Below are 72,089 nucleotides of genomic sequence, written 5' to 3' on the forward strand. Positions count from 1 at the left end.
TAATGACAGTTGAAAGAGTCAAAGGGCATGCACCAGCAGTCATCATGCGATTACAGTTCACAGGAAGCACTTTTTGTTGCTTTTTTTTTTTTCTTGGTTATTTCACTGACATTTATGTTTTGTTTTGTTTCTTTTTTGTAGAAAAAAATCATGCCTTAGTCTAGTCGACATTTTTCTTTACAAATCTTATAAAACTACACGTTGAACTCCTCTTTTTTCCTCCTCCTCTTCCTCTTTTCTCTTTTGTGATTCAGTACGGTCACAGGCTGAGGATGATTCTTGTGTTTGTTGTTCTTGTAGTTTGCACGTTTTTTTTTTAGTCTCTGTCGGAGTCTTCCTCTCCTCTCTGTTGCTCATTTTCGTCTGCGGTCTGGTTGTGTTTTTGATGAGGATGTTTTGGCAGTTGCTTTCCTGTCCTGGAAAACAAAACAAACAAAAAGCATTATTAAAGCAGCAGTTTTTCTGAATTGGTGGGCTCTACCAGTTTGCATTTCAGTCCTGTTGCTTCCGTCTGTCTTGATATAAAATGAATCACTCCCTGTGTGCAGGAATCTGAGAAACTCACTATACTGAGAAACCCAGAGAGAGCCGTGTGGAGCTGTTAGATAGGCCTAACAGATTTGTTACACACCACACTTTTTCATCATACATTTTCAGGATTAGTGTTTAGAAACAATGTCTAATTCAAGATCGTTTTCAGACATAAACTGCAGAAAATGTAGGGAAAATTTAGGCCGTAACATTTTGTGGGGTTTGCAGTTCACTCATGATGAATGTAGTGGGGGATTTTCTGGGTCAAAGACATTAGAGAGAGTAGGAGAACATCTGGAACATCCAGGTACAGGTGGAGTCTGGCTTAAGCCTGCACTCACTGTGAATTATCTGGAGCGTTTCCTGTCATGTTCTCACATGAATTTACTCAAGCTTGATTTCTGCCCTATATCATTTGACTTGAGAAAAATGGGCAGAACATTTCCTCTCCTATTAATTTGAAACTCTCTGCACTGGGCTAAGTGACTGATTCACAGTGGGTTCATAGCGTTTCTGTGTGAAACTATGGCATGTAAATGTAACACTGCAACTTTACCTTTCTAGCGAGCATGGTTCCATGTTCATCAGCAAACGGTGTCTCAGGAGCACAGTCCTCCTTCTCCCCTCTCTGTAAAGAAGAAACATCATTTGAATATAAATACAAAACCTATATGTCTATATTTCACATTGGCATCAAAGTTGTTTGTAATCAGGATGTAAAACAAAAGAGGAATGATCCGTCATTGCAGAAATTTCCCATGTGTTGCACCATGCGACATATTCTGATTATGTGTCTCCATCAAAATAATCAATTTTGATGACAGTTCTTAAGTGAGTCTAAAACTATTGATGAGCAAAAACAAATCAAAATGAATGTCTTCTCATCTGATCATTCAAAAAAAAAAGAAGAAGGATAAACAGGATGGACAAAAATGTTCCCCCTCCAGGCACAGGAAGTGGCGGGTGGTTGGCGTAGCAACCTGACCTGGACCCGCCTCTGCCTCTGCTCCAAAGTATGTTGGCCCGCCTCCTGGTGAGAGAAGCCCAGCCCCTTGCCATAGGGCCTTGTGTGCCCACGCAGCACATGAGAGTAACCCGTGTCACACACCGCAGTCAGCAGCGCCTCCTGAGCCACGTGCAGGCCCGGCCCGCCGGCGTCACGTCCTGGTGACACTGAGCCGACCCAGCTCTGCAGGGAGTCCTTGTCCTGTAGATATGGTTGAAATGCTCCACCTGCCACCACCCTGTGAAGAAATATATAATGATAAAGACAAGAAGGGGGAGAGGATGGTGTTATGTTGGTGGCCATTTTGACTATAGTTTGACCAGTTTGGTTTGATATTGATACATAGTCAATGCTGCCTTAACTGTGTACACCCCCTACTGGTCAGTCGCACCTAGAACCAACATAAGACGTGGCCGGTCTAGTGAAAACATGTCTGCCAGTGAAGACACAAGGAAAACTGATTTCTACCACTTTAACTACTAAAATCTGTTTAAGTCAGCAGTATCTTTCACACTTGCCTTCTCTGACTATAAACTTAGTAAATGTGACAGCAGCAAATCACCAGCTTGTGTGTCCCCCAAGAGCAAAAAATACTGTTTTTGTCTATGGACTTTGGTGAGTGTTTAAAACCAGTCACAAACGGCAGTCTAACAGCAAAATGTGGTTAGCTAAAACATTCTTAAAGGTCCAGTTGGTAAAAATGATAAGACTACAGGCTGTAACAAATGGATTAGTGGGCCTCCACTTTAAACTATGAAACACAAACTGGCTGTTTTTTCTGTTTGGGTTGTTGTAGAAGCATGCCATCACAAGAGGTTTTCCTCTACATATAACAGGGTTATTCTATTTCTATGAAAAAAACAGTTATTTAGAAGTGATTATGCACTTAAGCAAACATACTCTGCTGGCAGCCATGTTGTCAGTGAGAGCAACACTGTTTATAATTCAGTACCCCAGACAATCACACTTCAAAAAAACTTCAACTATCCCTTTAAAGTTGACATACCGGTTGTCTCCGTTGTGTTCTGTGGCCCGACTCAGCCCTGACACCTCACACCGCTGGGCGTACACCTGCTGGCCTGCAACAACAGAAATCCCTTCCACTGAACCCAGCCTTTCACCTCCTCCTTTTGCTCCTCCTCCTCCTCCTGCTGCAAAGGCGTCCCCTCTCCTCCCGTCCAACCTCTGACCTCCCAGCTGGCCGTTCAGGTTGACCTTTGGGACAGCGCCACTTGCCCTCACCCTGTCCCTTTCTGCCAGTGCACCCAGCAGCTCCTGTGGTGCCTCCTCATCCTCAACCTCTCCTTCCTCCTCCTCATCCTCCTCCTCCTCCTCAAGCTCCATGATGGAGCCGCTGGCCCCGCTGGCTCCACTGCTAGGGCGACCCAAGCTGTACGGAAGGGAGAGCGTGGCGCCCTCCGAGTCATCGGCCCGACTGCTGCCATCTAGTGACGAGTCCTCCACTGTAACCAGCGAGGGACTGACCCCTGCTGGCCACACCTGAACATCGGACATCTCCATTAACGTGTCTTCCTCTGTGGTGGCAATGGGCGCACACTCGAGGCTGGACACTTCCTGCCAGTAGGGCTCCGCGCCCAGAGGAGAGGGCAAGCTGTACTGCATGGAGGCCGGGGACAGAAGCTCCTCCTGCACCAGCCCGTAACCTGGAGGGAAGACAGGGGCGAGACAAAAGAAAAACTAACACCACGCAGGCACAGCCAGGGAGAGGACGGGGGGGTGGTGGGTCAACCGTTTCTCCTGGTTGTCGGGGAAACAGTGAGTCTCAGCTCTGTCCCAATATACTACATTCTTATTCCAACACCCTCAATAAATGCTCATCAATATATATTTCCACTTTAAAGCAACACTGTGTAATTTGACTAAGCAGCAGCGCCCTCTTCAGGGTCAAATGTTCACTCTGAGGTTTTTACATAGATCAATATAAAAAGCTGGGAGATCAACATAAGAAGCTGGCGCACTGACTACTGGAGAGATATTTTTAGTTTCCTGTTTTTGTTGTGATCTGAGAGTCTGAGGGGCAGATCAGGTAGAGATGTGCTGCGACAGGCACAGATGCTCCGAGATTAGATTAGATTCAACTTTATTAGATCCCACACCGGGGAAATTAATGGGGAAAACACTTTGGAAAAAGCGGGGGGAAGCCCGTGTTGGTGTTCTGCGCGCACAACTGGGCAAACTCATTTTGAAAAATGAAAGGCGATGGATTCGAGCAGATGCCAAATTCTTTGCCTTTGCTTTTGTTTTGGTTTCAGATTGGAAAGCTCGCCTCTTGTTTGTGCGAAGTGTGACATTTATTAATAGTGTGACCACACAATTTGTGCTGAAAGGTTGCAGTCATTGGGGTTGTGTCAATCTAAGCAATACAAAACAACCTACAGTAGTTTGATGGTGTCAGGATTCTGATTGAATGGCTTTAGGAAAACTAGAACCTGGATGAGTGAGGATCTACACAGACGCAGGAGAATAACACTTTTTCCGACAGGTTTCTCCACCCCAAAGACTATTCATTTAATTTATCTTTAGTTCAGCCTCACTCTTGAACTTGCTGGGTCTGATTGAAGAAGTTTAAATATGCTAAATAATGAAGCTTTCCCACTATATTTAGGAAAACCATTACTTAGTGTTGCTTTAAAGGGTAGAATTGAATAACACTCGGTACATTGACAGATTTCCTTCTTGTTTTTGGGTTTTATTATGTTACTGACATTGGGACACAGCAGTTAGAGTGAGGTGTGTGATAAAGGGGCTTGGTTTTTCATCCACTGTGAGGTGAACGATGCAGGCTTTGCCTCCATATAAGTAAGTGAATATACAGAGCATATACTGTATATACTGCATATGTTGTGGCTTGATAAGAGAAGGAAACGGGTGAGTCAGGAGGAATTATATGTGCAGATGGGGTTGGCACGATATAGATTTAGATTTCCAAAACTGTGTTATGATCACAAATTGAGTTTATTTATTATTCAGTCTATGGTGTTGGGTTTTGAAAAAGAAATTTAGATTTTTTTCAGGGATATTCCAGCAGATGTGATACAAAGATTATCTCTATTATCGTTCCAACCCGTGGTAGAACTCCCTGGGTGGGAGTCGGTAGCGTGTCACAGATTCTGTGGAGGAAAATGCTGAAAGTTACTGTTGCTTTCACACACTTCCCTGCTGCTGCACATCATGCTTTCATTTGTCTGCATACCAAGCACCAAACATCCGCTCTCTGAGATCACTGCATGTGCTCGCTCACACTCATACAGAAACGCAGACACGTTAAACAAAGTGTCATGTTTAAATACTTTAAATACTAAAATATAACCACTCAAAAAGTTGAAGTAGGCCTATGTATTTCTTATATTATGTTGATTTATAGAATTTATGTATAAATGTAAATGTAAGATATTCTGATTTAGACATTTAACATTTTTTCTGAATATTGTAAATGAAATTGCCTTCATGAAGTGATATTGAAGAGTGAAGACATATTTCACCTTAAAACATGCTGACATGAGGGTTGCACTTTTCAGTTTTGGAGGAAGAATCCAATGTTCATTGTGAGTTTGGACTTCAAATGTAACTTCAATCATTAAATTTACTGTATTTTCTGGATTCATCTGAATTAAATGATGGTCGATAGTGAATTTGCTTTTGCAATATACTAACACAAATATTACTTTTTTTGTTTGTTTTTATGTCATCTGTTATGACTGTTATTTTCGCTGATTTATCATGCTGCATTTTTGCTGATTTATCACACTACACCAGACAGGCAGCTGTCTGGGACAGGGAGGTGGGAGTGAAGAGGCTGTCCGCACGGTGGGTGAGACTTTTTCACACGGTTCACTGCAGAACATGGTGTTATACTGAAACGACGAGGTGTCCATTCACTAATATGCGAGCACATATTTATTTTGCATTAGCATGCTACTACTTTGCGGCTAACTTGGCGAACCTGTTTCCAAAGGTAAGCTAGCGAGGCTGACAGTCACAACAGCTAGCTACGCTAATGCTAATCATGCATTACCATAAATGAAAAATCTTCTTCAGCTCCCACTATAGGAATACATACGTCCTACGGGCACTGCACTAGTATTATTAACACACAAACTATTGTGTGTATTTTTAATAAATCACCTATAAATATCCAAACAATTATTGTAGTTCAATATAAATATTGTATGAAACATTTAACGAAGTATTCCTCATCTATTCTACTTCTAACTTATAGTAATAAGATTTATTGCAGCTGAAGAAAACACTATCAAGCATTAATGGGCTGCAGTATATGTGTGTATGTGTGCGTTTCTGGGATGGTACAGGGCCAGGATGATGGGAGGTGGCGTCAGAATGAGGTGAACAGGGTTGAAGGAGTAATGAGTCGGGATTAGAATGAGAGTTAGGATGGATCTGGTTTAACCTTTCCCTTCACTCCTGCCATTTAAACACAAACACACACACAAAACACACATTCACACAAGTGTGTGAAAAGCACAGGATGTAGTGAAGCACAAATACACTCCACAGTTTGTCAAAAATACACACCGACCAGTACCACAGACAGACGCACTGCACAGCACGCTACTCACTTCACTGTACACACACACTTACACACACCGACAACACCGCACTCATATTTACATACAAATGATGTCACACACTTTTAGTCTCACAGGTGACACTTAAATGTACATATATAATCACACAAACACACCTCACATTATCAAACAACATTCAGATAATGTCATCTGTGAGTTTATCATCAGACTTGGGCAAAAATGGATTAATAAAATCAATAAAACTGAATTGAATTTATAGCTGTAAATGTGGATATAAATTAAATATTTATGTTAAGTGTAACCCCTTCCCCCCAAATATTTACTGAATGTAATAATTGAAAATGAATTATTTTGCCCATGAATGAAAAGACATGACATCACAGCAACATTGTGCGTTGAACATTATTATAAGCTAGGTAGCTGGTTATTTGTTATAGCGTAGCATTAGACACACACACAAACCAATTTTTTTTACAAGAAAAGAAAATATGTATATGCATGTTTGTTTTTTTGTGTTAATATAGCATTTAAAACAAGACTGAATTACACCCAGTGAACAGAGAAAACATTTTACACTGTGAAGAGAAGTCATACATTAAAAGCATTCCATGCACATAAAGATGTCATAATCAAAAATAGCAAAATTTATTTCAGAAAAGAAAGTGCACACTCACACAAACATTACACAGTACAGACAAAAAACTTTTTAGGTAGTTCTAAGAATAATTATATTCAACTTTTATGTATAAATTCAATAGCTTTCTTTAGCTTTAAAAAAAAAATAGTCTAAAATATCTCTCAAACACACAAACACACCCAAACAGCAAAGCATGCGGCATGCACGTGCGCAAACTTTAGTAGACACACACACACACAGAGCTGGTTTGAGAGAGGAGGAGAGGGTCCACACTCGACTGAACGTGGGAGGAGTGTGGGGTAAATAAGATGACAAGAGAAGAGGAGGCCCAGAGGTCAACATGAGGTCATATGAGGTCAGAGGTCGGACAGGTAGAGCTGTGAGGAGGAAGAAGAGCAGGAGAAGGGAGGAGGGAGGAAGGAGCAGGACGGCTGGGCAGCAGATATGACATGTCATAGGTTCAGAGAGAGAGAGACTGACAGACGGAGGGAGAGATGGAGACAGAGAGAGAAAGAGAGGGAGAGCGCGTCCTGAGAAAAAAAGGCAGGTTGCAAAGACGTTGCACTCACGTAACGATAGGATAAAAATGTTCTAGGCAAAGATGCTGTGACATATTTTCTGTACATATCAGAGTACAGAAAACACTTTTATTTTAACTGTTCATCCTTCCACAGTGATAGAAATATGTTGGAAATAGGAGCAAAAACACTGGCCATCTTTATTTTATTCCTAGTTTGCTTTAAAAAACAACAACTCTGGATTGTAGTAAAAGGCAGTAAATTAAATTTGATTGATTTTAATGTCCTGCTCTCTCGCCAATTATTGAACGCAGGAACTGTATGAACTCAGTCTGCAGCTTAATTACTGTACAAAGACCAAAATGCAGGTCAATTTTACATTTATACTGTATACTAATAAAGAGAAATGGAAGTCACAGACCAAGTGGCATACAGTCCTCACTCTTCAACCATAATAATCCCTTTTGAAGGTTTGAAGCTTTGAGATTCATGATTTGACGGGCGCCATGTTGATGGACGACAACAAACCAGCTGTCAATCACACTGGTGTCCACTCATGTGTTGTGCATAATTTTTTACTTCTTCATTGAGACATAAATTTCAAAATTGACATTGAGACCCTTAATTCCTCAGAAAAATGTTTGCTGATGTTATAAATCAAGTGAGATTTAAGGCTAGTTTTCTCATATACTTGCAATCAAAGTGACTTCCTGTTAAAGTGGTTAACAGGAAGCAGAGAAATATCTGCGAGAGCAGTGACAACAGCAGTTTTTTACAATCCCATCTTATTGCCAGACAGTTCTGTGTATGTCAAAATGACATACACGTATTTGGATTACTGTTTTTTTAAGTCATTTCTTATCAGTGGTTTAAAATCAGACTGAAGATAATATAGTATGTAAATGTTAACAACTATGGTCTGCCATTAGTCAAGCATGAGATTCTGTTTAGTTCTCAGGCAAAGAAAGAGGAAGAAAGACAGAAAGAAAGAAAGAACGAGGAATAGAAACAAGGTATGAAGGCCCAGAGCACATCTGTGTACTTATGTTACCTTTGTGTATCCATCCCAGGCACACACACACGCACACACGTATACACACATACACGTATGTGCATGAGTACACGTCTGTGCATGTGTGCACACCCTCACACAGCAACACATACACCCAACATGTAACATTTAAAAAGTATGTTTTATTTCTAAAATCCCTGTTAGTAAGAGTGAATGGGGGTTATATCCTCATTTCTCATATTTGTTGAAGAAGAATAAGAACCATCATGTTCAGGGCTCAAATATGAAGTGAAAAGAATGCAACTGAAAAAAAAGAAGAAAAAACATGAATTATGCCACAGTGCCCTTGGTGCATGCTGCAAAAGGCTGGGTTAATGGTGAGAGAATGACACCATTCCTCAGAGCTTATTAAAACATGATTTGAGCTCCACCACCATCATCACTGCTTTCATTGACATGAGTAGCAAACCACCATGCAGCCCCTTCAACTTACCCCTTCTGAAAAACGGGGGTCTAATAACTCGTGGCTTGTGCACTAGGCGCGGTGGCCTTGTGTCCGTGATCTCTTGTGGAGCAACAGAAACAAGGTAAAAATGCTGTTACCCACACTCAAGGCAACATATAGTGTTGTCTTTTCGTGCATGTGATGACCACTAGTTCTGTTTGAGTAATTATGGCTTTATTCGCTCAAATACTTACTCAAATTGAATTATTTTGACTAACCAAAATAATCTGGGTCTAATCTGTAAGGATCTTATTTTGTGATCGTTACAGATCAACTAAAATAATCAAATAATATGAAATAATGAGCTTTATATTTGCCCCTATAAGCTGATGACTCATAAAGTATTCTCACACAAAACATCATTAATGACACTTTTCTCTTATATGAGAGCTGAGAAAATTCCTAAAATGTCACATATTTATATGGTTGAATACATTAAATCACTTTCTTTTAAAGTTTTAAAATCCACTGACCACTGATCAACATACTGTGTTGAACACGGCATGATCTGTGTGCGGTTTGTGACGTGTTCAAGTGCGTCTTACCATTGATGACACTCGGCGACAGCAGGGCGGAGTCACGGTTGCTGAGTCGACATGCTCCCTCCTCCAAAGAACCGGGTGCTGGCTGTGGAGCCTGACCCTCAAGAGACGTCACGATGTCCGCACGGTCGATGTTCCTCAGAGCGGCGTAAAGACTCTCCACTGAGGGAGCACAGCAACGGTTGGAGAGAGAGAGAGACAGAGAAAAAAGGACAAGAGTGCACAAGGAGATAAAGAAGCAAAGTCAGGAAAGATGGAAAGAAAAATACTGAGCCTCTAAATAAGCCTTTTATATGGACTTAAGGTAAGGGCCTTGCTCTATGGAGGCTGCTATGCTGACAAGCAGTCTCAATGGACTTATTCAAAATGCAAGCTCTATGTAAAACATAGCAGTGGGTGCACAGAAGCTCTGTGGCAGCAGACTGCTGCACACTGCACACACATCCAGTGTGAAACCGGCCTCTGGGATAATGTTACACTTACTCTTGGCCCTCTTGCCTTCTCTGCTCACCCACAGGTTGAGCAGGGCAGAGCTCTGGTCCAGCAGAGAGTTGGGATTTTCCACACGGATCCTGTTGATGTCGTCCACACCCAAGTGAAGCTCCCGTGCTAACTCTGCGAAGAGAGAGAGCGAAGCAGGTGAATAAATACACACGAAGAAGAAGAAGAACAGATAAGAGTAGAAAGTCACGTACAATAATATTATTTTAAGTGACTAACCTGCCCAACTCAAACCCAGCTGTTCAGATATGATGTTAATTTTGATCTCTGTCCTCTCCATGGCATTTACTGTGGCTGAAGAGACAAAATCACTAAGTTAAGGAACACCCAAAACTGAAAAAGACTGCATTCCAAGAAAAAGTACGAGTTGTTCTACTGAGCTGAGGAAACTGTGACTGACTCTTTATTAGGACATAACACATATAAATGTGTAAAAGTAGATGTCAGTGTTTTGAACTTAGCAGGTAATAAGTATTGGGTAAATGTATAATCTTTTTTATGCCTAGAATACTAGAGTACTTACCTTGACAAAAGCACTGCTCTGTTGAAGGAAATGAGCAGTGCCAGTACAACAATGTTTTTGTCCAGTTAATCCTTGTGGTCAGCACATCATATGTGCAAGGGACGGTTACAAAATCATTCCAGTGCTAGTCCCAACAATCAAAGTAGCATTCAGTAACTGTTACAGAGGGACTGAGGTGCAATGTAGCAGCGCTGTGTATTTGATAGACAGAAAAGGCCTTTCCCCTTCAATCCCACCCACTATCGGTGTCACGTGACCAGAATGGCCATTGAATCTGGTCATTAACCACAGGCCATTATAAGGGCTCGTCTGTCTAGCTCCACTGCGAGTTCCTGCTCATTTCCAGTGCTAAGCTACGCCGCTAACGCAAACAGCATCTGCTGCCATGCCATTGGAGGTCGCAGTGGAGACACCAGCGCCATGCAAAACCAATCACACTCGTCATTCATTGGTTGTCATAGCTACCAGGACACTGATGAAAGAAGAAAAGGCTATTTAGCCAAGTGCCATGGAGCCATTTTGTGAAATTGTTGTGAAATCTTTGTTCGTGTTTTGGTCACACATTCAGCCAGATTCGCTTCAACTGCACTGCAAGTCTGGGTCATACTGAGGAGCAGTGCATTGCATCCAATGCTCGGTCTGTGTGCCATGCGTACACCCAAGACAGATAGGGGGGAAATGGAGAGAGAAGCAGAGGGTTTTGGGTAAAAAGGGCAGTGCAACATTCCGTGTCCATCTCTGCCGCGTTTATATCAGGAGAGGGCTGAGGATCAGGCGGTGGATGACTCACCCGCTCCAGGCTCGTTCAGAGCGCTGTAGCGCTCTCTCAGGGCGAGAGGGGTTAAAGTTCTTCTGCGCTCCTCACTTCCAGCAACCTAGGATTAGATCAGAACAACAAAAGTCACATTATATTTAGATTTCTATCTGGGATGTCAGATAAGAGGTTGTAGTTTTTTACCCTGTAAATGAAAAAATTACAAATAATAAAACAAATCCTATATACCAATCAGTCAAATCAATAGCTTAATCATGAGGAAATAAAAGTAAAAAATCTATTTTTTGTTTGCAAACAGAATCTAAACTGTGTCACCTGATTCTGTTTTTGGGTGTGCATGATCATTTCACAGATTTCTGTAAAGGTCAACATACACTATACTTTTGGTATATAGGCAACCACATGACATGTTTATAATAGATAGACAGTGCACACATTTTAAACTTGCCTGAACATATTAACTTATTAAAACACTGGCCATGCCAAATTATGAGAGACTTACCATTAATAATAATACAATACAGTATATACAATATATATACTGTAGTGTCTTACTGTCCTCCAGCCAATCGATTGTTCTAGTGATGACATCAACTAGTGTGTTAACTTTAGTAAATGTGACTCCTCATCTGGAAAACGTCACACACTACAACAAATAGACATGGAGCTAAAATTAAAATTTTGTAAGTCCTTACCTTGACACAAGGTGGCATTGCTATGTTAAGGTTACACAGGACGTGCTGCGTGTCCTCATACTTGGTGCACTTCCTCAGAAAGGATAAAAAGCCGGTGGTATCCTTGTTGCTATCTCTGACCTGGTATCAAGAAAAGACAGATGAAGAAAGGAGAGAGGAAGAGACAAAGGACAGAGAATATGGACAGAGAAAACAGCAGGGAAATAGAGAAAAAAGATAGAGGACAGGATAGGTTGGCAAAAGGAGCAAGCAAAGAGAATAGGAAACAAGTGAAAGGAAGAGTCAGGTTAAGAGAGGAAATTAATGAGAAAGGAAGAGGAGGGGAAAAAAAAGACAGATCAAAAAAGTTATTAGATCCCTCCACAATGTTTTGATCATGTGGCACAGTAACATGGGACGAGAAGCAGGGGGAAACAGGGATGGAAGCAGTCCACAGGCAGGCGAGAAGGAGAGATTTACCTGCACATTTTACCTGGACGTCTGTCAGACCAGACAGTTACAGAGTGACCGTGAGAGAAAGAAAGAGAGACAGTGAGACAGACACATAGAGACAGGCAAGGACGCAAGATAGGAAGGCAAGCCAAGAAAGTGAGGGAGTCACAGGACATGCACACAGTTACCTGAGTGGGTTTGACAGGTAGATATGCAACCACAATTAAAGTATATTCATCAGAGTATTCATGTTGAAAAGTATTGAGGGATGGACATGGACAGAAACACAGTGACTGGGAGCTAGTAGTACCCAAAATTGAATGAATGAAAAAAGAAAAGGAAAAATGACACAAATGAAGAGGCACATACATAAGGAAACACAGAAAAAGTGCAAGAGAAATGACCAAACAGAAAAGTAAAATAATAATAATAATAATAATAAAAAAAATGATTTCACAATTAAAAAGATGAAGAGACATTCACATCATCCAATGTAATGTGTGGGAAATATATCAAAAGCTATCAAAACTACAACATTGCTTCATATACTGTACCTACAAACTAAAACTTAGTGCTTGGACTTTAATGAATGTAATTATGTGAACAATTGCATGGCTTCTCAGATGTAGTTTGGTGTTTCTGTGATGGTAAGTGCCAAGGAAACACACCGCTGTTATCTGAGTTTTTACATGCTAATGTTGAGACACACCGAGTTTAGCTTCACAGATATCACAGTACGCACAAAAACCAGCATGTGAACAGGTTGTCTGGGTGATCAGCAGGTGGGAGCTCAGGAGGGAAACTGACTAACAACAACAGGACACACTGAACCCAAGAACAATACGATCACGAACACAGTACTGTGTATGAATAGTGAGTGACAGAAAAGCAGGCATGTGAGCAGTGAGACAGAGACAGACCTTGACAGAGACAGGCAGTCTGTTATCTCTGAAGGCCTGGAAGCTGAAGCTGCGCGGTTGTTGCGTGGCTTTCCTGATGGGCACAAGGTTCCCAGAACACTCGAGGTGCAGCGGCATGCCCTCCAACAGCTGAGAAACAAATGGTACAGGTGACAAGATAACTCGGAAATGCATGTGATAATGATTCGACCCTCAGGATCAATGTCATTAGCATCTTTGACAAAGACAAAGTGACTCCCCTGTAAGGCAGAAAAGACTTCAGTTGGAGATTCAAACGCATCATGAGGAGGCTTTGGAAACAATATCAGCAAAACCAGCAGTGACTGATACTAGCTGCAATGTTGGCAACCAGTACACTTTAGGATTGTTTTTTTATTATTTATGGTTTTTTAATCATTAAATGTTCTGGCACCTGGCTGAACTGCTGCACATACACGCTCCAGTCAGAGGTCGGCTAACCAGCTGTTACTGGAAGTCCCAAAAACTTAGCTAGAGACCAGAGGTGACCGGGCCTTCACAGTGACAGCTCCTCTGCTTTGGAATTCACTGTCCTGGTAACTCAGATGTGCCCAGTCTTTTGAGCTCTTTCAATCTTCTCTAAAAACCTACCTTGAAGTTTAACTCATGTTGAGCTGGACTATTACTGTATATGCTTTCATTATGCACTGTATCGGTTTGTTTTTTTCTTTTCTGTTTTTCACTGCATGTTTTTGACATCATTCTGTACAGCACTTTGGTCAACCTCGGTTGTTTTTAAATGTGCTCTATAAATAAAAGTTGAGTTGATTGTCCGATATTGAAATCTGCTCCCTAAATCACTCCCTGCATGTGCAAAACACAGCTGCTGCTGTTCCAGCACCACGCAGCTCCAAATTTCCTGGACACAGTCTGTACAAGTAACAGTGTAAAAACAAAAATCTCCTGTTTTTATGTGATAATTAAATTAACTAGAAGTGTAATCTATCCATACATAAACTGTGTAGATGATAGATAATTTACATAATTAGGAGCCAACTGTCTAAAATTATTAACTAAATACACTGGCTCTGGGTTTCAAACCTCAATATCTCGACTGCGCGCCACTTCAGTGAAGTTTTCGTGCAGCTCCAGCGTCTTGTCCATCTTGTCGTCGGTCATGCAATAACAACGCAAGCGTCCTTCGCGGGCTTCATTCATTTTGGCGAAAATAACAAACTTGGCCATATATGGCACAGCCATTAACTCCCGGTACAGCAAGTTGGCAAAGGTCACAGCCTCTGCTGTGCGAGGACAATCCGCCAGCCAGAATCTAGATGGAATAAAAGAGACAAAATGTGGCAGGTTATATTAATGACGTGGGGAAGAGAAGGGGGGGAACAAAGCATATCCTGATTTCTAGTGAGGTGCTCACCTTGCAGACACATTAGTGGTAAAGCTGGCACAGTTATTGGCATACATCAGCTTTGTGGTTCCAGTGATGTCCTCCCACTGAGCTGGTGCTGTTCCACCTGAGGCACAACAACCATTAGTGTCATTAGTGCTCTGATAAACAAGGTAAACATTCATAAAATTCAACTAAAAGTAATTTTGTTACAGATCTTCTTCAAAGTCATCTGTACCAATGACACTGCACAGGAGGCGTAAGCTGGTGGTATCACCCTCCCCAGCATCCCTGGGACTCTCCTTCCAGGATGGTGGCAATGGGATGCGCAGTCCGATTGGACGGTGGAATTTGCGTCGGCGTGGTTCGATGGTGACCACTGGGCTGAAGGTCGCCTGGTTTCCAAGCTGTCGAGTCAGCAGTTCATCAGGGATTGGCTGTGCCTGTAGTGGAGTTGGTGAGGGGGGAAAAAAAGAGTTAAGCAGGAAAAAGGAAAAAGAGACAGAAGAAAATAGAAGGAGTTGAACAGAAGGCCGAGGTATAAATATGCAATATAAAAATTCAAACACAAGCACAGTATAAAAGCTAAAATAGACAAAAGTGATCCAAGAGGAAAGGAAACACGAGCACGGAGAGGATACAGAACAGGACAGAAACATCAAACTCACAGCCATACTCACACATGCAACCCATTAAAATTTCACACCTGACCCAACTCAGATCAGTGCATCAGCTTGGTCAGTGTGGCTCGCAAATTAAATCAGGGAACTGAGGAGTGATGAATGGCTGGATAAAAAAAAGGGAAAACATAAACATAGCAGCAGAAGGCAAAGCAAGACTTGCACACATGCAATTTCCTCAAACAACATAAGTGCCATGACAGCTTGCTGCTTTGAAAAACAACATAAACAGTGTACAATGCAGTGTACAAAAAAACAAATGGGGAACCTATAATTTGTCAATATATTTCTGCCATGGAACAAAAAGCCAAGTGAGTATGAGTGTGTGTCAAGTCTTTGTGTGTGTGTGGACATCTCGAAGAGTGAGTCAACCATACATTTGACTAAACGCTCCAGTTTGGCAGGACAGACATCACGTTACAAGTAAAGCACATTGAGAAACACTGCAGTACAGCAAACTAATTAATAGTTATTAATAGTAATAGAAAAATCTCATATGAACACTATCCATAACTATATCAGTGTTTGAATTTATTAAAATGAATTTCGGGTCATTATAAATTCACAAATGTCCGTCAAAGCACATGAATCATAATAACGATGTGTTCGAAATCAATCAGCTGTAAAGTGTACGTATCATTTGTCGAACAGAACATCGATGTCAGGACTTGAAATATGTCATATTACCTCAGCTCATAAAGATTACAAGACAAACAGAAAATGTGGCAGGTAAATGTGTTGGCACAGTCCACTGAATCACAGATTGAAAATCAGTTGCTGCATAATTCCAACATCTGTGCTCAGTGATTCATTAAAAAAAACAAAAAAACAAAAAAACACCAGATTGCCTTCAAAAGCAAAATAATAAAGAGATAAGCAATTATGAAACGTGGGGATGTGAATGTGAATGGTTTATTCCTGCCTTCTCCGATCTTTTCTTCTTTGCCTATCCACTGATATACTGTCATTCCTCTGCTTACCTGCAGTCCCAGTCTCACTCTTTTGGTGACGGCCGTCTCGGGGAAGATGGCCTCGACATGTGGCACCAGTTTGCAGCTTAGTCTGCCACCCTCGGGACCAATCAGGTCACTCTCCTGCTGAATGCGGGAAACCACGGCAAAGTAGAGTGGGAAGTCAGTGGAGATGATGCGACGGATTCTCTTCTTCTCCAGCTCATCATGACTCTCCAGGTCTACAGAGGGGACAGAGGAAACAAGAACAGTATTATGGACCATTAGAACCATAATATGTGCATGAGTGAGCCGACATCACTGCTTGTATATGTCAATCTTTGTACAACCCTCCTATAAAAAGCACCTGTCCTTGTTCTGCAGCTGCAGCGTCATATATCAAGACTAAGACTATGCAAGGTCTCACAGAGAGAGTGATTATTGTCACACTGACCTTCATCCATGCCATTCAGAATAGTTTCCAACACTTCGTCGCCATAGCGATTGCGATGTTCCTTCCAAACTGAGCCATTTTCGCTGCGGAGGACCACAAGCTCTCGGTCCCCTCGGCCCAGTGAGGCAAAGTGTGGGATTTCCACGATTACTGGCCTGTGGTAGAAATGACAGCTTGCATAAAAATCTGGATTCAATTATTTTTTCAGGCTTGTTCTTTATTGATATTTGAATACAAAAAGAAATACATTTTGTAAAACTATACACAGCCTTGTTTTAACTAAATGATTGAATTTCTCAATGTATTCTGTATGTAGATCTAACATCATCCACTAGATGGCAGAATAACCATGACAAACTTCATGTAATATATAATCTGATTTTATGAAGTTTTTTTTGTTGCACCCGAAGAATGTTTGTGAATGTATTACAGTATTTTTAAATTCCTTAAATTCCAAATACAGAAACTTTAACTCACCCAAGAAACTGCATACTGGAAGGCCCCAGAGAGATGATACGGGAAGCAAGCCCCTCCCCTTCCACCAGTGGAGGAGGTGTGGTCAGTTTCTGTGGTTTGACCAGGCGGCAGGTGATGCGTGTGGGTGCAGCACAGGTTCGAGGAGGAATGATGACCCGGAGACCGTGGTGTCTGCTGCCGCGCATGGAGCCTCCTCGAGCGTCCACCATGAAGCTTACCAGGAAGCTGGGGGTCACACGGTGACACTGGCTTTTATTTTTTATTGATGAGATCAGCACACTTAATCTGTGTGTGTACTTTCTTTTTTTATTTTACCTGTTAAGGACCTATTCTGGCATAAACACTGACCTTAACAGGACCATTAATCCTCATGTAGACCAAAAGCTAATGAGGCAAAACCTAATTTCTGAGGAACTGGTTAAAGTTTAGGTTAGGGTTAAGGTTATGGATAATGCTTTCTTTAGGCTGTACCAATGAATGCAATTCAATGCAGTGTCCTAAGAAGAATAGCCACACAAACCTGTGTGGGTGTGTGTGTGCATGCACCAGGGCAACTACTCTCCTTTCATGAGTTCTAATTTTCCATACACCGTCCTTCATATTCCACTTTACAACTGCTGACTCACTGTGGTTTGCATAAATGGTGACTGGGCAGACTTAATGAATTCACATCATGCTGCATTAACCTTAACAGCATGCGGTTTATGTGTGGCACAACATAGTCCATGATCGTAAACATGTATCATTAATCATAATAGTGGGTTAAATTGAATAAAAATCATCCCCATACCTGTAATGAATATAAGGGTTTTTGACAATACTGTGTGGGGTGAGTACATAGTTTGAGTATCTGTGGTTCAGTCTTGGGTCACTCGTCTTCATCAACACTAATGATTTGTCACTGGTGATGATTTGATGCCAGGGATGATCCATGATGATGACGAGTGACCATAAAGAATGAGAGATGATTCTGTTAAGTGCCGCATCCACTGTGCAGCCACACTTTTCATAACATTTTTCCTTTGACTTCATCTCCAGTGTCCTTGAGTTCATGCTGTCCTTTTAAATTACATTTTTAACACCAGGCCTTGTGTAATCTTTAAAATAGTCTTCATAATGAGATTAAAATAAATAAAAAAATAAAAAAATACATTTTAGCACAAATAAAATAAAATATGAATATCAACAGGGTGGTAAATGTTTTATTAGCTCACCCGGTGTGAATAGGGCTGGCCACAGGGCTGACATTATCTGAAGTCTCTGTAGCAGGACTGCTCGGGATAAGAGAGTCTTCATCATACTCCTTTGGCAGAGGGATGGGGGTGTGCTGAGGTCAGAGAGGGAGAACAAAAGTGAACATTTGAGAGGCAGTAAAATAACCATTACTGAGAAGATTAAGACAGAGAATATTGAAAAGGGATGACAGTAAAGAGAGATGCATAGAGAGGGAAGGAGAGGAGATTAAAAACAAAGCACGGTGAAAATGATGAGAGAAAGAAGAGGACTTCAAAAATACACTTTTACAAGTTAATATCTGTCTTTGATAACATAGCACAGGCTTCAAAATAAGTTATGGATGCACTAAAGATCATGGTTAAGCCTACCTCTAAGAGAACTGTTTCTGGGGACACACAAGGAATCCTGGGAATAGCAGGAGAATACGGCCTGTGGCAGAAGAAGTCAGAATATGTGACTATAATTCTATAAAAGAAACCCTAAGAAAAATGATCTCATCCTGCTGTACTTTGTTATCATTCAAACATTTTCTATGCCAAACATTCAATGGCTAGAACAAAGTTATTCTACGTTCTTACTTTGTTTATTTGTGAGTAATGTACACAATACATCATGTGACTTACGTGGTACCCAGGCCACCCTCAAAGTCTCTTAGAGTCTTCTTGGGGGACAGGAAGTCATCATCCTGATCTTTGAAGTCGTCAAGCTTCAAGTAGCGTGCTCCATCCATCCCGAGCAACTCGTCACCTGTGGGCAAAACAACAAGTTGAGGAATTTGGGACAAGGAGGGAAAAAGGAAAAACAGAGATGGGTAAAGAAGAGATTGCAAAAAAAAAAAATAAAGCACATAAACAATTGGGACTAGGAGAGAAAAGGACAAGACCACAGGGCAAAATGACGATGAGTTCAACTCTCTAGTTCTTCTAATTTCAACTATTTATTTCCAAGTGACAGTATGTTGAAGTGTGGCCGACTTCGCCACTTCAATCAAAATAATGTCACTTCATGAAATTCATCAAATGCAGAAGCAGTAGTTGTTACACCAACAAATTTCCCATCCCTTCACCTTCACGAAACCACAGAAAAAAGATGATCACAATGCAATTTCAGACACACAGGTCACACTGAGAACATCTAGAGCAAAATGGAAACCAAAGGAATAAAAAAAGAAGAAGATTGGTAAGACAGTGAATATCAACACAGTTTAGGACAGAGCATGAAACGGCAAACTGCGAAGCACCTGAGACAGCTTTTTTTTTTTTTAGTGAGCATGACCATTAAAGATGAAATCACATGTGGTGATGGTTGTTTCTGTGGGAGAAAATACCTCAATTATTAAGAAAGAATGATATTGAAAACATAATCATATGAAATGATATTTAAAACACATAATTATGAGCATAGGCATAGCCGCCTTATTCTTATTCCTGGAGGCACTACTGGAGAAATGATTAAGGGTGGAACCTATGAAGCAGAAGAATAAAAAAATGTCTCTACAGTGGCAAAACACGCTGGAGCATGAGCATCCTGCAGTTCTCCAATTCACCTGATGTTGAAACTAAAACCCAAGGCTCTCACATGGCTCTATGTCTACCTATGAATAAATAAGATTTTTAAGGACTGACCTTAACACTGATAAGCCTCAATGCTTTTGAGGCCTCTGTAGCAACAGATTTAATGATGTTGCTAAATATGCTAGTGTACACTAGCTATAGGTTATCCTTCCATCCCAAAATACCCAGTAAATCTAAACTTTTTCAAGACATTGTTGCATCGAATTGTTCTGATGTGAAATTCTTACACAGTGAAGCAGGCCAGGAGTTTTAAAGTAAAAGTCTATTTAAGTCTCTTTATATTTAAATACAACACACATCCCGATTGTAACTCGTCCTCGAGGTAACAGGTGATTTAGCCACATGTTAAATTTCACGATCGATCTCAGTGATTAGGGTCCAGTTGCAACGGAAAACACCAGCTCTGCTTCAGTGGCAGGGCACATCAAAAGTATCATCGGGGATAGGATGTGAACGCAATTAAAAGAAATGCAGCACGAAGTAACTTTTTAAAATTTGTTTTAAAAGTTGCCCTGATTTGATCCGATTTCTTTAAAGCAGAGAGAGAGAGACGAAGGTACAGACAATAATTCTGTGTTGATTGTGGAAGTGTCACAGCTGGGTCTCAGTGTATGTAACAACCCAGTGATCAATTAGGCTGTTAAAAGTAGGAGCAACTGCTATGCTGCTGAATCGGAAGGAGGCCATATATCATCTAAATGCTGAGATACTGGACTTCTGTTAATAATGAGACCATGAACAGATGTGCACTGCACACTGGCAAAAAAAGGAAAATGTTGTGACTACATGCTGATGGAAAAACAGAGACACTTTTTTCATTTAAATAAATCTCTGAGCAGGAGAGAACAACAGTAGAAGACAAAAACAAACAGGGCTGGAGTTGAGAGCAGACTCAGAGGAACTGATAAGTAAGACAATTAGTGATGCACAGAGAAAATGAGAAGTACAACTGCAATGAAGGCACAAGGTCACTAGCCATGATACAGACACAATCCTACCTAACGTTAGCTGGGCAACCCCTAGAAAACAAATGGGGAAAAGTGTTATAAACAGTTACATATACATTTAAATACAATTGGCACTTTGGTATGTCAGAATATCTCCAAAACAGTCTTTTCTGACCAGAGTCAGAGCTGAAAATGAAATATCAATGCTGGATCTGTGATTTGTTTAATGTAATGAAATCTAAAAGCATACCTTCATCCTCTGAAACATCCAAAATCTCATCCACTGTCTCAGGAAAACTCATGCGATGCTTCTCTGCAGTGATCTGTAAAGAGCAAGGGGAGGTTGGAAGTGAGACGTGTTGCAGAGTGAGATGGAGCAGAAAAACAGACGGAAAAACAAAGACTCAGTTTGCAAACAGTGAAGGGAGCCGAACCTGATCACGACAAGGAAATTATTTTATTGAACACCTGAGTCACGGTGTGTCAAGGCTACTTCTGTGCGCATTAGTGTCGCCATGCAAACCAAGCATGATGTGTTGCTCACCGTGGAAACAGACTCCTCGGTAACCAGCTTCAGCACGTCAATGACCGAGATGTAACCCAGGCGCTTTGCAATGCCAAGAGGAGACGTCCCATTCTGTACAGAGGAGGACGAGTTAAGTCGAGAAAGATCACACAAAATATGTATTACTACTTAGGTATTAACAGGAAATAATATAATACCATCTCGTCAGATACAGTAAACTCTCACTCATTTGTTAGTTTTACAGGAAATGTCACAATGTAATACACTTTTTAAACATTTGCCACTGTACAGGCTCAAAAAGCAGTCAATAAACAGTATATTAAATGAATGCAAAAGAACAGTTTGTAGTTTTTAATCAAATTTAAAAGGAAAAAATTAGACTGGTGTTAAGACAAAATGAAAATGCAAAACTATAGACTTCAACACAAACACAAGGAACATAAAGCAATATATTTATTATATTATAATCCACACTTTTGAGCAATTATAGTTGTGGTAATTTGCAACACATTCATTAATTCAGAATATCTACTGAATATGAGCAGGAGAAAATTGCATATAAAACATTGCATATATAGTGACTGGAAATGATTTAAGTATATTCATTTGTAACAAAAGAAGACATAAGGCATTTGTGTCTCACCGATGTGATCTCATTGGGCTGGGCTCCATGTTTCAAGAGCAGGGTGACAATATCAGTATGGCCCTGCTGAGCCGCCTGGTGGAGAGGGGTGTAGCCCATCTGGGAAAATAAGAGGGGAGAACATTCAGCAAAAGCTAGCAGCGTTTCCATCTATGATTTTGGCACCAAAAAAACCCCAATGTGGCTCCCATCAGTCTGCCCATATGCATTAACTAATTACTGGGGGGCTACACAAACAAGGACACAAAACCACTAATAGCTAGTGGCTTTAACGTGCTAATCAAAAGGACTGAGTAGAATAATGACGATTACCCTTGTCTTGCTGTCCACATGAGCCTGCTGCTGCAGAAGGAACTTCACCATCTTGATGTTGCCATAGTGACAGGCCACATGAAGGGGTGTGTAACCCATCTGAGATGCATCATGGGGTTTGAAAGACATAATAAACATAATGATGATTCCTAATAATTAAATAATCTGTTTTTAAAGAAATTAGTTTAGATCAGCTAGCAATCAACATCTTAGTGGCACTTATTTTTGTATACGCACCCTTGAAGCTGCGTATACAGAAGCTCCCTGTTTGACCAGTGTGTCAGCGATGCCCACATGACCCTCCTGAGCTACAAGATGCAGAGGGGTCAGTCCACTCTAAAAGAAAAACAATCAGAGTGATGAGTATGATGACGGTATTTTAAGGTTTGTCTGTTTTGTTGGATATAATAAAGTGGAGTCACACAACCATACTTTTCATTCTCAAACATTCTTGCAATCATAACAGCACACATTACATTTCACCTCCCCCTGAGACTGGGGAATTTTTGATCCAGTCTTCTGTTGTACCTTGTTTCCTAGATTTACGTTGGCCTGTTTGGAGATGAGCAGAGCCACCATGTCAGGCCGTCCCTCCTGTGAAGCCAGGTGCAGGGGTGAGATGCCTTGGAGGGACTCTGAATTGGGTGAAGCCCCGTTCTGCAGTAGACAACTGGCAACTTCCATCTGGTTCTGCTTGGCTGCTATGTGCAGAGGAGTGTAACCGTTCTGTAGAGAGAAACAAGGACAAACAGATGCAGACCGCCACCTTTTTTCAGCATCCTTCTTTTCTAATTTTACATTTAACTAGACTGGTGTTGTAAGGGAGCAAAGACGTACCCTGTTATTTACTGTAAGTTTTAGGAAGAGACTAATTTCAGTCTGTTTTGGTAATTGTGTCAGTGACAGATTCTGTGCACACATACGTGCATGCACGCGTATGTGAGCGTCTTACTCGAGCTGTGCTGTGTGCAGATCCTCCCTTGCTGACCAGAAGTCTAACAACATCCAGGTTGTTGTGATGGACGGCCACATGAAGAGGTGCCAGACCATTCTGTTAAACACACATAGACATACAAATGTGCACATATATAAAACAGTAGACACACATACAGAAAAACCCACACACAATTTGCACAGCTATTCTTGGGGTACTAAAATGACATCCATTCATTTGGACAGCCACACAAAGCATTATCATTAACCTTAACCATAACCAGATAATGCTTTAACCAAACCACAACTCCACAGTGCCTAAGAATTAGGTTCTGCCTTATAAGGATCAGGTTCTGGTCTCCATGAGGACTACTGACAAGGTCAGTGTTCATGCCATAAAGAGGTAACAAATACAAGTACACACACATAAATACATATATAAAACATAAAACACATGCCATGATAATCTATCAATCAGTCTGACATCCATCTCAGTGAGGTCAGGCTTTCTCACTAAACGACAAAGATCTGAACTACAAGCAGCACAGATTGTCTCACCTTCCCAGCTGCATTTGGATTAGCTCCTCTTTCCAAAAGTAGCTCTGCTACGTCTACCTTTCCATATTTAGAGGCCACATGGAGGGGAGTGAAGCCTTTCTGCTCAAAAGAAAGAAGGACAAACGGAGCTATTTTTTACATAGTTACTGTATCTCATGCTATTTTTGAAAGTGGTCTTTTTTCATCATTTTTATATTGTTTGGAAGCTGAACTTAAAGTAGCATCAAACAGCAATAAAACTGTACATTAACTTTTTTGTGTGCCAGTTATGGTTGAAATAACCTTCCATGCAGGCATCTACCCTACCTTCGTCATCTTGATTTGCTGTGCCCCGGCGTCCAGCAACATTCGAATGGTGTGTACATGTCCCTCACGTGCAGCAATGTGTAAGGGCGTGTGGCCTGCAGTTGTTGAAGAATCAGGGTTGGCCTTGTGCTCTATGAGCAGCTTGACAAGCTCCTTGTGGCCCATACGAGCAGCACAGTGTAGAGGTGTCTGGTCATCCTGGACGAGGGAAAGGAGGTTCAACAAGCCAGACGCCTCTTATTGATCTGTCTGTGATGTTTGCTAAAGTTATTGTGTACTTGAGTTTTAAAGCAACACAAAATGGCCCTCAAGATATACAGAACTGAGTGACAACAACAGATACGATGACTTAAGCAAGACTTCACAGCTCATAAATACCTTAGCCTTGGCATCTACTTGGGCTGAATTCTGCAGCAGGAACTGAGCAACTTCACAGTGTCCAGCTCTGGAGGCCATGTGGAGAGGAGTCTCTACTTTCTGGTGGAATGAAAAACATACACAACACTCAATGTAGACATTTTAAGTTGCAAACAACAACAAATGTATGTTTTATAACTTTAAAATCCACATTTAACTGGGGTTTTTCACTGAAACAAATGCAACAATAAATCCACCTTGTTCAACTAAGAATATATGGTGGATTTTTACGTACAAAATGAATCACCTTCTGTCGTAAATTAATGTATGTTTTTGTATGTTCACTCTCTCTAAAGTACCTTTTTACAAAGCATCAAAGCATGGATACTAATAAGCTGGTAATATTACAATAAATATAATGCAGTGATGTCGAAAAAAAGACAGGGTTCTCACCACATTGGAAGCATTAGGTGAAGCCCCTCTTTGAAGCAGGTGCTTCACAATATTCAAATGGCCCATGAACGCTGCTACATGAAGAGGAGTGAGACCAGACTGCACACACAAATACAGACATAGTATGCATTACAGAGGCATTAAGTGAAGTTCTTGGCTAAATTGGCTAAATCTGACCAACAGGAATTTAAAAACTCTATCTGACGAGATGTAGCAATGTAGAAAATACCATTGCTTGAGTATAAATTAAGATTCGAGAAGCTGCAAATTAAGTCAAAAGAGTCATGTCAGACGAACTCTTCTTCTTTACACCAGCAGGTTTCTAACTTTTTGTCCTTTGTGGTCACATCGTCTCACCTCTGTGACAGCTTCTAGGGAGGCAGAGTGCTTCAGCAGCAGGTCCATGGACCGCATGTGGTTCTTCTTGCAAGCAATATGGAGAGGTGTGAAGCCGTTCTGGAAATAGAGAGGAAATGTTTCACAACAAGATGCGACAGCACACACACACCGGTCAAAAGAGGAGAAGTCTTGTGTTATACTTAAAATTAGTAAGGTATATCTGAACTATTACCAAAATTCTGAAAACTCATAAATCACTGTTCCAAAGTGTTCCTACAATCAATATGACAGTTTCAAACTTTTTCTCCCAGTTTAAAATGTGTCTAACGAAGAAAGTTCATCACCAGAGCGCGTGCATTGGCTTTGGCCCCCTTGTCCAGTAGGACTTTGGCCATGCGATGGTGACCACAGTGGGCTGCTACATGAAGAGGGGTTAAATGGTCCAACGTGATATCATCAATCTCAGCGCTGCATTGCAGCAGCTGCTTGACACAGTCCATGTGGTCCCCCTGAGCTGCCATGTGGATGGGGGACAGACCATTCTGTACGAGACAAAGAATATAGGACATGAAGTGAGAAAGAAACGAGTAAAGAAAATGAAAAAATAGAAGACAAGAAGAGAGACAGATTTGTCATTGTGAATGCATCATCCTGTATGTAGAGCGGTGCCAAAAGAGATTACATTTCCTATGTTCAGAACATCATAGTCCGCAGAGAGAACAGGATCAATCCATGATTCATGGAGATCAAATTTAAAGTCCAGAGTTAATAGACCGGTCAGATATCTCGATTTAAGCTAAAAGGCTAAAGGGCTGTCGTGGTGATTGTAATGTTTCATTTAAGTCACCGACCTTGGTTTTAGCCTGGATGGGAGCACCGTGTTCCATCAGGATCTCAATAATACGAACATGCCCATTCCTGGCTGCACAGTGGAGAGGAGTCAGCTCATCCTACACAGAGATGAAGATTAAACGACATGAGAGACAGATTGAAGATCATTAGCAGGGAGGATAATAAATGAGGGGGACAGAGTCTGTGAATATGGACAAGTGACAAACTATCAAAATGAATGGATTTATGATAAATGAGGATGGGGAGATTATTTAAATCTAAATCTTTGCTTTTGGTGCTCATTTTCTGATTTCTCTCAGTAATATCTTTCGGACATAGAACAGTGGAATTCTTTGAATTTCCCTTCTGTTTTACTTTATTTTAGATAGAAATATCCTTCTACCTTACTGTTAGTGACACTTTTTTCTGAAGCTTTTCTTTTAGATTATCCAAATAAATATATTCATTCATTCCTACCTTTGTTTTGGCATCAATCTGTGCTCCTCTGTCCAGCAGTAGTCTGACCATCATCATGTTGCCCCTCCTGGAAGCTATATGAAGGGGCGTGATGCCGTTCTAAGGAAGCACAGGAATCATAAAGAAGCTGATTGAATCTTGCATCACCATTTGTCATTGTTTTCTACAGCATACATGAAGATGTGCCAATACTACAGAAAAGGAACGAACAACACGGGCCGGGAAACATTCATTATTCTCCTCAGGTGCATCAGTTTTGACTTTGGGAGCTGAGATAAACCGACCTTGGGTGTGAAGTTTACATTGGCTCCTCTGTTCAGCAGCAGTTGGGCTACACTCATGTTCTCATAGTGGGCTGCAATATGGAGAGGTGTGAAACCAGTCTATAGAGAAAGAGACGCAATGGGAGAGAGTGAGAGAAGAAGAGTGTAAACAAGGATAATTACAATCTATTTATATTCACTATTTAAAGACAAGGTTGGGAAGTGCATGGCATATATAATACAGCCATTGGGAAGATAAGGGAAGAACAATAAAACAAAAAAGTCATTTTATAGCGAGCTGTTGCACCAGTACACACAGATAATGGGTTTATACCTTGCTGAGTACATCTGGATTGGGGTCGTTCTGTAGCAGTACTGCAGCGGTGCGCGTGTCGTCGTTTCGTGCGGCGATGTGCAGCGCGGGGAGGCGGACCTTGCCCTTGGTGCCATAATTGATGAGCAGCGCCACAACGTTTTCGTGGCCCTGCTGGAGGGCTACAGCCAGGGGAGTGAAGCCATCCTGAGAGGCAAAAAGATATTGAAAGAGCAAGATTATTTATTTTTATTGTATAGTATACATTTATTGCTGGATGGACACAAATAAAACAAGAGAAAAATATCCTGCCTCTCAGAATTAGATTAGATTAGACTGCATATCTTCTTTCTTTGCACTGGAAAACACATTTTATACCTGTGTAAAAGTAAACCCACATTCTCAGATATTGTGTGCTTTTCTGACAATGACGCTGAAGACTCCGATTACTTATCATTAGCGGGGCAACTCATGGCAACCACAGACACACTCACAATCAAACAGGGCACGGTTGAAGAGACACGTACCTCAGTTGGGAGACTCTGATTAGCACCGTTCTCGAGCAGGAACTTGACCACATCTAAGTGATTCTCCTGCGCTGCCATGTACAGAGGACTGAACCCTTTCTGCGCGGACACAAATGCATTGTTGTGTGTAGTTACTAATCCACAGTCAATTATTACAAGACTTGTTGTCATGGATACACATGTGCATGTGGAACATGGGCTTCAAACATCTTCTTATCTTGACAAGGACACATGACTGCATTCACTCATCTTTACATACATTTACATTTCATGCAAATATATGGACAAACAGTTTATACCAGATAAAAAACAAACAAACACATACATAGATACATACATACACACTAAGAAATCAAAGTATGAGACTGTACCTAAAAAGGTACAAATGCTTTGTCGCTCCAGTTGTACCCATCAGGGTACAAGCACCTGCTTGTTTGTACCAGAAAGAAACATTTCTGCACCTAGCGACAAAAATGTACCTGTACACACTGAGAAAGATCTTTACGTCTTGTACTTTGATTTCTTAGTGTGTACAACAGTCACACACAGACGCACACACACACTTCAGGGTGACTCACATGTGACTGGGCATTAACGTTGGCACCATAGTTGACAAGCTCAGCCACCACTTTATCCTGGCCTGCAAGCGCTGCAATATGGAGAGCAGTGTTCCCTTTCTGGAGGTCAAACACACATACACAGGTTGGCACGCAGGCACACAGGCGCACACACACACACACACAGAGAAGATGAGAGAAGAATATAGAGTGAATATGAGGTAAGTATTGCAGCCTAATGGCCTATATCTGACACTGACAATCTAACCTTGAACTATATCTATTGTTTATTGCATCCAGGCAGTATATAAAATGTGAGAAAGCGACACTGTTCACGTTAAAACTACCGTTTATTACTTGAATTTGTAAAGAAACACTGTATTAAGTGATTCTTTGTAAGAAAACTGGTTGATTTCTTTATGCTGTTCTTTAAAGGTTCTCTTTTTTTTCTTTCTTTAGAAGCTGAACTTGCCTGTGAGTTAAGAATGATTTCACAGTGCTTTATTGATTTCAGTTCACTATGAAACACTTCACAGAACAAGCACGCAGAGGGGAAACCAATACCTTGGTGATGGCTTCCAGCTCAATGCCACAGTGCAGCAGCTCCAGAACCATTTTGACGTGACCTTCTTTAGAAGCCAAGTGTAACCCGTTGAGACCATTCTGAAGGAGGAGACAGAGTGATTTAGTCATAATACAAGATGCAATAGCCCATCCAGTTAATTATACATCCTAAAGCTCCAGTAAAGGTCTAGTAATCCTGTTAATAACCAGGATTTTTGAAAATAAAGTCTGCATTAACAGGGCACCAAAAATGATTGATGAGTTCATGTAATAATAGATAGTCAACCCTGAGAAACACATTCAATATCAGTAAATGAAAACACATCCATGCTAATTATGCCAAGCATAACATAAAAGTATCCTGTGTGCTTTTAGAATTACCAATATAAGCTATGGTGCTGGATTTACATGTATGTGCTGCATCAACTCTCTTGTCCGAGACCTTAGTTTGGTAGTAGTGTTATGCCTGCCTATATGTTAAATGCGATTTGATTGGCCGACACTCGAGCTGCCACTGAGGCAGTTCACCTTCCGCCACATGCAACATGGAGCAACAATCACATAATTCAGCTCTGCAATGCTTCATCCTGCTCCATTCAAAGTGAATGACAAGTGCTTCACCATGTACCTGTGAATCCAGCTTGAGGTTGTCTCTGTGTTATGATTTGTTTTGATATCTGCTGCTGAACAACCTCTATTTTCATGTTTGTCTTAAACGCAAAAACAACAAGAGTGATGAAAGGTGAAGATGAGGAAAAAGGAAACACTCTGTGAGAAGAACAGCAGATGCTCATTTGCTATGCAGAACATCACTCGTCGATTAACTCTATCGCCATTAAAGGAAAAACAAAAGGAGAGCGGTTGGCAGACAACTGTTCTGCCTCAGTGGTCCATTCATCTGTCTGATTGTCTGTCTGTCTTTCTGGATGGCTTCACGTCCTTCACATGAGGCCAGAGCTGAACACTGCCTGCTGTAACCAATATGTCCACTAGGAGGCTCCGTGATCCAGCAGGTGTTTGGGCTTCATGTATTATGAGACTGCAGTGTCCATTCAAATGGGCAACACAGCCTCTGTTTCTGTGAGGTGCACTGAGTAATGGGAAACACACACACAGTGAGGACATAATGCTTTCCATAGCCCCTTACCCTAACCTTAACCATCACAACTAAAAATCTAACATGAACCCTAACCCGAACCCTAAAACCAGGTCTTAACCCTGGAAAGACTGTTAAAGTTGTGGGGTCCAAACAAAATGTCCCCACAAGGTCAAAATGTCTTATAGATAGACTTGTAGCTATAAATGTAAGATATAAATACAAGTACACAAACAGACACACACACAGTTCATCTGCATTTGCACAGCCGAAACGAAGCAGTTGTATATTCGGAACAAAAATAGCCCTCGTAAAAACACAGCACTATCATTTGTGAAATAAAGAAAGTGTTAAAAGAACGACAGAAGGTTATAAGCTTCAAGTAATTATTATTTCCATAATGGCGTAACCTGTCGATTAATTTAGGGCTAAGATATGAATTGTGATTAAGATTGGTGTTATGGTTAAGGTTAGGGATAACACACACACACACACGTACACACACCTCTTCACATTTGCGCCTCATGATAATTACTTCTTTTACTACGTCAGAAATGTTCATGATGCAATAGGATGTAAAGGAAATTACTGATTAAATCCAGTCGGAGGCAGCAATACAACATAATGGATGCCAGCCGCCATAAAACACCAAATAAGAAGAAGGAGAGGAAGAAGAGGGAAAAAGACATGAAGAAAAAGAAGAGGCAGAAGAAGAAGAGGAGAGCATGACAGCAGGGCCAAAGATTTAAAGAACTACCCTTTAATCTAATATATTAAATAATGTATGTTCACCACTTTATACAAAGACAGTGAATCAGGAGTTGTGAATATTTAATTTACATTTTCTTTTACCTCACAGTGAGGTACTGTTGCAGTGATTTTGTGTCCTGGTGCTTTCAAAAGTTCCTCTAAAGCATTCACATAATGTTTGTTCTTTCCCAGTGGAAACACAATGAAGTCCTTAAGTACCATTCTCGTTTTCAACCAGATTCATAATAATTGAACCGCAGGGGGCTTTCTGTTTACCACAGTGTGGTGATATAGAGGTCCATCCTGGCCCAGACATCTTTGAAACTTGCTGTAATTTACAATCAAATTCCTTCCATGCTTGTGAGGGGGACACTCACTCATCCACTGCATTAATAATTCATCCAGTCTGGCAGTAAAGATTTTGTTTGCTTCTCATGGCCTCAACAGAGGGTGTTACATACAAGAGTCACTCTCCATATTTATTATTCTATGCAGTGACAGTGGAGAAGCTAACAGTGTAATAAATGGCTGCCAAAAGGCAACACAATAATGAACCATTAAAACCCAGACGATGTTCAAAATGCTGCCCTTAGACACGATTAAAGAACCGGAAGGTGACGTCAAGGGAACTAGCTAACAAAGGGAAATTGATTTTGAGAACAGAACCAGTGGTAACCTCTCCTGAGTATCATGACTAACTCGAGCCGTAACATAATCTCGCCTTGCTCTGCTATTCTGAGTTCAGCTCTTCAAAAAAGCAATCGAATATTACTGATTTTCTAATTTCCAAGACTTGACTTCTGTTGAGAAAGTGCAGAGACTTGCTGCCAGGCAGGCACTGAACTATGAATGAATTGTGATAATTTAAATCACAAAAATGACTTAAAATAAGTGAGGTTATAGTTTGACGACTTCATGCTGAAAAAAAAGTTATCTTTGACTTGGTGTGACACTTCAAACAGGTACTGTTGTGTTATTTTGACACTAATCAACTGTAATTGCTTAACTGATCTGAATTAAATCATTTACCCCAGAATGAGACTTTTTTTATATATCAGAACCTGGGTCAGCTCTACCCTAAGTATGCTCTCACCTTTAGCGCTTCTTGGTGACACTTATTTCTTGAGGGGAATTAACTCAATCAAACATGAAGGAAAGAGAATGACACATACCTCAACTTCCCAAACAAGAAAAAAACTCAAACGTTTGTCTCATGGACATATTATGGGTATGTAAATACTCACTGAGACATGAAATCCATAGTTTGTTGACTTTGTCATCCACAACAAACAACTATCATTTAACCTTAGGAAGAGAGACAATGGATGAAAGCCAAAAGTACATTTCAGACTCCAGACTCCTGCCCAAGATGCACCAGATGGCACTTAATCATGAAAATGGAACAGAAAGTATGCTTTATTATGATAGGTATTCCTTTGTGTATATGAAATAACATGATTCCCGCTGTTCACTCGGCACATCTGTCAGCTTTAGCCACAATTTAATTTGTTGTGCTGTTAACTGAAACGTTCGACACATACACAAAAACAGACACACGCATGGATGGATGTTTCAGCGAATGTTGGCGAATCCCTCTTACTTGATTAGCTGTGTTAATGTCGAGGCCATTCTTGAGGTGATCCAGAGCCTTGTCCAGGTTTCCCGAACGAGCTGCACGCAGAAAGCTGGTGGATGCATCAGCCTGCAAACAAACAAAGAAGAGAACTGTAAGAAGAGTGCATGGAGATACACATAAACTCATACGTTCAGCATAGGGCTGCAAATAGCGATTATTTGCAATATCAATATCCCACCTAACCTAGAAATGATGATGTTTTCAAAATTCTTCTCTTCTCAAAACAGAATTATTATGTAATGATTTTTTATATGAAGCAAATAAACCAGAAAATATACACAGTTTTAATCATAAAAAAAAAAAACACTCCAACTGATTTTCAATTATGAAAACAGTTGGAAATGAATTGATGTGTATATAAGACTCAACATGAAATACTGTTGCATAGCAGATTTAAAATGCTCAATTAACAGTAAATAAACACAGTTCCTCCATAAAGGGAAAAAAAGCCCTAGACAGGTTACAAACTGCATGTGAACGTGTTAAAAAATATATTAAAGCATCACTTTAATGCAACACAGAAGGCAGGGAATATCACTGGCTCACCTGCCCTCTGTTAAAGGCTTAAAATGTCAGACTCTTTGCAGGCGAGCTTCGCCCACACTATTGAGTTTGGCAGACATTCATAGCCCAGCACACTTCGCCACGAGCTCTGCTGTCTGGCTGCCTGATCTCAGAGGAAATACGCCTGTGGCTTGCGAGCGTGTCAGTGTTTGTACGCCCACCTCTGAATTCATTCATCGGGCCGGCAGCGTAATGCAGCTGACCTGCACAATGAGATGTCTCCAGTGCCCTGAGAGGGAAATACCGTGCGACGTATTGTACTCTTGACCACTCGCTCCTCCTTTGTCAGCGGAAGAATTATGTGTCTGTTTGAGCCGTTATTCTCAAGTGGCTTAATTATACTACACTGTCGAAAGGTATCACCTGCCCTTTTCGGATGATGAAGGCATCCTTTTTTCCTTTTCCTCCTCTCTCATCTCCCGTCTGTGCTGATGCAATAGAAGCCGATGCACTTCATTTGATTTGATCAAACAAAGGAGATTCAATTTTCGGTCACCTCCTCCTCCTCAATTCTATTTCACCGACTTCAGTGTGTATTATTTAAAACAAAATGTCTCCTAGATTCAAACCAAGCTGCAATAAATTGTGTCGTTACCCATAAGAATTGCCTTTCGGCTGGCACCATGGTGACGTCTTTCAACCAGAAGTTCAGAAGCGAAACCTGCAACCAGGCCTCCTATTGGATGATACTATCTGTTGATTACCCTGGTGTCCACTCACATTATCATCCGTTTTCCTCTAAAGTGGAAGATAATTTACAACATTAAAAGTGTGTGCTACTGAAGAAGACCTGAAATTTAGCGATTCAGGCAATTAGCTCCTCAGGAAAATGTTCACTCATGTTCTAAAGTGGGAAGTTGGCTCATTTTCAGATATGGTTTATGATTTAAACCACTGTCAAATGAGCTCACGCTTAGCCTATCAGCTCCCTACAACAGTTGCTGTTGCTGAGGTAAATATAGCAATATTTACAGTAGTTACAGTCTCCCGGTTACATTAGTGAGATTTGTCTAACATCAAGACGGCTGGAAGCAACAGCAACATTGCATTTTGTAAAGCGAGACGGCTGCAACCAGGTTGGAGTATGACTGAAAACACAAAGAGGTGTCCAGAAAAGTGTTAGAAATCAATTCTACTGCTCACAAAAAACACACAAAGGTGTTCCCTTGTTCCCACCCACACTTGTGCTGCTGATGTATACAAACAAACGCACTCTCAGTCAGGTTTCATAGATGTGCTTGACTGTTTTAGATGAAGGATAATAATGTTACATTGTTTCCCTCTCTCAGAATAACTCAGGATTCCTGCTTCAACTGAGCTCTCTTGCTATTTTGAACATTAAATATCTTGATTGTATAAATATGAAAGAGCTATTACCGCCACATTCACACCAAATAGCGTAACAGTCTTATTTGATGTGTTGGTGTTTTTTTCTATTTTCTTCTGTCCTTGTGTCTCTGAACACTAAAATGGCTCTGCAGTAATTTTTATCTCTTCACTATCTCATATCTTTGAAGACATTACTCAGCATCAGAGAACTGAGGGACAAGATTTCAAACTGTCACTATAGGAGCCGCTCTACCTTTACATCCTAAATCATTGTTTTAACCACTGTTTTAACCACTGACACAGAGTAAACATGTTAAAGTTGTGGACGGAAACATGCATGAATACATTGTTAATATCACAGTTTTTCCCACATTCATGGTTGAAGCTGCTTGCTCATGAGCTGTGGTCACTTTATTGTGTGCGCACATGTTGAGGTAACACTGACATTTAGCCATGAGCTGACCACATCCTGCAGACCATAAACTCTTTCTGCAGCAGTTGGACTGGAATCCATTTTGTGCCACTACAGCTCCCTCCATCTTTCCAAGTTCCATCCATCACAGAAGTCTGAATCTGGCCCTGACAGTTACTCACTGTGCATCACTCTGTACAGTATAAACACTCATGCCTCTAATCTGCCTGTGCCTAAATCTGATTTTCATACATTTACTTTGCTGTAGGTTAAATAAAGACTTTTTTTAAATTTCCATTCTCATAAACTGCATAGAGCTCACAAAATCAGAGGTAGTGACGGATGAACATTTTGTCTCAGCTCAACTTGCAGCTTTGTCAGTTAATTGCAGTAATTTGTAGATGATGCCTGATGAAAAAAATCATTATGTGACAAAAGACAAACCCACCTTTGTCTCCAAGAATAAGATATTATCCTATACTGACACTAATGATTGATATAAATTAATTAAAAATAAATGCTCCAACTTATACAAAATCACAGCACCTTTTAATGGAGAAAACAGACACAGAATCACCAATAAGTCAAGAACTAAGTTCATGATTTATTTACTAAATTTACTAAGTAAAATATAATACAAAATAGCAATAACCTGGGTTTATTTACTTTCATAATTCAATCTCTAATGAAATACTTAAAAGGTTTTGATTGTAATGGGAAATCCAGTCCACATTTGCCAACATTAGTGGGAAAAAAAATAATTGGTCATGTTCCCTCAAGAATTATAAAAGTAGATAAAAGCCCACTGTAGCTGCTGGGAACACACAAACAAAGTGTGGAAGAAAGTAGAAAAAATGCACGGATTACAAGCATAATATATCGTATTTGTACCGTTATTAAAGCGCAACATCCCTCAGGCTTCGGTCAACCTCTTACAGTTGACCCATGAGAGCCTCGCAGACACACACCCAATCCAACACCCACACCAGCCAAGACAACACTGAAACAAGGGTGGAATACAGAGGAAATTAAAGAAACATAGTAAACAAAATATGATCTTGTACACTGGGGTAGATGAGGCATGACCTCACAAGTGTCCTGGATTTGTCTGGATATGTGTCACATTGGAAAATGATGTTAAGCATATTCGCCATACTGATTTCAGTCAAAAAACAAACATGATCTGCCTGTTTTAATGATGCAAACACGATGACTGTAATCAATAATTGTAATTGAACTAACTAAATAATGATAGCTGTAAGGCCACACACTCATATGCTGAGAATATGATGACAGTATGTGTGTATGTATGCATGTTGAGATGAACACAAGAAACGTTTTTGTGTGCATGTTTCTTTTAGCATTTACTTGTCCTTGTGCCTTGGCTGTCAGTATGTGTTGTGTTACATCTCTGTGTGTCTGTGTGGCTGACCCACACAAATTCAAATATGATTTAATATTTTCACACATACACACACACACACACACCGATTTGCATACTTTGTGCCATGCCGAAAATAGATTCACTTTCTCCAACAAAAAAGGCATGAAAGAAGCCAGAAGAGGCAACGACTTCGGTTATTGATAGTGAGACAAAGGCTGTGCTCACACAAAAACGCACATTTGATAAAAAACACAAAACAAATAGAGTTAAAAGTGAGTAAAATAAACCAAGTTATATATATATATATATATATACACACATGTATAAAATCTGGTCTCTCAGGATGAGTAACACCTCATTCCTTAAAAGGGAGAACTAAAAAAAGACAAGGAATTGAGTCACACACTTAATATAATCTGTTACATATGCTGCTGTTACCATGTTAACTTTACACTTAGGGACAATGTAAATCCATGACCCCAAAAATGTGATATAATGACCTGAGTAAAATCGCAATTAATCGCACAATATTCAAATGGGAAGAAATTATAGTGCAATTATGTGGTAAAGACAAAATGTGTTACAAGCATTACATAGCATTACAGTATGATGAAATCCTGCAGTGCTGCAAAAAATGAACTGGATAAAAAAATCTGTTTCTGTGCAGTTTTCTGTTCAGAAAAATGTCAAATCATCACAATATTAATATATATTTTTGCGTGAAACTGTCAATTAGGAATAATTATGAACAATCACAATTGCAATAGCTGTCAAAATATCAGCAATAGGATTTTAAGAGTAATGTGTGATTTAACTGTCCTCACTGCAAGATGCAAGATTTTGGGAGCGTTCGAGATCCATGAATATCACAAACCGTCTGTGGTGGAGGGGGGGTTTGGATGTTTTTTTTTTCCATAAACTGTGCCTCTCCTCTGACACAAGTCATAGGCATTTTGTTGTGATTTTATTGTTGCAAAACGTCACTGCTGACTTTGAAACGCTTCGCTTCAACTTCCAAAAGCATCTCGTCTCCATTGCGCTACATCACAGCGAGAGCTTGTACAAATACAGCACGTACTACTATGACACTATTTCTTCTGCTGGTGTAAAAATCAATGATCATTTAGTGAGACCCTTTGATATTTTAACCTTATTGATTATGAAATGCTCTCGTGCTGCCTATTTTTTTTTGTAAAACAGCCTGTTTAACTGGATAATTTACAGCTCATCACGTGAATATCTTTTAATTCTTTCTTCACAACTGAAAAATGAAGTCTGACACTTTATCGTAAACACCACAATTTATACTCTTATACAGTAACTTAACAAACCTGTGTTTATGTCAGTTCTGAAGCGTTTTCATCAGCAAAAAACAATCCAGGAGATGAATATGAACATGAACAGAATACTTTTCACTGTCTTACACTCTTTAATAGGGAAGGGGAATCTGGACCATTACTGAAGTAGCATATTTTTGAGCGTATTGAGATAAAATACCGGTTGGAGAGTCACAGATCACAAGTGTGGATGGAGAAACTGTGGCTGTTTGTCTTTGTAAGTATAAAATAACAAAAAAAACTTTACTCACATGATGCTAAAATCACCAATAAACGGAGTAAATGGATGCAACCTAAAATTATAAATAGCTGCATAGATGAGATGTCAGTGCTGGCACTAATACAGAGGAAGATGGATCACAGTGATGAAACCTCATGGGTTTAAAACAAAGACCAACTTCTGTAAGAAAAGACAGGAGCCACAGTGACACTCACACGTACATGAGAGAAATGTATTTACACAAACTATCACAATTTGGAGTGTCACATTAGAAGGTACATTTGTGTATAAAGCTGAGATACGTGATGATCTGCAGGTTTGACAGAAGAAGCTTTGCAGGCCTTTACACTGAAAAAATAATGCAATTCCTGTTTTGCTAAAAATGAATAAGGTGGATACTTGGATGGAAGTTACCGAAGTAGCATAATTTCCAACTTGAAATTTAATCACAGTCTGACATTTAATCAAAAAAATAACGTTAAGCATAACACTGCAGTTGTCAGATTCACCACTTTGTTATTTTTTACTCCGAAAGAATACATGATATGTGAATGAATAAAAAAAAACAGCGATAGTAGACTCAAGGCAAAAAAAAGAAAGAAAGAAAGAAAGAAAAATCTAATAATGTTCAAGTGTTTTATTAAAAATTCATTGGTATTTTAGAGAATACATGTGACGGACGGGCTGATGAATTAAGACAGGGGGAGAAGATTTAACAGCATTTGAATAATGAATTTAGTTAATAACTTATCTTGTCAAGTGGTAATATTATGGTCTACTGTCACACTGCTGACTCATCTTATGTGCCTGGAAAATATGACTTTGCGGTAATGTGACTGTGACATTGGGGTATTGGTGATATTTATAATTATTGGATTTGCAGTTTTTTTTTTTTAACCTCTGGTTGGCTGATGTATCTGCACCGTTTGTGTAAAAAAATACAAATACAAGATGTGATGGACTAAAAAAAAATAAAAATTGAGGCAGAAATCACATTGAGATCTGTCTAGGAGTTTGATTGATAGGAATTCTGTTCCTATATGCATGTAGATTTAAAGACACAGATGCAGGGTGTTTAAATATTACGCTTAAAAATAATGCTGCATTTGACAGTTTGCACTCAGTCATTAATAAATAACTTCCATGTAAATTATATGTACATTAACATGGAATTCAGTGACAGAGAGCTTTCTAGTGACAGCAGATGTATGTGATATACATGTTAATCTGGTGTGGCTTACTCCAAATCCTCACACTAATACTACATAATGTATACATAGACTGTGTGATCATGCATCAAAAATAGTCCAAATCAAAACAACAGCTTGTCGGCAAAAGCCCCAAAAAAGCATCTAGCAAGCACTTAACTGTCCAAATTAACCACAAGTAAAGTATCCGCATGCATCTCCTTTTCTCTCAGACAGAAGTTGGGTTTGGAATTTTAACTCTTGGTAAATCAGTCTTAGATGTGCAACCTGCTCGCACAAGCAGCTCCGTGTCTGCAAAGGGCCACTCGTATCAGAGTAGGGGCGGGAATTACAGGGTACCTCACGATTTGATGTCCGATACATGGTCCACGATACAAATAATATCATGATATAACTATTCTATGATAATCGATATGTTGTGCAAGACAATCATAGTGATACATCATACGTCTCACTGAAGAAATAAAAAAACGATGCAAAAAGTCACAAGTTCAGGGTTTACCTGCATATTCACAACATAGAGAACAAAGTGCATAAAGTCTATGTATTGAACGTGGATGGAGTAACTCTTAACGTAGCTCTTTCCCCACCATTATCCTGCCGTAAACTCCCTCTTTTCAGCCAGATAACGTCCACCCAAGTTTCCCTCATTCGTTTGAGCAGCGCTGCCACGAGGAGCTATGAAGTAGCGACACCCAGAAAGTGAAACTGGCAGGGACTGTTTACTTTAGAGCGCCTTCATTTGTTAATTAAAATATCACTATTTGACCCCTGGTGTATCGATTATCATATTGAATGAGTAAAGATGACAATGTTTTGACCCACCCCTTTATTAAAGCTTAATAGATTCCATGATATGCTAATACACACTCACACACACAGAAGTTCTCCTAAGACTGTGAAGGAATAACAAGACACATTAAAACAAGGGCCTTCCTCTCGTCTTCTCAATCCCTGAGTGAAAACAGAGCATCTGAAATATTTATAGCCTGTGTCGGGCCAATTATCCTGCAACTCAAAAGCATGCCGTTCTTTATTTCTATACATGTGCCTTGATCTCTGACTTCAGACACAAACTGTGTGCTAATATTGGGGCTGTTAAAATAGAGGTTTTTAATTATTACCGAGACACACACTTCAAGCAAAATATATCAATAAAGGATGATAAAACTGACATTACAGCTTATACAACTGCTGCACATACTGAGCACATGAAAAGGTCCCAATTTTTTATTTGATATAAATTTATTTAGTCATGAAAGAGCGTTTCACAGAATACTGTGAAGGTGACAAAATTTGGATCCCTCTAACCTGGTGCATCATTACATAAAAAAAAACAGTACAGCCAAACTTTTAAAACCCGTTTAAGGTTCACATACAACCTAGAAGGTTACCAGACGGTTTTAAGTAATTACTTAAGTTGTTCAGCATCTTGGCCTGCACCCATGTCCTCTTCATTCATCAAAAGAACACAACAGTGACATCGGAGGACAAAAACAAAATAAACTGTTCTCTTGACTGGAAAGTCATGACAACAAAGCATTTGAAAAGTGGCACGTGAGAGTATTTCTGATTTCTTTCCCTGACTATGTTACTTAGAGATACATGCCAAAAACCTACTGAAAGCACAATAATCACACTAATCTTTTATATCAATACAGTAGTTTCCCATGCTATTAAGTGGACAAGTTAAAGTGACCTTGATCAAGTCTGGTTTTGGTGTGAAACACTGTAGTCTCCTCCAAACTGTATAATTTATCATTTTATATATAGATTACTACAGATTATTACATCTTTCTGTTGAACACTTTTGGAAGATTTCCATCTTTTCTTTTTAATCAATATCTATAAGTATTTTTTGACAAAACAGAGAGACAGACAGAGAGAAGGACAATAGAGTGACCGGATGAATCAGCCTTGAACTCCTGATTTCATAAGCTCTTCTTCATTTGCTCAGCTACACATCTAACAAATCATTCCATGTCATTACTCCCTCAACATCTATCTCTCTCCTCCTCACATCTCTCGCAGCTTTTGGGAACCCTTTCTCGCTCTCTCTCTACCCCTGCTCTCCCCTTTTTTCATAACCTTTTAATATTTATGAGCACTGCAGAAATGCTACAGGCAAAGCATGCTGGGCATCGAGCTGTCCCTCAGAGTCTGCTCCTGACGTCATCACTCTGTGCTGACATTCTGAGTCTCAGCGTTAAAAGTCAACCCCCAGTGCCAGCACATCCGATATCTGACGACGCACTTTCACAACTCGCAGAGGGCTAATGTTATATCTGGCAATGTAGACATCAACTAAAGCTGCATCTAAATTATTAAGGCTTTGCTGTATGAGTGTCAGGTGTTGGTAACAGCATCTGGCCATCCAGTAATAAAAAATGCTTTAAATGTTCATCTGAGCAATCAGAGGTCATAAACAAACAATTAAATTAAAGCCATAAAATACTGTGGGTCTGCTATTGAAGAAATTACATGAGGGTAGCATTATGTAGAAACATACGAGGAGGTGAAGAGATCTAGTTACTCTAACTTAGATGATGTTTATACAAATGGTGATTAGCGAATAGAGTAATTTGTATAGTAATGATATATCATTATCAATAAGAACAACTATCCTATGGGGTTGCAGCATGAACATAAATCTGCAATCAGTAAATACAAATACAGACCTGTATCTGTATCGAAATGCATGATGAAGCGGTTGTCTTAATATTTAATCTTTGTGTTACTTTGTGTCGTTGTACTGTAAATGAGAAAAAGCATGCCTCAGAGATGCTGTTTTATTTTGACCTCTAAAGTTTTGCCAACACATCTTTTCTGGTTTATATTGTACCCTACGTTTTTAAAATATTCATCCTCTTATAACATGAAAGCACATTTCCTTGAAGGACTGCAGCCTGTAATCTGGAACATTTTCAGAGGAGGATTATATTTTTAACAGGTGCTTGTGCGGTCCACTTCATTTTTATCTTTCTCTCTGACGACAGAACACGGTAAGGGGATTTAAGCTGATTGACCAGTGTGTTGCCGAAAGCTTTTCTGTGATTGTCCAATTAGCTCTCAGAGGTAAGATGTCCACGGTAAAGCACAACATGATTCCGAAGTTGATTTCAGCTGAATCTATCTTAGGACTCGATGTGATCAAAGTAGTGCAAACCACTTAAAATGACCATACTTTCTTTCAGAGAGTGAGATAATAAGATTGATACCCTTCACATAAATGTCAGTTAAATAATAGATAAAGATTAAACAAATATAATGTGTTAATTAGTAAACAGCTACAGTAGTATGCTAAAGTAGTCTATGCTAAATGGCCGCAGGCTCTATTTGAGATAGGGGCATGAGTTTGGCATCAAACTGATCATTTTAGGCTCCATTCAGATTACCAGCCACATTGCTTCATGTTAAAAACAAATTTTAAGAATGAAAAGAAAAAAGCAGATAAAAATATAAAGTGGGAAGAGGAAACACATGAGTGGAAGAGGAGCCACTATGTCTGAAAGTCATGTGTGCATAAGTAATGCAGAGCACTTAGCAGCACATGGTCTGTGACTGAACTGCACTTTCCCCCCATAAGGACAATATACTCCAAGTGTTGGAGAAGGGAACGTGAAGCAGGGGGAGGAGCAAGGGTGATGGTTGGGAAGACAGAGGAAGAAAGGAAGGACGTATAGAATAGAGAGAGAGGATGGGGGGGGGGGGGGCGTTTGATAGTGTAACACCAAATAAAGGATGGCGTAAAGGACATGAAGGGATAATGAGCTATAGGAAAAGGGGTGGAGGTGCTTAGAATATTGAGGTCAAACATGTCCATCTCAACACTAAAGCTGATGATTGTGAGCATGATGTTCATATGCCAAATCTAAGCCGCACTTTCAGGTAGTTTTTGTATGTTTCCATTCCAAAACATCAATGCATGGGACCAAGTGCACCCCAATATTCCTCTGGTAGCTCCTGTACCTCCAGCAACAAGCAACAGACTCGATCCTCCGTCAAGGGTTAAAGCGACACATATATGAGAGTCCACCTCTTTAAGGAGACTTTTCGAATGATCCGTTTTTGGTGGTTGACGCGTGGTCGAAAGTCCAGAGGACAAATGAATCCATTAGGGTGGACTTTTATGCTCTGTGATATAGAGAAGCAGAGGTCAGGTGAAAGTGAGAAAGACAGATAGAGGAGGGGTGAAAGTGAGCTGAGAGATAACGATCTCACGTGTCAGCGCAGCCTAGCCTAGCGTGTGATTGGAGAGATTTATGTTTTAGAGGAATTCATTCCTATGCTGGTGCATTTTCTTTTTACTTTCACCCCCCCTCCCCAAGGAGAGGTTAGAGGTCACGGTCAGGACAGGAGAACAGGAGCAGAAGAGGTTGGAGGGTCTTGCTCGAAGACAATGGAGTGAGGTCAATTATTTGTGTTAAGCTTCGCACGAATCAATTAAATATCACTCTTTCTGTGCGTCTGTCAAATATGTCCATCTCACTGACCAGAGGTGAGGAACCTTTGAACTCTTGGACCTAGTTATTACAAAAAGCAACTCAAAGATAAATAAGTTATCATGACAACAATGTCTTTTCTGCTATAACAGAAGATAGGAAAAACTGGGTGGTTCCTTTAAAACGTGGAAGTTACATTTCATCACTAATGTTAACAAGAACAGAGCACATTACTGACATTACAAATACTAGCTAGTTTCTGTGTATAGGAATAATGCTGCTTGATAACAGGCAGAAATGATTGTCTTTGCAAGCCCTGCAAAGAACTATTAAAGGGGAGGATTTGTTAGCAGGTTTTGGCTAAAACCATCCATTGTATATAATTACCACCTAACATTAGAAATGTACCAACCCAGATCCCAAGTAGTGGATCGAAGCCAACCTGGGCAGGTAAAAGGATTACAGTTCCTGCTATAGACTGTCTGTAAATCTTTGTGTACAACTCGGTTCCACTTCGTCCACTCACCCAACTGTCAGTTGACGTGAATCAGTAGCGGCTCTGAATTCAGGCACTGCACTCCATCTCCTTTAAACATTCCTCATTAGACAGACTGTGCTCGTTCACACACATACACACAGTGGAGTTCACGCACACAAAACAGGAAATAAACACTCCTCTGCCGCGCTGTCCCAGCAGATGACACGGCGTTGTAACACTTCTCATTTCACCACTGTCAGTTTGGTTATTTACTCCGTCTTCCCCCAACCATCTGTCACCTGCTCGTTTGAGGTGAGCTCAGGTCAAGATTGTGGACGCTGTCAATGCCTTTAGGCGGTGGTACTCTCAGTGTGTGTGGATGTTTAACTTTGACAATGTGTTCAGGGACACATTTTCAAAGGCAGACTATACTATTACTGCAGATAAAAAGCGGTTACTCTTTAGGTTGTTCTATTTTGTGACTCATAAAAACCATTAAGATAATGCATATTAGTTACAGTGTTTGTTTTCCTCAATTAAAACAGGTTCGTGGAGATATGCATGTTGCATTTAATTTTTGATTAAGTGTTAATTATTTACGTGCATCACTGCATAAATTACTAAACAGGGTGATGTTACTCCACTGAAAAAAAATATAATAAAACCCATCTTTGAATATGCTGTTATATCACGCTCAGCCTGACTGTGAGAACTTCATTATTTTGAGATTTGGGAAACACTAATTAGCATTTTCTAACATGTTATGGACCAAACGGTCGATTAACTTGAGAAAATAATCGACTGATTATTCAAATATGATAAAAAGTAAATGTTCGCCATGCAAATAACATAGGTGTGCAATGTGAAATAGAGAAATACTCAAATGATGAATTCAACCACAATTAAATTAGTTCAGATATGAAGCAAGAAATTAACCACAGCTCTCAACCACAGAAGTCACTGTAAGGTCATTGCAGGATGAAACGTTGCATGGTTGGATGTTAGATGTCAGGGTATTTTGTGCTTGGACCGGGAAGGAGAGATAGATGGTTTGGAGGCAGAGGAGAGGGTCGGGAGGGAAGGAAGGAAGAAGCTGCTGCCCAATCATGACGTTGACTGACTGACTACCAAATCACCCGTGTCGTGAATCAGAACTGTGGCGAGCTCTGGAGCTGACACATAACTCACACAAGCACGCTGACCGGCACAACAACACAAAAACACACACACACACACAAATGCACACAGGTTTAACATGTACTGTATGTGGATGCAAGTGCACCTAGAAATGTACACACACGTGCAGACATGTCAGCATGGACTCACTCTGCAACATGCTACATCATCTTCAATCCCGCTGTCAACAGGCAGTCACACGAGGTGACATATGCTCCTCACTGCAGGATGTAAAGACTCCCAACACACACGACAGTGTACATGTCAGCTCACTGCCCACTGTGTAGCTGCATACACAACATAAGCAAATCACCCAAAGCCACTCAACAAGTTACTTGCATTCACCAGTCTGCTTCCAGGGAAGCTAATACTCCTTAAAATGGATGCACTCCTATCCACCTTCTCATAATAGATGGATTCAGGAAACACTGCGGCCTAAGCTTGAGAGGATCAGGTTCTCCGTCAAAGGTTCCAATTATAAAACCTGGCAACCCCTTACTTTTGGACACACTGACAAACCTGGATATCAAGAAATTATAGCAGAGGTGAACTCATCCTAATTTATATTAGGATATGAATGGAATAAACCAACAATAACATCAATGTGCTAAACACAGTCAGCTGTAAAAGCCAATCTCCCAGCAGCCTTCACACATCAGGTGGGGTTAAAAAATCTGTGTAATATCACTCAGTGCTTTTTCTTCAACAAAATGGAGGACACACTAGGCCTGAACAATTGCAATTAGCAAATCACAAAGGGCAGCAATTTAATCATTCATCATTGTGGATTTGGTGTGCCCTCTGCACCCTGGTAACTCACCCTGTGTGTGCTGGGATTGGCTCCAGCAACCCCTGACCCTCATACAGTGCATAAAGTGGTAGACAATGAATTCATTTTTGAGTGTTCTATTTTCTCTGCCAATTAAAAAAGTAACACCTGCATGTTGGAATCAATTCATGTCTGGTACTGTAGATCTTGGGTAATGCTCCACCTCATTAAAAAACTATAACACAGTTAATATTGCACTGAGGCTCTATTGCAAATCAAATCTCAATGGCAGTTATCTGTCAAAGTAATCGTAAAAACATTCAGCCCCGACAGAGACACGGAGTAAACAGGCCGCTAAAAATGCAAAATGTTCACAGGCACAAGATAAATTAACATTTATCAGTGTTGTCTCAAATATCCACAAACAAACATAAACTAGTAAAAGCTCTCATTCCAAAGATGTATACGCAACTGGGACTTAAATCAGAAGACAAAACAAATGGAGAAAACACACACAACAGGGGAGCATACCATTTAAAATACAGGAAACAGTGACTACTGCTTGATTTGGTATCTTCCAAAACATACCAGTTGTCTGATTTTTAATGTAGTGACATCAGTTCTCAATAGGAAATCGGGAACTCTTTGTTCACAGTGCGTAAACTTGCATTACAGTGCATGCCTGTACATGTGGCAGCTCTGTGTTCTTATATGAGATGGGTGGGCTGCTCCTACTGTGTATGTCTGAGTAAGTGACAGCAGGTCATCACTAATCACCCTGTGGGTGTAGAGTCATACCAGTAAGCGGCATGCTGAGAGAGCCATGGAAACAAGGAGAGGCTGATCGAGGATGAAAGAGGGAAAGTCATGTCAGGGAGGACGACACAAAAAATGCTGCAGAAGATGAGATCGAAGGGCACGGCTAGAGTTCACAACTATAGCTCTATGTCTGATAGGACCAATACTGCTTCTAAAGATAGAAATGATATAGCAATAGCAGTAATGATATCAGCACCAGGCTCTATCTCTTTGCCACACTAGTATTTGAAATGATATCCACAATGAAATGCACTGTAAACCCTAAATAAAACTCACAAAACCAGAACCACAAAAAATTGATATCATTTTAACATGCCGCAATCAGAGAAAAATGGTATTAGCCTCAACCACAAAATTGATGCTGCTGCTGCTGGTCTGACACAGGATGGTGACCACTCCCGAAGCCGATCGATAGAGGCAACTTCTTATGATTCAGCACTCTACTCAGGTTCACAAGGGCCATTTTAGCCCACGAGGAGCCATTCGTCAACGGGACAATCACTTGATGCCAGGGTCAGATGGAAAGCACAAGGTCCAGCAGGGGTTAACACACACAGAGCATGTCAATTTGAGGCTGCAGCAAGTGGCTTGTCCCCAGAGGGCGGCCCTAATATCATTTTCCATAAAGCGCAGATTAGCAAGCGAGAGAGAGATAGAGAGTGAGGAAATTAGAGGGAGAATGAAATACTGAGGGAATCCTGATCTAAACTCATTAGCATAGAGGAGGGGGGGTCGTGGGGTTAAAGCAGATGCCAAGACGATCACAGGGACATAAACACACACAAGATGTGAGACTATTGAATCCAACCAGGATTAGTCAATAAAGAGCAGTTGATGAGACAGTTAAAGTGCTACAAGAAGAGTAAATTTATGAGAGAGAGAGAGTAAGATGAGTCGATACATTACTAAGTATCTGACTGAATGTAAAATAGAAATAACATAACTGACATGTCACAGGCGGTTTATTTATTCTTTATGTGGCACATTATGTTTTACATTGTTGGAGAATGTGTTGTGGCTCGGTGGTAAATAGATGTATTAGATGTTGGTATTCATATTCAAGGTTGTGATATTGGACACAAGGTCTCACGGCAAAATAAAGTGATATACTGTATATTGAAAAACACAGGAAGGTGAACAAGGGGCACTTTCGATATTTGCAAATGTCAATAAATTGCGATATATGTAAAATATGTACAGCAGTAACGGCTATTACTGCAATCCCAAACCAAAACATTGCAGAATGTGGTTGCCAAAGTAAAAAGGAAGTGGTTATACTTGTCCTTATATACAAACAACAGATTAAAAGTGAAAGTGTGTCTGCTCCGAGCAACAGCAGCAGACAATTACCACAACACACAAAGCAACAATTACTGTAATATATCACATGCGTTAGTTAAATAGCCAAATACAAAAGCTTAGTGAACCTCCCTATTTTGCTTCACTGTCCAAAAGAAAATGACCCACCAGCCTATCTGACTTGTTGTCCACTATATTTTAAAATACATCTCCACTACAGATTGCACACCCTCACTTTGTTTTTCTCCTCTGGTCGAAATATTTGAGAAGTAGTGAGGCTTTTTAGGTTTGGTAACTTTTGGCATTTCTGACCTATGGCTGCAGCTCGCCGTCTTTGACTAACTCTGCTGGCAACAGCTGTGTTTACGTGCAATGAGCTGTGTTATTGGATGGGTGACAGTGGAGTTTGTGGCCCACAGATGAAAATTAAAATTGAGAATAAACTAGGCTGTGCCAGTGTACTCAGTGAAGCCAGTATTTTCAAATTAACTTTATCTCTGATGACATATCATGCTCATTTTCTTATACATATCCTTATTAATGTCCCAGTGAGAAGTGACTGAGCTCTTTCCAAAGTTCGCACTATAATAAACCATATGCATCAGGGAGACCTATAAATATGAGCTAGACAAGCTGACACACTGCAGCAGCAGAAAGCTGCAATTCATTCAGAGTCACAGTCACAAATTACCAGGTGGCGATGCATCACAAATGTCCATCGTGTAGTTGCTTTTTTCGTACATGAACAGACTGACTATCCTGAAACTGTAAACTAAATAAACTTGTTCTGTTCCTCTTTAAAGTAAAGTCCATACCTGGCTTTGAGGACAATCATATTAAACACGTTCTGTCTAATGAATATTTCTGAAACCATGTAATAACCGTGAGATGTGAAACACAAGGGGAAAAATCTACAACAGAATACCTGATCTTTCAGCAGTGTACGCTGGGGAATAAAATTTCAACGAATGGATTCAGACAGATAAAAATTATTCAGCATTTTCAGGGTCTGAGCACCCTATTGAAACTGGAGGAGTGATACAGATTGGTTTCCTTATTCTAAATTCTGATTTTGCAAATTAGAGTGTAATTATCATGCATAATCAATCACATATTTTCATATTTCAGGTCAGCTTGGTGTCTTGAATTCTGATGATGATGCCTCAGCTTGTTAAGCTATAGGATTAAGCCGGTGTTTGTGATATGTATGCTGTGTGCATATTTGACGGAGTGCGTGGTTTTCCTCTCACCTTGGCCTCTCCTGTGGGACCAAAGGTGCAGAGGCAGCAACACACACCCCGTCACCCTGCTGGTCAATCAAAACCTATAATGGCTGAGTCAGACTTGGTGCTTCATTACAATCAGGCCACGATCAACAGTTATTTTAAGCTTTAATATATCATTGCCCTCAGTTTTATACAAACTGCCATACTTATTTTAAACTCTTTATCACTTTTATGTTCTCAAATTATCTTTTTCATAAAAGCAGTGTCAATATTTGCACATCATTTTAGATATAAAATTGGTAGATATAAATAAAGAGAACAGAAACTCAGTCTGCGTGCACTCAATCAGTCAATCAAGTCAGGCGTTGCGGTGATTCATGCGAGTCGTTTTGGTGAAAGAGAAAGTGTGATATCGCCATGACAGTCGTCCGACTCCCAGCATCACTACTGTATCATAGCTGGAGTGCTGCTGTGAATGAATCACACAGGGGATGATACAGTAACACCAGTGAATGACAGTGCTGAAAACAGAATTTCTCACTGTCTGCAGTGGCTCTGCTCCTTGTGCTCTTGTGATTTTGGTAACGGAAACAGTAACAAAAAAATTAGACTAAGGGGCCGAGCCAAATTCCAGGGGAGTATATTCCTTTTCACTGTTTTTATGATAAATGATGATTATCCAATTATTTCAGAAACACAACCCATGGAGAGCAGTATTAATACCTACCCGTCTGCTCCTGTGTACCCACTAACTTGATATGCTAGAGAATCACATGTTATGACTCACAGGCTGCTCTGGCAAAACATTATGTCAACATTTATTTATTGGACTCTGCTAATGGTTGGGCAACAATATGAATCATTAGTGGAACTTGGTTTACTGGAGTTGCCATAATAGACGAGACACATTGTAATGGCTCACTGATGGTGACATGTCACGTTGCTGAAAACGAGAAAACGAAATTGAAATAGATGGATTTAATATATAGTCGTTTTTTCTGGGTGGGAGTGTTTAATGTTTGAATTTAACTCCTGCCATCCCTACTGTACTATCCCATGCTGTTTGTCAAAATAGATGGTATAAACATTGAATGGTGGATCAGGATGGTATAGATGACGACAAGATTGGAAGAGAAAATGGAAAGAGTCTTCTTTTAGGAGTTCATTTACATTTGTTGTGGTGCACAAGTAACAAATTCTTGCCAATTAGTAAAATCACAGCACAGCACACATTCACCTGGAGCAGTGCCTAACTTTTAAATATAGATAAATGTCGGCGACATGTAAACTATTGTCAAGTGAGTTCATACAATGCTGAGAAAGTCTATCAGCTCCACACAACTCTCTCTACGTTTGGGAGTGTTTTGTTTTCATGTGTGCGGTGCCATTGACGTGCTACACACAGAGCGATGCGTTTAAAGACTAATGAAAAGAAGGCAGAGGCATAGTCAGCCTTTCAGACTTTTGAATGTCTGATGTCACTGGCCTCCTCGGCTGAAAATGCCATGACGCAACCACAAAGTGTTTCCCTTTCTGTGTGTCTGTGTGTCACAAAGCTGCAGCAGGAGAAGACATCTCCTCCTCATAGCAGTGTCTCACTCATTGCAGAAGCTCGGATCATGTCTGTTTTTACTTCCAGCGGCTTGTTTTTATGCTACAGGTCAGATTCATAAAGAAACTAAAATACATTTAGCAACAGAAGCAAAAAAACTTTTGATTTTATAGTAGTTCAAGGGCGCACTGTGTAGACGGACACAAACAGCAGCTGGCCCCCAGTACTGCAACTTTACAGAGTCTGAATTAGTCAGTGGAACCGATATCAGAAACAAGCAAGTTTGACTGACAGCAGCATCTATTATATATAAGACAGGAAAACTAATGATTTTTGAAAGGGGGTTTGAAATGCAAAATGAAGGAGAATAATAGAGGGATGCAGAGAAATAGATAAAGAGAGGCTAGCAAAGCCACAATAAGCCGACTGACAGAGGAAAACACAGAACACACAGAGGGAACAAACAGTTGCAACACTTTTTCGTCCTCCATTGAGATTTTAAAATTGAATTAGCAATGAAGTATTTATAAAAGCGGATTTTCCAACTCAATGGACCGGTGCAGTCGACAACAGCATGGAGGAGGGTGTAAGGAAATGTGCAGAACTGACAATTACTATCATTTATCTTTCTGTTATTTTTCCACATGCAGAGGTACATTAACAGCCAGCAACGTGAGATTATACCCAAAGGGAGAGGAAAATGTAGAAGGGGGGAAAGCGAAGCAGAAAGATGACAAGGATTGGTTGAGGTTGAGGGAAAAACATTCAGTCTGGATTTCTAGCTGTCACCAGGGGCTCTTGTGTTCCCAGCCATCAATGAGTGCTGCTGATACAGGCTTTGTCGGAGCAGAGAGTGAAGAATGACAGCTGGTTGTTGGCAGGGATGTTTGGAAACCTGTGAGTTTACATTTTGTAGTTTTCAATAAAATCAATACTGTGCTGCTCTATAATCCCCCTACTTAGATTATAGATCAGGTTAGGTATAGGTTAGTTATTGAGTGATGAGCCAGCTCTTGCGTCTGCCATCAGGCAGGAATCCCAGTGACCCCCATCACTTGCCTCATCAGGCAGACATGGACACCTGCAACACATCGAACCACCTGCGTCTGTCTGTTCATGCCCCAACCAGTGGGATAAAGGTGACAACGCTTTCTAAAAAAAGCAGCTTTGAAACCTAAAAAAAAAAGAGAGATACATTTTACACTTACATCTCACAATCTGGCAGATTTAGCACCACTGCAAAGTAATCACTCCTGAAAGAAAGCTAATAATCCCAGAACAAGAAAAGAATGTGATTTCATAAGGCAGCTGCCAGGGACTACATCTTGGTAGAAGTAAGATATAAGAAAGAGATTAAAACTGAGCATGCACAACGTCAGTGTAAACACGGTGAAATAAGAGAACTGGATCAGCACCTCTCACCTCGTAAAACAATACAGCCTCAGAAGAGAAAGTATCGACTGCAGGCCATTATATTAAATTGCATTTTATTGTAGGTATGAGGCTTTGTGTGCATACATTACATTACCATGAAACTCAAATCCATCTCAGTCCAAGGCCAAAGATTGATCTTGAAACTCAATTTTGAAAAGTATTTGTGTTTAAAAAAAAATGCAGCAGGTGAATAATAATAATTTAAAAAAAGTGTCACAGCATCACAACAATGTGAGTTTCTGGATTTTTGGATCGAGCACTGGGTCCATTAGCCAACACACACATATACCGTAACATGCATTTAGACCAGCAGAGGAAAGTGATGGAGTCAGGGTGTGCCTGAGAGCAGCTGCTTCAGTGCATCAGTGCATTAGTGGTTCCTGCAGGCCACATGATCCATGTAGACCTTGAGGAGCACTAATTCCATTACATAATACCCAGCTCCTGCTCTGACAGAGAGAGAGAGTGTGTGTGTGCGCGCTCGCACGCATGCCGTCATTGTATAAGTATCAGTGTGTGCGTGTCAACGTGCCAGTCTTCATCACTTTCACTCATCCGCTAATAATTCTGAAGAATTAAAACTGCTCACATACTACACTTAATGAGCCAACTGCATCACCAGTGCTGGGTACTATATACTGTATGTACTTCAATTACAAGTACATAAAATAAATGTGTTTTGTAACTGTTTAATTTAAGATGTCCCTTTTGATAAGAAAATGGAGCTCCATGGGTTACCAGACAAATCCCAGCATAATCTGGAAAACTTGCATCAGACTTGTGAGTTAAAAATCATAAACATAAACTGGGGGTCATACAGAGCGGTTTAAGAGTATAACCTTTTTTTATCCTTCCAGCATTTCCTGTCAAGTTATTGATCTTTGCGGGGAATTTCATCTCCAACCAAGACATGCCCTCGTCCATCTCCCCGTCCCTCCATCACCCTGCCACGTGTAGTGTCACTCCGTAATCGCCATGGGAACATCAGTCACCTCAGACCGCCTCTTAACTGACCCAAGGGTAACAATAAACATTGCCCAAAGATTTACAGCTTGAACCCCTCCCTCTGCATACCAGGCTAACCACAGTGGTTGGCCTTGCTAACAATAGTGATGGATGCTGTGATGAGCACACTGGCACATGAGCCGTTACTCTTGAGCAACTCGTCGACTGCACATGGATCTAATGGCCCATTGGCACATTGACTCTCTGACCATACCAATTCAACAACTGTTGCATGTTGGGAAACAGTGCCAAATAATAAAAAATGACCCAGGTGTGGAAAATCCATCACAAAACACACAATACCATTAACCTCATTCCTGATGTGGTTTGAGTTCAACAGGAACCAACCACTCTAATAAATGAACAATACAAACTAAAAGCATAGCTTTAAGTTAAATATATGGTTTCATCCACACTGACAAAATAAAGAGGTTGAGGGGGTTACCAACTTATGTTTAACTAAATTAATTTTATTTAGTTTTCTCGGCGCAATTATTCAATTTGTACTATTTTTTAAATATAGTAAAGAAAAATCATAATTTTTTTCCCAAATTGACTCTGTTTTAGAAATAATACACACTCAATCTTGCATTAATAGCACAAAATCATTGTCCTGATATTTCTCAAAGGCACAGTTAGGTTCACTCTGATCTGCAGATCTAAACCTGAGAGTACAGTCCAGGATAAGCCCTTGTGAGGTGTGATAAATACTGGCCATCATGCCTCTATTCTGGTATCTCCCTATGTTGTTTGAGCAGGAACAGATCTGGGGCAACATCAGCTACATGATCTGAGCAGGTGCTAAGCTAGCTCACAGTTATGGTGTGTAGATACTGCAGATGGTTCGCTCTGGTCTCAGATGAAGTGTAATCCTAGGCTGGCAGGCAAATATAGCCTGTGGCTGCTCTGGGCTGGGCTTGAGTGCTGCTTCGCTAGGCTTGACCTTGGTTCATCATGCTCCCCGTTTCCTCAGTGGGAATCAGAAGCACCAGGCCATACTCTGACACTTCTCATTATCATTACCTTACGAAAACAAGTAATCCAATGTAAAGTCTGTACACTGCCCAAGACTACTGACAAGAAAAAAACATGCAAGCGTTAAACAACTGTTTATAAGTCTTCACACATGAATAACTGCTTTGATTTGATTGTCTTATGTCTCACACAAATATGGACCTAAATTCATCAAGTATAATGTATGCAGTCTATACAATAAATAAATCTTTTTAATGTTGGCAGCACACACACTGTGAGATGTGGTCATCCTTCATTTCTAACACTGTCAGAAAATTTCCACAGGCTATCTTTGGTCACCAGACTATGACAACAGCCATCTTTGAACCTCTTTTTAGTATCTACAGTCCAAATAAATCACTTGTTTCAATTATTCAAGGTATACTGCAGCCCTTACAGCCATGTATGCTACTGTACCTATCCACTAAATGGCACAGTTAATAGCTAAATACTATGACATTACTACATTAATACTTAAACTAAGAGCTCACACAAGAGTGATAATTATATTCTCATTAAAATGAGTCTATATGAAAGCTAATGTTCACAGCTGCATGTATACATAGGCAGCTATTTGCTCAAAGCATGTCATTATGTTTCAGTGGCAAGAATGTGTGAAGACAACTTTTTATAAGGGGGGTATTATTAAGTTACATACTGCAACTAAATACCAAAGATGGCGAGTGCAGATCTATTCACACAATGTTCAGGTTTACAGAAAAAGACTGCACAAATAATCACAAACATATGTCGCTGGGATTCTAGGGCACTTCCTAAAGAGTGCCTTTCCCATGGGCTCACATAAACATCCTCAATTTCTTCCATCTCCCTGCACAAACATACAGTGAATTCACATATTCTTCATACCACCTCCTCAGCTGAATCTGGGACAACACACAACACTTTATTAAACCTCGGCAGAGCTGCGTCGCTGTGTGCAAAGGTTTGACACAAGAACAGCAGCTGAAAATATCAAAGGCAGCAGCTGAGCAGAAAGCGATGAAAGTCTTAAATCAATGCTGACCCATGTGCACTGAAAAGCGATCATATATGAGCATGAAGATGTGTGAGCACAGCATTCATACTTTCATGTGTCATCCTCCTGAGCTTATTGTAGTTTTAAATCGCCTGACCTGAAGGGAATGAATTCCAATCATGCCGGGTTGAATGGGAAGATTGGATGAGATGAGAGGCTTTCTGCTGTGACATGAATTACAGCCTAAATGAGGTACTAATTTGCACCCAAAGATTTGGGATATTTATAATAGCCAAATTGGGATTCATTTTTCCCTCAGTCTAACACTGAAATGATTTTGTATATGCAGATGACACAATCTTCAATTACCAAAATTGCATAGTATTTAAACTAATTCAATTTTGTTTTGTTTGAAGACGGAAATGGGCAGAGGGTCAATGTAAAAGGAAGTGACAAAGAACGAGTTTTGGTTAGTTAGGCCCGAGTATCCATACATATAGATAAAACACTGAAGTCCTGCTATTTCGCACAGTAACTGCGTGTACACACATAACTCAAGCAAGCACACACACATTTTACACAACGTTCACACACTGTCCATTAGCAGATCGTTGGCTCCATTGTATTAAGTGCAGGCCTGAAGGAAACAGTTAAATGTGCACGGCCAAGGAGGCTCATGCTGAGCTCCTACAGTAAAAGCTTTCGTGTCCCAGATAAGTCGCCCCCCATTGGTTGCAAAGACCTGAAAATGAACCCAAACAATGTCCATCGCACATTGAAGATGACCAAGCATTTCTACTCCATTCATATTATTCCTTTCTTTGTGTTTATTATTGTGCTGATTCTATCATACACTCGTATTTATGAATTGCATGGGTTCGCATTATGCTCAGTGGTATGAATCACGTGCCAGCGAAAGAGGCCGAAGTGAGCGTTTGTTTCCAACACTTAAGTTTTAATTCATACATTTCTGAGCCAAGCTTATAAAATCAGCAGTGAGGCGGATCCAGATGTTCAGGATTTTATAGCTGTAACATATTAAGGTTGTTTTTTTCTTTACCGTACACCATTTGCCTCTGTCTATTTATAGTGTTGTTACCCCTTGTTATCACACACCTTCAGGACTGGAATCACATGAAACATAAGGTGGGCCAGATTTAGCAGATCAGTATTTCAATGTGTCAGTCACAAATATGAGCAAGACACTGGACACATTGAAAGGACCGAGATCGAGACTGACCAAAGAAAAACTTGATCGGGACATCCATTATTCAAAGCTGCAGAAATCAACCACAGATCATAGGACTGTTGTGACATGTGACTGGTAAACATACAGCGGGGATCGATGACATAAAATATGTCCTGACCCAATAGTGGTTGAATGATCCATAGTGGTAAGAACATATCTATATATATAACGTCAATACATGTGGTAAAAATATACTCCACTCTCAGATACTAACTGATTATCAAGTAGCTATTCTGTATTCTGGACTGGAGACTTTCTGCAGGGTCCCCAGCAAGAATAGGCAGAGATAAGAGATGAGTTGACAATGATATTAACATGATATCTACCAGCAATAAGTTATAAAACGGACACCTGTCACAGTAATTTTAGTGTCTATGCTGAATTTGAATACATAAACTTAAATTATTATTATACTTTTTCATCAGGAGAAGGGCAGATTTTATCTCTCTATGTCTAAATCAGGAATCCGTTAGAAACTGAAGTCATAAACATATTGGTGGTATGGGAAGACACACGAGTGAGACGCAGCAGACACGCAGCCAGTGGGAACATACAGTATATATGAGTGAGACGCACCAGTCACTGCATACAACAGAGATGCTCACGCAACACATGTGTGAGTATGGAATAGACTGAAGTCTATTCCAAACACTCTCAGCAGTCATATGACATCTACCTTAGTAAACAGAGCTAGCAGAGCACAACTGTGCTTTCTACTCTCTAACTAGATTACTGTCCAGCCATTCCTTACTTATCACAGATCTCTGTTGGCACTGTAGTGAATGACCTTTGGGAGTAGAAGAGAATAGAGATACCACGTTGCCAAGTTTGATTTACATCAAATGGAGCCAATTAACATACCCTGGACATTAAGACCTGCTACTTGTGCCTCTTTCCCCTCTCTTTCTGTGTGACTTGCTTCTCAGTCTCTACAAAAAATGAGCACTAGCTTCGTCAATTAATCGATGGCAAAATTAACATGAGATGTGAATTTCAAGTTGCCTATTACATCTCATATCAGGGTATCTTGGTTTTATTTAAAATTCTTTACATTTGAACAATTCTACACAGTTATTCAAACGAATCAAGGTCAAGGTCAAGTAATTCTTGAGTATTAAAATAATGATCTAACATCAAGCGTATTGGCGAGACACAACTAACCGGTACTAAAATCCCTTAAGTAGATTTTATTACCTTGCATGATCGGTAAAAATTCAAAAGTATCAGTCCTCACACAGCCTAATCATAAGTTATTTTAGTTCTTTGATTATTTATGAGGGCGTTATCTAATAAGCTGATATTTAAGCCATTTAAAGTGTTCCTGCCTATGTATATGTTATAGTCATTCAATGTATCAGCAGGTAGGATTTTGTCAATCTTGCACTGACCATCAAAACACACCAAACCGTATCTTGGTGACCACACCACCATCATCCTAGTCAATGTGCTCACTCATTGCATAAAAGTTAGCTTTATTTGAATTAGCTTTCAGCTCAGTGTGTTCAGTGTTCAATTTTCAAAACATGAACAAAGCCATAATTATCATCTACACGTCAAATTCCCACTGACCTTATTTTAGCCTTGTTACATAACAAACATGATGAAAGGATGAGGCCAATTTGTGGTGTGTCCAATGTAATTGAGTTTGTAAAGGAGTTATGTAATCTTCAAATGACTGATGCTGCGTCAATTTGTGCCATTTTATTCTTATTAATCGAACTGTGCCGCTTAGGTAACATTCTGCATGTTGTTCTATATTGAAAATTAATTAAAATCACACGATTAGAACACAGAGATCAAGGAAGCAGAGAGTGATTCCATGAATGCAAAGTAAATGAGGGAAAAGCCTGAGTATACAGTACAACGAAGGATCTCTGACAACTCCCAGCAAAAGCTACATGATACATATACAATCTGTTTGATGCTGACTGAACAATAATAACAGGAAAGGGAGATTACAACTCATGAGCAACCGAAGCCCTCTAGAGCAGAATATGATTATTTTTGTACCCGGCTGCCTCTTTTCCCATGTACATGTCTTTCTCACAAACCATAATTTCTTTGAGTTACACACTGAATTACACATTATAAGTTGGTTAATTGCATACAAAAATAAATAGAAGATTATTTAACCTGTTCAACAAGTGCCTTATATAAAGCATATCAGAGCTGACAAGTGTGAGAGCACGGCAGCACAACCCCAATAAAATCTGCACCCAAAGGCATAGTATGAGAGTGAGAGTGCGGGGGAAGAGTGAATGAGAGCTCTTGAGCCTATAGGGTGTGATACTGTGTGCCTACAAATAAAAAATAAAAGTTAGTAAACTAGTAAATTAGAAGCAGCAAATAATAAGGATAGAATTCTCTAACATGTCGTGAGCCCCCAAAGAGACACATAGATAGATTAAAATCTTACACCTTTCTCCCTCTATTTTATTTCTCCCCTATTGAACAAAAAGCTCTTATATTTTTAATATCAGGGAATAGACGCTACATCTACGATCAGAGTATCCAGAACATATCAATGTCAGTGTGATTATATGCGTGAACATACGTGTCTATTCACTGAACTTGCACTGCATTAATATGAATGAGCTGCAGCCATGCAAGGAAACCCAAATTCTTCTTATGTGAAAAAAAACAGGACATCCTGTTGTTTCATCAACAGCCTGTCTTGGTCTTAACTCCAGCAGCACAGTCGTCATCATCATCAGTTGAATTTCTCTTCCCCCCCAAAGACACATATCAAATGAATCAAACACAACCTGTACTGGAGCATAAGTGTTTGACTGGTTGGCCTACACACACACACGCACACACACTTGCACACACACACACTCTCACCAACTGAGGCTGCAACACCCATTGAGTAATCATCATACATGTGTACCTGCATCCATGCCAATCTTGCACAATTAATGCAGTGAGAGAGAGAGACTTCTAGAGAAAGACAGGTGAGAGGAGGGTAAGAGGGGTGTGAGAAACACCGTCACCTCCTGTGTCTCAAGAGACAGTGAGCCATACCTTACGCCTGCGGTCCCTGGATCGATTCCTCTTTTTTAGCTTTTCCTCCTCCTTCTCCCTCTGCTCCTGGGCGGCGGCCTCCGCGAAATCCTTGGCCTTGCGGAGCTGCTTGGCGGCTTGCGCCATGGTGCCGCTGCTACTGCTGCTGCTGCAGCCCCAGTCGCCGTTGCTCCAGCCCTCCTCTGACTCGCACTACCTCTGGTCGTCCCCGTTTCCCGCCTCCCTTGGTCCCGCTGTCACCCAAGCCCCCGTCACTCCCTACCACTCCTCTGGTGGCCACCACGACATGTGTGTGATGGAAATGCCTCAGTCCAGATATGTGTGCGTGTATGTGGGTTATGTTGATGCTACTGCAGGCAGAGGACAGCCTCTCGCAGCCACACTGAAAGATGCTACAGCTAGTGGTGCTGATGCTGGTGCCTCTGCCGCGGCTGCTACTCATCCACTCAGCTTGCACTGCGCTGAATTGCCTCCCCTCCCCCTTCTTCTCTCCTACCTTCCCTCCTTCTCTCCTTCTCTCCTCCCTCTACCCCTGTGCTTGCACAGACCTGTCACGCAGTACTGTGTTCGGCACAGTGGGAAATCCTGCTGCATCGCACCCTCTTTGTATCTGTCAAATGTCCCCCTCTTCCTGCTGCTCTGCTTCTTTTTCCACAGTTTCTACCTCCGCTTAAGGCTTTTCTCTCACAATAGGTGTTGTTGCATCTTGCATAACTGAGGGACAAAAGACGAGGGCGCCAGAGCTGCGGAATGCCTTCAGATGGTTTTTTTTCCTCATGTTTTGCCTTTCTCTAACCATGGCTTTTCCATGGCACCTCCCTCCTGTAAGCAGATAAGGAGAAGTACAGTGGTGTGAGACAAAAAAAAAAACATGTTCAATTCAAATTTACATTTTTTTTTTTTTTTTTTAATACACAGTGCATGTTCTTCTGTGTCATGATTCTTGAAAATTTGAGGTATTTAATGCTGATGCTAAGGTGGCATACACATATGGTGCCATGAATAATCATCAACACCAGCCTACACTCCTCCCTCTTGAGGCAGACAGGAAGGAAAAACAATCAACAACATGAATGCTTCATAAAAACTGCATGTATTATCCTACTCTTCAATTCCACTGCTTTCCTTTATTTTCCCATTCCATCAGGAGGAAATGCATGGATGTTTCATGCAGCAAGTCAATAGTGCATGAGTATCTATATAAAGATATAATCTTTATATCGGAGGACAAACTCCTGATAAATCTTTCATTTATGACTTTTTATAGAAGAGAAAGTAAACCTATTTATATCTGTGCAAGAAGGCAATGTTGTGAGACCCAGAATACATTTTTTTTTTTTAATTTAGAGATGAACACACGATCATATCAAGGAATTTATAAATCAGGTGTATTGACGAGACACAACACACCTGAAAGTAAAATCAATATAGATATAGTGGCTATACTTAGACGAGTGGATATTCAATATTGGATTGTCTCCCAACAATAACAGCATCTCTGAGGATATAAACTCTCCAGCCAATTTATTAGGTTCAGAGGACAGTTAAAGTGCCAGAAGTGGCACCTGGTGAGATCCTGTGCTGCTGTAGCCCATCTGATTTATCAGAGAGGGTCGTCTACTTACCTTGGTTGAAACAAGTGGTTATTTTAATCATTGTGACATTTCCATCATTTCGAACCAGTCTGGTCATTTCCCTCAGTCATCAACGAGGCATGTTACCAGGAGAACTTGTGCTCTGGTGAGAAGAATGTACAAGTAGATCACTGTAGATCCCGCCCATCTGACATCTCCACCAACAATGCAAAATTCAAAGCACAGAAAATTACCTTTTGCCCCCATTCTGATGCTCAATTTGAAGTTCACCTAGTCGTCTTAACCACTACATGCCTAAAAGCAATGACTTGCTCACATGTGAGAGGCTAATTAGAGATCCGTGTTAACAAGAAGTTGAACAGGTGTGTCTAATAAAGTGGCATCCCTGGTTTCTATTAGCTTGTAAGTGTATAAATGCCATAACATGTATCTTACATTTGCTTACAGGTTTGAATGGAATTGTAGCCAGAGGTATTTTCACAAGACTATATGCACATCATAATGACTCGGTAGGTGAAGGGTTGCTCTGCATATGATAACTGCCCTCATGACATGACTCAAATGGTCTTTGGCAGACACAAATCTTTTCTATGACCACCCACTGACACGTTTATAATTGAACCACCAGTGCCACATCAGTCTCGTGTATGGAAATCTCTGTGCTGCCATAAATGAAACTTTTTCAAGGTCATTTCCCCACTATTTTCAGAACGTGTAATTTCTCAAAAAACAATCATGGTACAAAAGCATGTTATTATAATACAAGGTGTACAAAACACAGACATTGCTTTACCACTTGTTAACTTTACTCCATTAGTATTGCTAAGACATTGCAGTTCAATAATACAGTGCAGTACAAGCCAAGTAGCTAACTAGTACTTACCATAATGCACTCCGACGTTCGAGAAACGTTCAATGACAACCACAGGACAACCTCAGGCAAAACTTCAGGGAACGTTCCCGCAACTACAATGTTCTAAGAACGTTCCAGAAACTTTTAGCTGGGTGGCCATACGTATGGTTCACCGGCTCTGCTCACAGGCTAGCATGACAGGCTAGTGCTACCTATAATGCTAGCTAACTATGACAAGCGGTTTAATCGGTAGAGATATTCACAACCTGCCACCTACCTGCGACATCATTCTAACTAGACAAAGTTTTTGACTAGTTTTGACTCGAAACTAAAGTTACATATATTTTTTTACTAGTCAAAATCTCAAAGTCTCTTTTGTCATTCATGTGTGGGGGCTGTCATGATATCGACGATTCTCCCAACTCTGCTTCTTCTCCTTGTTCACTTGCTGTTTGTTTACATTCGCGAAGCCATCAACATGGCTGCCAGGTCCCAGAATGCAACGCGGTGCCCAAGCCCTATTGTAGACATCCCACTTTCAGATATCTACAACTTTCAGATATCTACAGCTGCATACTGATCAGTAGCTTAATAATGTTATATAAAATTCTTTTATTTTTTAGATTTTAGATTTTTCTTGTGCAACGATAACCCCAAATCTAAATTAAAGGAACAGATATTCTCATATGTGGATCAGGTCTTAAGGGCTTTAGCAGGGCTTACTGCATGTGGTGCAAGAAATATCAGGATTGATGACAGTAGTGTCGTGAATAATTACATACATTTCTGTGTTGATGACATGTCAAGCAAAGTGTCCTCCACCTGCTGGTTCACACAGTGTTAATAATACACTCCTCAATCCGTATTCTCATCACCAGATAGTGCTGAGATTTATGATGGATGGAAAACGATGACAGCACTTGCACTGATTCCACCAATCCCTCAGCCAAACCGCGGCGTGCTAAAAATGGAAACTGATGAAGCAGTCGAAAATGTTCACCTTCTGTTTTACATGAGGTCGACTGACGTTTGTGACAGCGCTGTTTTTGTGGAGTGAAATGAACAAAATAATCCTGATAATGGTATATATATATAGAATATATATGTATATATGAAGGTCATTTGTCAAACAAAAATCAGTGTTTTTCTTATGTTTGTTTATTTTCCAGAACTGGAGCATACATTTGACCCTGTGACCTTAACCTTGAACTTTGAACTTGAAGGTTAAATCATTTATATGTAGGAGAACTAAGCTATTAACCAACTAGGTTTGAGCATTTCTATATCAATTTCAATCAGGGATGTTGTATTTGGAAATTACTTGATGACCTTATTTGCAAAGGACTTCATTATGCATGGACTAATTTGTAAAAAAAACACATTATCAATAAACAACTAAACGAAATGATTGCTGGAAATATGCTGTAGAAGATTCCAGGGGATGTTGCATGATCGTATTTAAATAATTCTTCACTGTCAGTGACAGGAATGTAAAAAAAATACACCGGATAGTTGTGCAGTGGCTACACGAGTGAAATACAGAACATCGTCATTCTTATGAGTCCTAAATCATTGTGGTGCAGCATAAAAAGAAGGTCTAATATTTATCACCAGCATGTGATGCTCTGCATACCTGAGTATAAGGTGATCTGTGAGTCTTTGGTGCTGATATTTATAGAACAAGTGGACTGTTGCCATTTAGAGCACTTAAACTGCACAAGAAAAAAAATGCCTTCTGTTCACTGTGTCATACCACCACCTTGTGGCAGCTAGTTGTTATTGCAATGGTATAGTTTTTCATTGTAGAATATCCTTCTTGAAAACTGCCTAGCACAAACATGTTGCCAACTTCAACATTATAGGATTTTCAGCTTGTTTTAGTAAATGTAAAACCAGGCTTCTATGTGAATACATAATAATAATAAAATTAAAATAATGTTTAGTGTCTCCAAAATGCCCTGCTGTTATGAATCTCATGCTCTCTGTCCGTCTGACCTCCAAAGCAGACGCTCAGCATCCACTAGTCTTTGCCCTTGACAGTGACTTGCACTTCCCTCAGCAGAAAATAAAAGGCAGGCAGGGGAAAAGGCTGGGACTCAGCCATTTGTTACTGTGTTTAATATGAACTGCGTGGTCTCTGAAATAAAGCCAGAGACTGTGAGATCCACACCACATTTTTCTGACAAGATGTTTCCACTGAATAAAGCCGATGGAAGTGGAGTCTTGAGTCTTTTTTTTTTACTTATCCATCAACAATAATGTATAATAATCCTGCTAATGTAATAACCTTTACACGACTTCACATATATAGTCATTTAGATAAATAAATTACAGAGAAATACTGCTATCAGGTTTCTGCTCTGCCTCTTAAACGACCACAGCTATTGCTGCTAGTGCAGTTATAATCATTGCCTTTCTGTCCGTTACTTACACACTTGAAACTGTAGGTGTCAGCACAGTTTCAACACACAGCATGACTCAGCCACACGGGCCTTTGAGGAGAAAAGCATGACTCTACACACTCAGGAGAGGGAGAGAGAGAGATAACCTGCAAAAGTGCTGCTGTAAACTGAGCCTCTTTGCTGTGAGGGGTGTCACTTTAATTTAAAATTGCAATTTGCAGAAACACTGTAAGAATGGTGTGACATCCAATCAAACCTCAGCAGTATACTAACTGGTATGGTACAGCTTGACTATAGGTGTATACTGTTGGCTCTAAACGTTGCTCAGCACAGTAGAAATGACACATTACCAATGCATAATGCACACAAACAAACAAACAAACACAATTCTAATTTTATCAGCCATTTATAGCCACTGCACTGTGAAGACAATAGGCTGGGGTGTGTTTTTCATTCTGCCATATAAATAGTCAAAGAAAGGAAGTAAAAACAACATTCTAACAACAACCTTTTAGGTTAAATAGCTCTTAAATACAATATAAACATAATACTTTAATGACTTTGAGCGGTCTATTTTTCCTCTGCTCTCCTGCTGCCTGGACATCTCCACCTCTCTGTGCTCCTTCCTGACCCTAGACGTGTCAGAATTATCCATTTGAACTCACAAATGGGATTAAAAAGAAACATTAAATATGTAATTGAATATGACCGTGAAAGCTTAGGTTGTAAAGGCTTCAAGCACATGGCTGAAAATGGATCGGACTACACAAGCAATTGTTAGGTATGATGTGCAGCCTGTTGGAAAGTGTTTTTTATCTTTACTTTGGGGCCAAATTGTCATTTCTTAAAACATATTTGACTGATAACATGTTTATTTCTTTTCACTGTGCAGTGCAGTGCAGATATAACTCATCCGTTCATTGATTTAGATGGAGCCCGCTCTTGTAAACTGGAAATAACTGACCGGTGGCGATGCCAAAATGGCTGCAGAGTGGTGAGTCTATTCTATTCTATAATGACTTTGCTTTCACTATCATTGTAGATATATATGTCTATATTTAGCTTTGACTGGTCAGGCAGCCAACTGACTGTGGCATCTCCTCATATTTACAGTCTTTATGGCTCGTACATTGAATCATACACTGTATGTGATGATTTCCAATCATTAGTGCTTTATTGTGAAATTGCTGTACATTTGACTATTACAGCAAACTTCTCTTAACTTATTTTTAAGTCTAATTTTTACTGTTCAGTTTTTTATAACAGTACATTTATATCAGGAGCTGGGTCAGCTCTGTGGACGACAACATTTTGGACCAATTCATGCAAAATAAAGGTATTTCGTGTCTTTGTACTTTGCTATGTTTTAAATCACATCTGTTATTGGCCTGAATCAAAAAGGACAGTTTAATTGGCGTTAATTAAGGTTGAATGAGAAAGACATTTGTGACCTTTGACCCATAGATTTTGTGTTTACATATTTTACTTTGTCTTAGGTTTCATTTGTTAAGGTTTGCCTTTAATTCAAAACAATTCATGTGAGATTTGTATCCCCTAAGAACCCTAACCTTTATCTTTTTACTTTAACAAGTTTTAGACCAGTATTTACTTACTTACATGTACTTGAGTAAAATTTCATCACAGTACTGCAAATGGAGGCCACTTATTTACTGTGAAAGTCAAATATTTTATAGTGCATAGGGATGCAAAACACCTTAAGTTAAAATATTTTACAACACATTCTTGCAATGGCTCCTGCATATTGAAAGGGATACTAAAAAAATGATATTACATGGATAAAATGTCATTGATTGATTTATGCTGCCACGAAGAGCGTGGATATGTCAGGCTGTGCCTGACTGCTCCTCCATTAGGACCCACTGATCAGCAGAACTGGGCGTGCTAGACTGAGCCACTCTGTGAGAATCAAAGTGCTCCAGGGCGGGGGGGTCGGTGGGTGTGCGAAAGCTTGGCCGACGTCCAGGAATTATCTCAGAGTCACCTCCGTGGAAGCCAAGACGCCACAATACTGCAGACCAGCTTCCTGTCAAGAAGAAGAATATTGCAAACTTTCTCCCGTTCCCCCTCCTGAAATGCTGATGAGGAGACTAGCACACACGGCACTTCTGCATTGCTTATAATACAGTCTCCTTTTTCATTGTCAAAGCTCTTTCTGCGAGCAGCTGATGATGGTGTGTGACTTGCATATTTATCAGCTTTTGAACCGTTATTGGATTCCTCCTAAGCCTCCCATCACTGTCTATAGGTTTTCGCTCATGAGCGTGTGAGGAGCTGATAGACTCGTCACAATCAACCCGTGAATCTGAGCCCCAGATGAATTTAGTCTTGTTCACTGCTGTGTGGAACCTGCAGACCTCGCCTCCCTAATCGTTTGCTCTGCTACCGGGAAACTCGCTGACCTCTGAGGCTTGCATTACCTGCCAGGGCCTGAGAGACCAGCTCAAATGCACTTGAGGACAAGACTTGCGCTGCTTTCCAATCAATACTCATTGACTATGCCTTTTTAATTTATTTATTTATTTAGTTTTACAAGGGTTACATTACAGTAAATGTGTCCGCTTTGCAGTGGTTCTGCAAACTGCAGGTTGTTCCATAAATTAGGAGGCACAGCAGAGATGTGTAGAGGTCTGCTCCTCCTCAAGTGGCTGCACGGTGACAGAGCAGACTTCAGTTTACGTTGCATCATAAAGTGATGGGAAATGACTGGACACAGAGCCATATGTAACATGATATAATAAAGTGTAAAAAAACCACTCGTGACCTCAACCATAAGAATCTAACCTACCATTTTAAGTAATTGCGGTTTTGTAAGTCACTTGCAACCCGGCTCCTATTGGACGATACCAGCTATCAATCACACGGGTGTTCAGTCGCGCTATCTTTGTCGCAATGTGAACATCATTTACAAAACTGACTGACATTTCTTGTTGAAAAAGACATAAACAATTATTCCTCATGTTGTAAAAAAAGTGTAGAAGTAGAGGCTCATTTTTGTTCCCCCCCCCCCCCCCCTGCTGGCTATTCTATATATTCTCACTTCCTGGTTGGCTTTATTAGACACACTGGCAGATTATACATCCACTTTTTTTAAATTAATAGTTTACATGTTATGGGATGATTATGGTGTCATTTGCCCTAAAATGACACATGCCACACCTCCCTAAATATGTCTAACTTTTACTCAAAGTACACCTTAAATTAGCTGCTTTTTACTTTGACATTAAACCATATATCTATGGGAGACCTGACAGAGCATAGGTCATTTAGAATAGTTTATGGTCTATAAATGCTTCAACCAACAACTTATAACATCATGGTTTCATAGTATAAGGTGCATTTACAAAGTAATTTGACCATATCCCTTAGTTTACATTTGTTTCCAAAATGACAACGCAATTAAAGGAAAAACTCAATTATAATATCAGCCGAGTATTTTTATTTGGGTATAATTGGGCAAACTCTGCCAGCGCTATAGGTTAATAAAACAGACACAGTCCTTTAGTGTAGAAGGTGAAGCCAAAGAAGTAGGACATAAATAACATTCAGCCACCAGGGGGCAACTCCACCACTTGCAAAATGAACTCAATTTGCATTGGTAAAAAGAGTTATTGGTCTCAATTGCTAGTTTCAGGTCTTCTTCAATAGAGCATGATGACATTTTAGTAAATTATCTTCCCATACTGATGAAAATTAAAGCCCAACACTTGACACATATGAGTGGACACCAGTGTGATTGACAGAACAGGGACCATTATTTGATCTTTTCAGGTCTTGTGAAAGTAGTTCACGTCTTGTCTGTATGCGTCCCCCCCCCCCCCCCCCGGCCCCCTCCCTGCATTGTCTTGGCTGTGTGCTCAAGGTCAACCCTGCCCCATGTCCCTGAGTCCCTGAACGCTCTGGACCCAGTTTTAATTAAGGCTATCGCTGCACTTAGCTGTGTTCAGCTTTCCCTAAATAATCTCCCCGTCCATGCTGCTGGAAAACACCCACATGCTTTGTTTGCGTGTGTGTGTCTTTCACTGAGGAGAGGCTTCTGTCCAGCTGCTCCATCATAAAAGACAGAACAGTGCAATGCTGCAGTGACGTCTGTCTTTCTGGCAGTTTCTCTCCTCTCTGTACAGAATCATGGCCAAGTGACCATCAGGTTCTCTGTGACCTTTTTTTTTTAATTTTTAATTTTTACTTTACTTTCTCTCTTCATTGGTTTTGGCCAGACTTTTCCACATGGAGGCCACTGTGTTCCTTCAATGCAGCATTTTTCTTTTTTTTACAGATCTTGACACAGTCCTGTCTCTGAGCTCTGCAGGGAGTTCCTTTGACCTCAGGGTTTTTGGGGATTTAGTGTGAGATCTCAGTGTGTGTGCTTTTACAAATCACGTCACTGGAAATGACCAAAAGGTGGACGCCGAAAAGTAGTCGAAACATCGAGTGAATATGAAGTGTATCTGAGTTTTCAAATGCCACTAAAAGGTCAGGTGGTTGATCCTCAGCTTCATCAACTCATCGTGCTCACGTCTTCTTGAGAAATTGAGCATTTGTGATAGAAAATAATGCTGCATTTACTGTAGATATGAATGTGCATGTGAATGAATAAATGTAAGGCTATAAAAGATATTTTAATACTCTGCATTAAAATATCTAAAAAGTTTCCCATCACAGTGAGGAAGTAAATATTCGACACTAGTCAGCCAGTTAGTCTTTTGTTTTACTTATTATTTTATAGTGTGTATTTGTCACTAATTCTTGCCATTCGCTGCGTGTTCTGCCACCAAAGCTCTCACGATATCAAGCAATAGAACCAAAACGAGACAACAATTCCCATGATGCCACACTGCGTCTTATTATTTCAAACTAGGTCTAATGTTATTGCTTTAATTGAGAGACACCTAGTGGCAGCAGAAATTATATAACGTGTGTATAATAATAATAATATATTTATTATTATTTGTTTGTCATTATATCATGTATCATCCTTGCACACACACACACGCACGCACGCACGCACGCACGCACGCACACACACACACACACACACACACACTATTTACTGTATATACATATAACACAAGCCTCTGCAAATTGTGAATTCCCTTTAATTTCCATTAACACAGTTTGATCTTATCCTAATTCCCCCCCTGGAGGCACAGACCGTCTCATCCCATTAACACCTTTTCTCCGGGCTAACAAAATACAAAGTGCTTTAACTCATTAGTCAATAATGTTATTAAGGTCGAATCCTGAGCATTTAAACGACAACATCCCACCTCTTCATTACGTCTTCACACTTCAATGACATGCACTTTTGTCTTTTGGGGGTTCATTGAGTTTGCTGGCAAGGGAGGGAAGAGAAATATAACTCTTGATGCTCGTCTGCCGCAGCATTTCTTTCACAGATACATATTTTTACGACTGTTAATAAGTCAAGATTATACCAGGGAGGCAGAGAGGGAGCCAGGAGGATTCACACACTCCTCAAATGAACTTTTTTCGGTGTGTTTATGGACTAATTATTTGCAGATATGAACTGTGTCCGTTAATGGGACAGTGCAGATATGAGTACGGTGAGTGGCATAAAGACTCACCTCATCTGTCCCCTTGCCCCCTCGCTGCCTTACTGCAGAGAGAATAAGAGAGAGAGAGAGAGAGAGAGAGGGAGAGAGAGGAAGAGAGAGAGAGAAGGTATTCAAATGAAGAGAGGGAGGAGGCAGAGTTTTTGGGAAACAGGGAAGTGGAAGTGAGCTGCACTGCAGCAACTGGGCGTTGGCTCAGCACACACACACACACACACACACACACACACACACACACACACACACACACACACACACACACACACACACACACACACACACACACACTGAAAGAAAGGCAATAAAAGGCCTGATGAAGAGGAAACAGGGTGAATGTGAGGGGGAATGAGACACAAGGTGTTGAAGAGAAAGAAACAGATATGAATAAAAACACGTGACAGAGCAACTGAAAGCCTGGGTGATGTTAAGACTAAGAAAGAGTGGGCTCAAGGTTACCTTGGTAAACTGTGCAAAATAACAATTTCGACACTGGAATCTAGAAATGATTCCAGTGTTACTTTTATTTAGTGCTAATGCTATTTTACATCAACTTTAACGAGAAAATGCTGCAAAGGATCAATTTCCCTCCACTTTATGAGACAGTAAATGTGTCTTAAGTTTTAATATAATTATGTATATGTATATATATATAACTATATATCATTTCTCCAAGGGAAGTAATATATGTGTAGTTTTTACAGAAAGAATGACTTGTTTACTTATTTACTTATTATTATTATTATTAATAACTTACTTACTTACTTATTGCGTTGTTCCAGCTTTGACTTACGATAATTATACACATAATATGGTTAAATTGTATGCGATTTATTATCATTACTTATGTACACAGACATTCTCTAATGTTCTCCTTGACTCCTTGTATGTGAGGATTTGTGGAAAATAATGTAAAATACCATATAAAAAAAACAATAAATGTAGTCATTTCACTTTATTTGTATTTAAAAAAAAAGGAAAGAAAAGTTTAATTGCAGCATCAGGGAATTCATTTGCTGATTTTATCATTTGGATTGATATGAACACTTATGGACAATTGGGTCAAGCAAATGGGACATTTATGACTGTGGTGCACAAAAGTGCCACATACCCATGTGCTGAATTCTTCACTCATTTACTCCATGAGATAAATTCGTTAATAAACAGTAAGCAGGGACTTAATTTCCAGAGTTGCTGCATCATTTTCCTTCACTTTCACTCGTTCTGACTGTTTTGTCTGTACAGCTGCTTCTGCCTCATTCCTGCGCTCAATTAAGCACCAATAAATCATCAGTGGGACTTTAGATAATGGACATGAATTCTTTATTAGCACGGGTTTTTTTTTTTTTTTTTTTTTTTGTCGATGCCGCAGGAATGATCATCGCCGCTGCTCCGATTCTATTTCATATACAGAGCCTGTGTGTGTGTGTGTGTGTGTGTGAGTGAGTGAGTGTACAGTACTGGCCGGGTCAAACAAGGACAAATCACACACACGCACACACTCACAGGTTTGTGCAGCTATTCGTCTTAGGACTCTGCATTTACTTTCTATTCATTTGAACAGCCTAAACAAAACATTAACTATAACCAGTAAATGCCTAACCCTAACGTAACTAAACTAAACTAAACTTAATCCTAAAAGTAACCAAGTTCCTCATGAGGACGAGGCTTTGGTCTCTATGAGGACTTCTGGTCCTGACAAGGTCAGTGTTTATCCTAAAGAGGTAACAAATACAAGCACACACACACACGTAATATATACAACCAATAACGTGTAAGTAAGAAACTCCCTTATCACCCATTTCCCCCTAAGAAGACAATATAATGTTAAAAAAACGTAAGCATTTTTTTTAACGTCCTCTCTATATGGGCCTGTCTCTGTCTTTCTCATCGCTGTGCTGCTCTCTTTCACTCCCTCTTTTCTTCTCTTTCAAGCTTTCTTCATCCCACTCCCCCCTCTCTCTCTTTCTCTCCGTCTTTTATTCCTTTCCTCCCTCTCTCCTCAGGCCAGGAAAAAAGTGCTGTGTCTGCAGGGGGGGTTATTTGGTGCAGGAGACGGGGAGTAATTGATAATGGTGCCGCTTGCTGCTTTTTGCTATCGAGAGAGCTGTGTTTGCTTTTAAAGGGGAAACGAGACAGAGACAGAAAGAGAGGAGCAGCGAGAGAGGGATGGAGCGAGAGAGAGAGAGAGCGTGGAAAAGCAGAAACATGAGCGAGAGACAATTTAGAGAGTTTAGAAGTGACACAGCAGCGTTCTGTCACGTGCACAGGCTGCATTTGTTTTGACATTTCAGCTGTTGATGGAGTTACAGTTGCTGGTCTAATCAGAGTTTTTGTTCCTGTGTAAGTCAGTTGTTTTTCTATTAACTCTAACATATGTTGGTTTACCAAATCCAGCCTTAGGCATGAGCAAAGGGAGGGTGTCAATGCTCCAACGAGTCCTCCAGCTC

General features: G+C 40.2%; 1 protein-coding gene across 1 annotated transcript; it reads right to left on the reverse strand.

The window, feature by feature from the left end:
* Window positions 1–290: 290 nt before the first annotated feature.
* ank1b (ankyrin 1, erythrocytic b) lies at window positions 291–59,327 on the reverse strand (the record flags this gene model as incomplete). The annotated part of the gene is made up of 43 exons (XM_083903028.1): window positions 291–416; window positions 1,088–1,159; window positions 1,640–1,775; window positions 2,544–3,201; window positions 8,766–8,837; window positions 9,323–9,481; window positions 9,803–9,934; window positions 10,040–10,114; window positions 11,134–11,218; window positions 11,814–11,933; window positions 13,166–13,294; window positions 14,225–14,453; window positions 14,556–14,652; window positions 14,764–14,968; window positions 16,186–16,397; window positions 16,610–16,764; window positions 17,087–17,311; window positions 18,301–18,413; window positions 18,691–18,751; window positions 18,946–19,069; window positions 20,895–20,915; window positions 21,094–21,166; window positions 21,388–21,480; window positions 22,013–22,111; window positions 22,325–22,423; window positions 22,562–22,660; window positions 22,853–23,050; window positions 23,277–23,375; window positions 23,816–23,914; window positions 24,122–24,319; window positions 24,500–24,598; window positions 24,932–25,030; window positions 25,289–25,387; window positions 25,615–25,812; window positions 26,122–26,220; window positions 26,579–26,677; window positions 26,863–26,961; window positions 27,176–27,361; window positions 27,682–27,780; window positions 28,260–28,358; window positions 28,803–28,901; window positions 32,249–32,350; window positions 59,202–59,327. The coding sequence occupies 43 exons, from the start codon at window positions 59,325–59,327 to the stop codon at window positions 354–356; spliced, it is 5,703 nt and encodes a 1,900-aa protein (XP_083759154.1). The 3' UTR covers window positions 291–353.
* Between the last annotated feature and the right edge of the window lie 12,762 nt (window positions 59,328–72,089).

This window comes from Microchirus variegatus (assembly GCF_963457635.1).
Source record: "Microchirus variegatus genome assembly, chromosome: 16".
Lineage (NCBI taxonomy): Eukaryota > Metazoa > Chordata > Actinopteri > Pleuronectiformes > Soleidae > Microchirus > Microchirus variegatus.